Here is a 72,089-nt window from a genome sequence, read left to right as displayed (position 1 = left end):
CTCACCCAAAACAGGACTCATGCTTACCCGATGGGGGGCTCATGCTCACCCAAAGCAGGCATGAGCTCACCTGAAGCAGGGCACAAGCTCACGTGAAGCGTGGCTACAGCTCATAAAACGTGAGATCATGAACTGAACCAAAAGGCAGATGGATAACTGAAGGCAGATGCTTAACCAACTGAGCAAACCAGGCGCCCCTAACAATGTCTTTTCAACACCAACAGTGTTTAATTTTGCTGAAGTCTAATTTATCAATTTTTTTCTGAGTATTGTACTTTTGGTGTCATATCTTTAAAAAAAAAAAAAAACCTTTATCTAACCCAAGATTATGAAGATTTTCACCTGTGCTTCCCTTAAGAAATTTTACAGTTTTTGTTTTACAAATAGGTCTATACTCCATTTTGAGGGTTTTTTTTTTTCTTTTCTGTCCTTTCGTGTTGCCTAAATATCCAAGTTCCAGCACTGTTTGTTGTGAAGAAGAAAAAAATAAAACAAACGAAACTGTCTCTCATCCAGTGAATTGGCTTTTCAGCTTTGTAGAAAATCAGCTGTCTACCTATGTGTAGGCCTATTTTTGAGCTGTCTTTTGATACATTAGTCTATCTTTGTGCCAGTGCCATACTGTCTTGCTTATAGTAAATCTTAATACTGGGTGATGGCCATTCTCCAACTTGTCTTCCACTGCAAAGCTGTTTCGGCTACTCTAGGTCCTTTACGTTCCTTGTGAATTTAGAATAATTCTCGCTCTCTCTGTCTCTCTGTCTCTCTCTCTCTCTGCTAGGATTTTTATTGGGATTGCATTAAATCTATAGATTAGCTTAGGGAGAATTGACTTATTAGCACTATTGCATCTTCTGACCCATGAACATGACATATTTCTGCCTTTTTTCTTAGTTCTTCTTTAATTTCTGTTAATAATGTTTCGCAATTTCAGTGTATAATTCCTTCACATATTTTGTCAGATAATCTAAACAATTTCATGTTTTTTTCATCCCATTGTACACGTTTTACTTTGTTAGTTTAATGGTATGGTTTGTTGCAAATATACAGAAATGTATTTAATTTTTCATTATCTTATGCCCTGAAAGCTTGCTAAACTCCCTTTATTTTTTTCAATTCTCTGAGCTTCAGTTCCTCATCTATACATGGGACAAATACCCCTGACGACTTAGTTACTAAAAAATTTGCTGTAAAGCTAACCTGTTTCCAGTGCACTGCCAGTGGCATAATCCACTATTCAATGGGCAAACAGATTGGCTGGGATGATTGTTGCTTTTTTTGGTCATTTTATCTTTTTTTACATATTGCTGGATTCAATTTTCTAAAACTTTCATTTAGAATTTAAAAACTTTATATCAATACTCCTTCATCTTTCTTTGCTTTTTTTTCTTGCAGTGTGTTTGTCTGATTTTGTTATCAGGACAATGCTGGTCACAAAGAATGAGTTGGGCAATAATCTTTCAAATTTTTATGGAAAAGTTTGTGCAGAGTTAGCATTATTTTCCTCCTTAAATGTTTGGCAGAATTCACCAGTGAAGCTTTGTGGGCCTAGAGTTTTCTTTGTCAGAGGTTTTGAACTATAAATGCAATTTCTTGACATATAAAGGGCTCTTCAGCTTATTGATTTCTTCTTGAATGAGCTTTGGTAATTTATGTCTTTCAATGAATATGTCCATTGCATCTAAGTTATTGAATATATTGGCATAACGTTATTCACAATATTCCCTTACTATCCTTGTAATGTGTATAGAATCTATAGTGATGTCACCTCTTTCATTTCTGATACTTGGTAACTATGTCTTTACTCTTTTTCCCTATCAGTCTGGCTAGGAGTTTATCAATAGTGTTGATTTTCTCATGAATCGGATTTTGCTTCATTGATTTTCTGTACTGTTTTTCTGTTCTCTCTTTCATTGGTTCTCTCTCTGATCTTTAGTATTTTTTTCCCCAGGCTCACTTTGGATTTAATTTGTACTGCTTTTTTAGTTTCTAAACTTGGAAGCTAAAGTCACTAATTGGAGACCTTTCTTATTTCCAATACAGGCACTTAGTGCTAAAATTTTCTCCCTAAGAACTGCTTTAGCAGCATCCGGCAAATTCTGAAGAAGCTGTATCTCCATTTGCATTCCATTCAAACTACTTTTGATTTCCTCCTTTGATTTCTCCTTTGAGTTCTGGATTACTTAAAGGTATATTATGATTAGTTTTCGAATGTTTGGAAGATTTCCCAAATATCTTTCTGTTACTGATTTTACATTAAATTCCATTGTGGTCAGGTAACATGTTTATAGGATCTGGATCCTCTTAAATGTATTAAGACTTGCTTTATGGCCCAAATATGGACTATCTTGTTCATTATTCTGGCCCACTTGAAAAGTTGTTATTTGGTGACAGTTTGACTCTTTCAGGTCTTGCTTTTATGATTTATTACATAGTTTAGAGCAACGCTTAGTCTAGGGTTAATTATTCCCCATTACTGAGTAATTTAGTCAATGATCTGTTAATTATGACTTTTTCAGTTTGGCTGGTAGAAACAGACATTTTACCCTATGGGCATCAGACACTGTACCTTCTAATCCTTTCAGGTGATTCTTTTCCCCATGACCTTGATGATCAGTACTCTGACTTGAGGGAGTGTCCTCTGAAGAAGTCCAGCATTTTCTTACTGTGTAGTAGACTGCTGAGTCTCCTTGGATGCCCAGCTCTGTCTTCTCAATGTAAGGAGTCTGACAGGGTTCCCCCTCCCAGTGCAACAGCCTAGAAACTCTCAGGGCTATAGACTGGGTAGTCATAGGCAACACTTCATTTGTGTTCTGTCAGATTAAAGACTTCCAGGGCCTAATGCCCTGTGTCTTGAAAACCATTGTTTCATACATTTTATCTATTTTTGGGGTGTTGTTTCTGGTAGGATACTAAATCCAGTGTTTGCTACTCTAAAAGTGGCAACCTCCCCAATTAACATTTTAAAAAATTTAAAATTCACTCATCCCTTAAAAGAGTATTTATAATTTAGTATTATTTATTGTATGGACAACGATGGTGTGCTTTTAATTTTAAATAGAGAAAATCTAGTAAGAAGGTGTTACTATAAGCTTAAGGTATTGCAGTGTTAGAGAAAACAGTACACTGAGATAGAATCAGTACTAGATCTTACTATTAAGAAGTAATTCCTGAAGCATTTAACAACTTAAACCCAGTCCTGTTAGCCGACAAGGTCAGAGATAATCTTTAATCTGTCTCCTATACAATTCAAAAACATTACACTTCTGGGAAGATTGGGATTGGGAGAGAGGGGTAGAAAATGTTGGACATGGAACAAACACAATAGATAAAAGTATACAGAAGAAGGGAAGAAAAGGTGAGAAATGGGAAAATTGTCTAGAGAAGAAAATGGCAGTATACTCAGGATACACTATTTTACCTACTGCATTTGTGCATTATTAAAATTCATCTCCTTGCTGCTTTTGTCATAGTTACAGGTTGTCAAAACCAATGTTAGGACATCGGTGATAGTTGGAAGTTTGCAAATACCACCTTCCAGGACTGTCTAATCTCCCTGACATGTCCAACCCACACCTCATTACTGAACCTCTTCTTCTTCAGTACAATGTCAAGTCATGTGTTTGGTCACAGAGGAAAAATAAGATTTCTTCAAAAAAGAAGGATATATAAAGCGAAAAGAGGGTGTAATCGATTATGTAACTTTCCATACATTCATCCTATCCTCCTTGGTTATCCTGTATAAGTACAATACAATATTTGGCGAAATTCTCACCAACCTTGTTTCTTTTATATGATATATTCTTGGATTATCAAGATTTGACATATTTTTTAAAAGGTACATAAATGTTTGTACCTTTCCTGAAAAAAAAACATTGTTTAGGATACAATTCGTTACATTTTCCAATATCCCATCCATTTAGAAAAACAAAATTATCTTGGAATTTGGAAAAAGAAAAAGTCAATCTTTCTTACAAATGTAAACATTGCTTCTTCATTAAGTAATAAACGTAACCCGCCATGTTGAATGCTGTCCCTTTGTTGCTGGAAGCTCCGAACCAGTATAGTAGTTAATGGAGGAAAATGCATGGCATGCATGCCACCTCACCTGCTCCTCTTCCAGCCATCATTAATCAAGCATGACAGGCTTTCCCAGCTGAGCTCGCTTGGACTAAGAGTCTTTCTCAATATTATATCCTAGGTATCCACGACCAATGGAGCAGAATTTACCCATGATATGAAATGGCTTCAACCAGCCTAGACAATAATATACTCACTACCCCGCCTGCATATAATCTCTTATTTTTGTCGTATGTCTATTTGATAGATTTATTGACATATGTCTTTTATCATAACTATAATCAAATTATTTTCTGAAATTAAAGGAACTCATAGCTCTGGTGACTGCCAAAGATTTTGAGTACACTTGTGAATATACAAGAAGAGGTCCCTGAGGATAATTAGTACTTACACACACACACATACACACACACACACACACAAGTGGCAGCAAATACAAATAAAATGAGATTCACAAATTTTATACTTCTTTACACTAAAAATTACTAAAACAAGTTTGCATTTTATTTTTTAATAAAAGTTTACATTTTAAAAAGATATGTATCTGTAATTGCAATTGCGCGTTGGTTTTTCAGCAAACAGTGACTAAATCAAGTTTGCCAAGGCTGAGAGAGTCATGTTGATTTTCCCAATAAAGTTGATTGTTAAAACTATACGACCCAACTTAGGTCTACACAAATTGTGATCTGAGGACTGGTACCAGCTCACAGACTATTCTTCCCGGTCTACACCATATGAACATAATTAAAAGAATGTGCTTGGCAATTTTACATGATGGCCACATTTTTATTGCATTTTATAAAATTATCCATCTAGAATGTTTGAGAAAAGACAAAAAAATTTTCCTTTACCACAGAAAGTTTGAGAAATACTGACATTCTTTTTGATGTTCATAGCAAAATCGTAACAAAGGTCATATTTATAAACACATTTACGGAATCTCCTGACTTGGGGAAAACTATCAAACCTTTCTGTGCCTAAGATGTCTCATTTATAATACAGGAATCATGATAGCACCTATTTCATAGGATTATTATGGGGATAAGAAAAAATAATCCCTAAGGGGCAGAGCCTACTATTGGTCATCTGAACACATAGCCGGCAAAAAAATAAAAATAAAAATAATAATAACAATAATACACTTCCTTGCCATTTGCCATCAGTGCAGCTAGATGTGGCCAAGAAATAAGTACTCAACGGTGCTATATGAGCAAAGGTAGCAGGTGTAACTTCCAGGTTGGACCCCTACAAGAAAGAAAAGGATGACTGGGAAAAATGCACAGAGAGAATGAGATCTGTCGGAATGTGAGAAGGAGGCAAACATAGTAGGGAAAGAGAACAACATGAAGGAGCACAGAAGGAGCTGGGCCTCAAGAATTTTGTTGAGCAGAGAAGTTTTATCAGTTCAGGCTTTTAAGTTAAAGAATAATAAACTTTTAGCTTATCTACACTTCCATGATTATGACCCTTTGACACAGGTACAGCCAAATCAATAGCCCAATCAAGATTACATGCAAAGCACTTGGAATAGCACTTGGTATATGGTATACATGAATAATTGACAGCTGTTATTATTATTAATCTTTGACATTTTTAAAATGTCACTTTAGAAGCACTATCTATGATCATCTGCAAAATTGTTTTCTTTCCTTCAAATAACAACTGGTACAGTTCTGCCAGACCCTTGTTTGTTGATAATTTTAACAGTGATTCAAATAGTGCTCTAGCACTGCTTTGGTGGACTTTATGAAAGCGCATATTTTTTGAACAATTACTATTCTCATTTAGAAATGATGAAATAATTTGAATTTTACTGCTTAACACGACCACATATAACAACATGGGATATACTGCTCAGAAAAAAGTTGACAGAATGGGATGGGATGAGAACATACATCTGCAGGAAGGGATGTCTGAGAAGGGATATATTTGATAAGTGGTTGGTTCATTAATGGACGGTTCATAATATGACCCCTGTTCTTTTCCATTAACTAGTACAGTTCTTTAAAAAGAACATTCTTCTCATCAACTTTTTGTTTATCCAAAGGCATAGATGGCTTAAGAAGAACAGGACAAATTCTTCATTCTATTTTTCACTTGCCAGTTTTCAAAATTCTATTTAATGATCAGATATTCAAACAAGATGAAAGTACAGAGGCTTGTATCTTGGGCTTCTAACACCACCTAGAATCCTTGTAACATAGAACTTTTCATGACAAGATTTTCCTTCTATTCTGGTGGCAATTAAATGCCAGAGCACAAATGATTAATTCAAAACTGATAGTGACACATATCAACTTGAGCAGTTCCTTCTTGCCAGAGAGCTAAAGAAAAGAAAACAGACAGGCTCTCAGCTCAGATTTTTCTAAAAACATTCTCCCCCCACAGTGACTCCTTTGTTATCCCTAGGTCATTTTTCTCTAAAGAGAAAATGAAAGAGTCTAATCCACTCTTATAGTTCCTATGACATCTGCCTCCACAGTAGGAGTTCCTCTCCATGAGAAACTACCTCAGTCTATTTTCAAAATGCCTTTATGAAAGCTGGTATATGAGCTTGGTGGCAAAACTCAACAGTCATCATGCTCTTTTCAAAATATAAGGTAGATCGTGTCATTTCTCTGCTCCCATCTCTTCAGTAACTTCCCATCTCACTCAAAATGGGAGCTAAAATTCTTATAATGACCTACAACGTCTCCATAGCATACCCACCACCATCTCACTGGTCTTATACCCTTGTATCTACGCCTTATTCCCTTTGCTCTATATATACAATCTAGTGCTATTGCTGACATCAAACACACCCCTGCCTCTGAGTCTTGCATTGGCTGTTCCTTCTTTCCAGATTGCTCTCCCACAACATAGCCACATGGCTTGTTCTCTTACCTTCTTTGGGTATTTTTGGTTTTATTTATTTTTTTTTTTATCAAATTCCATCTTCTCAGTGATAACTTTTCTGATCACAATCATCAAAACTGCAAACTTGCACCGACTTCCACCCATCATCTTCCTATTCCTCTGGCCTATTTTATTTTCCTCCCTAACACTTACTACAAACTGACACTAAGATCTTGCCAATTTGTTGTTAATTATTGAAATAACAGTTTTATACAGCATTTCCCAAATAGAGATTTACTTCATCTTTCTCAGCACCGAAATTATGACAGAAAAACAAATGCAAAAATCCTCAAACAACAGGCAAAATCCTACCTAAATGAAGGATACTTTAGGAAGATTAATTATTGTTAAGAACAAATTAGAGCCACTCCTCATGTCTCTGACACTCCCACTTTTGGTAACCTTAAATATTCAAACAAGGTCCACAAAGAACTCCTCAGCTCTGAGCTTAGAGAAAACTGCTTACCAAGACACAGGCATTTTTCCCTTTAAGACAGTGTTCTTCGAAGTGATTTCTGTAGACTCTTGAGATATTTATAGATGATATCATAGAAAGTGTTCTGATGTCAAATACTAGTTTAAACAAGATTCTTTACTTTTGAACTTCTTGGAGTCTTTAGTACACATAGCAAGAGAGTATAAATTTGCCAAAGGAGGGACAAAGTAGGTAGCATTTCCCAAACTACTTTTGACCATAAACAGCACAACCATCACCACCATCATCACCCACCATTTTTTTTTCTAGAACATCCATGGCCAGATACACTTTGAGAAATCGGGGATCCTTACACCTGAGTCCATGGACTTAGAACTATGTATAAAAATCAAAAACTAATTTAGCAAAACTTAGGTTGGTTGTTTTTTTTTCTCCAGGAAACTATTGATCCTTCTTAGAATATAACGTGTATTTAGACACAGAGAGTAAGAAAAAAGGAAATACATATATAGAGAGAGAAATAGAATAGCAGATGACCATAAGACAAAATGGCCAGCAAAAAACATCAAAGTTTCATTATTTACTTTCTTTGAGGGACAAGGTAAGTCAAGAACACTTCAATGACCCCTTGAAACATCATGACATTAGGCTAAGCCCAAATTGTTTATAGCACAAATAAAGGTTGCATTATGTTCAGAATATGCCATGTAAAAAGATGTATTGTTTTCATATGGCTTGTATGACAAATGTGCTGCAACCTGGGGGCCTAAAACAACAGAAATTTATTCTCCTACAGTTCTGAAGGCTAGAAGTCCAAAATCAAGATATCAGCCAGGTTGGCTCCTTCTGGAAGCTCTACGGGAGAATCTACTCCATACCTCCAAACCTAGCTTCTAATAATGGCTCGCGATTCTTGGCATCCCTTGGCTTATAGATGCATCACTCCAATTTCTATCTCTGCTTTCACATGGTATCATTCCTTCTGTGTATCTGTGCCCAAATTTCCTTTTTCTATGACACCTGTTATAGTGGACCACCATAATCCAGTATGACCTCATCTGAACTTAATTATGTCTGCAAAGATCCTATGTCCGAATAAAGCCATAGTCACAGGTTCTGGGTAGACATGAATTTTGGAGAAACACTACATGTATCCCAGTACAGCAGGTAACATATATACGGCATGCATTTTAGAACTATTTCCACTGAAATGATTATGTTTTGCAAAGTAAAATATTTTTTGGTTGAAGAAGGAATGATTTAAAAGCAAGTAAATGCACTGGGGAAGCTTATTTTTAAGCATTTTAATAAAGGAAAAGCGTCCATAATAATGTGGAAAATTATCCATGAAATTGTTTTGAATGTTTCGATTCCCCATAAAAATATTCTCAAAGGAGACACATGTGTGATAGCAAACACTTAGCAAAGGAAGAATAAAAGAAAACCTAATCTTGAAAGTAAACATTGTTCTATCTCTATAGGTGCTCCTCTGGAAAAAAATTACATTTTATATTCTAGGCAATCTCAGAAATCTGGCACCTAAAGGCTCACCAACACAGAATGAAACAGAGTCTGATTTTCATCTCACTCAGAGTAACACAAAAAAACGAAAGTGGCATAACCTCTTCGCTTAGCTACCACTGATATTATATTCAGTAATTTTACTCTGGATGGTCACATATCTCTGCATTTTTTCCCCTTAAGCTACTATTAATTCTATTACTGAATGAAGGATAATAAGAAAAACAAATATAGGAAGACTGAAAAGCTTAGCTAACCCACACTCATCTGCTTAGCAAAGGAAAGAGTTGGTGCATTTAATGATACTGATTAGTCTGCTCTGAAGATCTTTTGGTTTCAATAAATTACCCCACCCACACCAAAAAGACCTCTTACTTCTCAGAAATCTATTTTAACAACCAAATAAAAACCACTGCGAGAGAAATAAATCAAAATGAAATATCTGCAATTTGTAATAAGAGAAAGATCACCATATGATGAGTCAGAGGTTTAATCTCATTTAAATTAAAGACTTTGACTTCTTATTAAGATGAAATTGTGAGTTCAAGTATAAATACTCATTCCCCATGTGTCAAGCCCATAGTAATGAGAGAAACACACACATTAGTATATTTATAATTTTATGCTCTATGATATACATAATATGTAAAACAACAAAACTGAACTCAAGAACAAGATAAACACCTTGGAACAGAAACACAAACAGTAACAGTAGCCTACTAGGTTCCTGGATAGATATAAGAAATTTCAAAGTGAGAAGAAGGAATAACAGGAGCCAAAAGTGTTCCATTGCTTCAGGGGACTGGAACTAGACTCAGGCTATAAAACCGGAGGCTGAGTTTAGCTTCCCTTACTTATGAAAGGAGCCTCAACAAAATGATGACCACTGCCCAGGTGAGACTCTATCAAGCTGCAGTCAAGGCAGTGAGTGGGAGCCAACACTCCTCACTCTGACCCTGGGTCCAGTCATTCTCTGATTCAGAAACAAGATATATAACACACCAATACCATTGCAGGGCTAGAAACCCAACATACCCTTATGGGGATTAACTCAACTACCAGAAATTATAATCATTTAAAAGTGAGAACAGATGGCTATGATGAATAAAGAATCATAAACGTTGTAAAAAGATAGTTACTAAAATGAATCAAAAAAGGCATGAATCCTGAGTTCAACACAGTTAAAGAAGTAATTATTCAGCTGAAATATTGTATTGGAGAAATAAATGAGTGAAAACTATAAAAGATAATTTTATGTGACATGCAGAATAGAGAGGCTCCCTATTCTATTCAAAATAACAAACATTTCAGTAACAAACATCTCCAAAATCTCTGTGGCTTAATAAAAATGTATTTTTTAATAAAAATGTATTTATCTTTATTCAGGGCCCTCTTCCATAATTGCTGAGGCAGAAGGAAAGAGAACCCAGAGAGTTGCACAAGAGCTTTTCCTTACCTCAGCTTGGAAACAAGACACATCACTTAGGCTTACATTTTATTGCTCATAATTAGTTACACAGTTCTGCTTAACTGCAAAGAGCAAAAAGATATAGTCATTCACATGCCCTGGACAGAGTAAATATTCATATATTGGGGCACGAGTGCTCACTTTGTGCTCCCATATTTCACAAGTAGGAGTTCCTGAAGTAGCATGTTGAGAGAATAATGAAAAAGCAATATTCAAAAGAAAATAATCATAATGATGCATGAGAAACTTTAAGAATTAAACAGAATGTATTCTCAGAAAGTGAAAACTGGGAGAAAACAAAATAAATTAAAAATAAATTCACATAGGGGTGCCTGGGTGGTGCAGTCGGTTAAGCCTCTGACTTTGGCTCAGGTCATGATCTCACAGTCCATGAGTTCAAGCCCCAGGTCAGGCTCTGTGCTGACAGTTCAGAGCCTTGAGCCTGCTTTGGATGCTGTGTCTCCCTCTCTGCTTCCCCTGCTCATACTCTCTCTCTCTCTCTTTCTCTCAAAAATAAATAAACATTAAAAAAATTTTTAATTAATTCACATATAAATCCATTCTAATGAAATTAGAACACATTAAAGATAAAGAAAATATTTTAAAAGCCTCCTAAGACAAAAGATAAATAATCTTTAGATAAATGACAATTAGACTGACAACATATATCTCAACGGCTATAATAGCAGCTAGAATCTGTCAAAATACTGACAGCAAGTAACTACCAATCTAAAATTACATATTCAGCTAAACTAGCCTTTAACAGTAAAAGTAAAATAGACTCTTCAGAAATGTAAAGGGTAGGAAAGTTTACCACCAATAGATACTTATTGCAAGAATTACTAAGGAACATATTTCAGGAAGAAGAAAGGCACAGAAAGAAGGAATAGAATATATAAAAGCATGACAAAAGTAATTATAAAAATATATTGGTAATTCTAATTAAACACTGAGTGCAAAAAAAATTGGAATGGTAAAAAAATATATAAATAGAACTAAAATTTCATACATTAGAAAGTAGGAAATGACAGTGGGGCTAGATAAGGGGACAGAGTTGCTTGTCTTGTTCTGGAGGAAAAATACTAAGTAAATTTAAATTTTGGTAGAAAATATATAAAGTTCAATATGTATATTGAAAAGGTTTTTACGTATTCATATTCTATTCCCCAAAATCTTATTTGTGAGTTTCTATAACAACACCAAAACAGAAACAGAAACAAAATGTGGTCACTGTAATAGTTCCCTTTCTGCTTAAGCAATATAATGTGTCTAAGGACTGGTTTGGCTAAATTAAAAAAGTATCCAGGCTATGTGCTTAAAAATAAAAAGTAAAGACTCTACTCTCTTTTTTTAAATTTTTTTAAATGCTTTTATTTATTTTTGAGACAGAGAGAGACAGAGCATGAGCAGGGGAGGGTCAGAGAGAGAGGGAGACACAGAATCTGAAACAGGCTCCAGGATCTGAGCTGTCAGCACAGAGCCCGACGTAGGGCTCGAACTCACGGACTGTGAGATCATGACCTGAGCCGAAGTCAGACGCTCAACCGACTGAGCCACCCAGGCAGCCCGAAGACTCTATTCTCAAAGACAGTATTTACAAAGTTAAAACCACAGAGTGATCCCCGGAGTAATGATAATAGTACATAGTGAGTTCAAAGGGAGGAGACATAGCATTCAGTCATGGGCATTGAGTAACATAGGTGGTGTCTGACAGAGACTGGAAGGGCAATGAAGATATATGGCAGGAGGTTGGGCCAGGAGAAAAGGAGTCACTTCAGAGGGAGTAAAGGCGCCAGTCAAGGCAATGGCATACAAGGATGAGGCTGGAGATGCCTCCGTGAGCACAGGCAGTTAGACAGTACATTGCCTATAGATACTCTGAAAACAGAAACTAGTAAGGTCAGGTTTTTATCACTACACATTTGCACATTAAAAACCATCAGTGACAAAATACACTGAAAAAACATTTTGTTGGTCAAATTTCTAAACAAGTACACAGTTACTGTTGAGTTTTAATAATACATGCAAGTTTCAGAGTCACATGCTTTTATTCTTTATCATTTCATAAATATTGGATTCCACATAGAATTTCAGAGAACTTAGAGCATTCAACCAAATTCCACTTACGCAACTAGTTCCTAATAGCTAAAGACTAAACTACACGCATTCAAGTATAACTTTATAATAGTTCAGAATCATCTGAGGCTCCTTCAGGTGCAATTCATGTTTCTAACATGTGCAATACTACGTTTCTATATTTAATCAGTATATTCAAAATAAGCAATAGCAGCACAGTCTTTGTAAAGAAGAAACAGAACTTGAGTTACTTTAATTCCGGCATTCTACGCAACCACATGGAATTTTTACTTGTGCTTAAAATTTAAAATTTAAACCAATGAAAGAGTATAAAGTTTAATATTTTCATTTGCTACATGTAAAATTTATTTCATTTGTGGACTGTATTAAAACTTAAAGTTAAATATATTCAAATTTAATTGTTTAGAGCTAAAGAGCAAATCAAGAAAGCAATTACTGATCTCTCAGGATTATTGCCCAAAATAATCCTGTTTTACAGAAGAGAGGGTATTAAAAGGAATACCAATCTGCACTGGGTGTTAACCTAAGACATGCCAGCCATGTAGTCAGGAAATCGTAGTGGTATGTAGTATAGCCAGTTATATTTACCTCAAATCTTTTCAAAGCCAAGGCTTTGTAATTCAAAATTCTATTTCATAATTTATGTATGTACACCAAAAAAAGCAAAATAAATAAAAGTGCCACACTTACTCTTTCTGTGATCTTAATAAATTGATAAAGAACCACACTTTCTCCAAACAGTGAGTAAACAGAGTTACAATGAAAATTCTTTAATGAGATCTCTCAGGATTGCTCTATAATGGTAATTAAATAGGAAGTTACATGAAGTCAGGAACACCTGGGCCTCACTGGGAAACCCTTGGAATGTTCTCCAATGGCCCCCTTCCTAGTTCCACTAACCTGTCCTTGTTCAAGCCCACATTGCACTATTGCAGTAACACACTACCTGTTCTCTTCTTTCATCATTTCACTGTCCTACGCATCCACGACACCCGTGTTCATTTCCTCCCTGGGGCCACACATAGTACTAGCGTAGGGGCAAGGGATAGGGGAAAAGGGATACAGAGGAGGTAGGCTATGACTTTGGGAGTGACAGGCATTAACTTGCCTACAAGTCAGAAGAGAAGCACTCCTTCCCACAACCTACGGAACCGGGACCTCATAATGTGATCACAAAAGAATTGTATATGCAGCCAAACTACACTGGCCCTGGGACCTATCCTCCACCCACAGTGGATAGTTGGCTACAGACCAAAAGAGCCATGCTTTCTCGTGCTTTCGGCTCCCATGGTTTATTCCAACCAGCAGTACCTGTCCTTTTACTTTCTTGTGCTTAAATCCTCAAGACCTAATTCACACATTTCCCAATTTATCTAGTCATAATGAACTGCCCCTCCTCCTTCATTCCCACAGTCTGTTGCTTACTAGCTAAATGTGTTTGTGCTAATTAGCCTCTCTGAGCCTCAGATATGTAATCTATAAAATTGACATAACAGTGATACCAATCTCACAGAATCAGCAGAGTGTAATGAGAGGCGACAGTGCTTTTAAAACTATACAACATTCACGTTCCACTTCTTCTGCCTCTCTGCCGGCACCTTGATCTTAGGCTTCCCAGGCTCCAGAACTGTTGGAAATGAATGTGTGCTGTTTAAGTCATCCAGTAAATGATATTTTTGTTTTAGCAGTCCAAAAGAATTAAGATATTCCCCTAATTGTCACTTGCGGGTAAGTTATTGCCTCTCTCCCCCATGGTCCTACCACCCCATATCCCTTTTTCCCTAGATCTTGCCCCTATGTGTGGCCCAGGGGAGGAAATAAGTTTTCCAATGAGAAATAAAATATGATTCTTTACACTTCTCAAAATCTAATCACCCGATATTGCCCTAATACATTAAAAACTATACTTAAATTCAAAGGTTTTATCTTAATATCTCTCACTTATTCTTTCAACCATAACCTTTAGAAGCACAAAGGGCAAAACTAGGAAGCAGCTTCATAAATTAATAAAAAATAAATATGAGACTGCCAGTGAAAAATGTTCCCACATCTACCTGTTTGACTTGTTTGTGAAATAGTACTTACTCTTTGGCTTTTCTGAACTTTAGGGTTAAACTAATATTGCTGCTTTGTATTTGATTTTGTCTGAGCTCTATAAATTTTGAGTACAGATTGAGAACAAAATGTTAGTAATAATAATCATTCATTATCATGGGAACAGAAAGTTAAATCCAGAAAGAAAACTGCCTGTCCCCAAAATGAAAATTCGGTCCAGATTCTGAAATTAACAACTTGTCTCAATGTGCAACTGGGATGGTAAGAGGAAGCGAGGGGAACGGTACAAGAGCTCCTCCTCCTTTGTAGTCAAACAGACAAGCATTCAAATTCATGCATGACCACCAACTTGCTATGTGACCTTGAGCAAGCTGCTTAATTTCTCCAAGTCCCAATTCCTCCTTAACAAACCAAAAAATTAGGATAATAAGAACCTCAAAACCTGATGTAATCATTAAATAAGTGTTGTAATTCTAACACTTACATCTGTGTCTAACACAGGAGATGTGCTCAATAAATGATTATTGTCAGCATTGATTGTAATTCTGAACAATGTTGAAAACCAATTCCTTGCTTCCTATAGCTTTATCGTTTTGTGATGTTTTTAAATAACCGTTATTTTACTTTGGAAGGTAATTCTCATTTTTTTTACATTTTTAATTGAAGAATAATATTTAAACAGGAAAGCACACAAAATAAATATCAATATACAGTTTCATAAATTATAGTTCATCATGTAACCATACCCAGATGAAGAAAGGAGAACATTATTGGCATCTCAGATGTTCCCGCTTTGCCTCACTTCCAGGTACTACTGCAAGGGTAACCATTACCCTAATTTTTTGGACCATATAATAGGTTTGCCCATATTTGAACGTTATATAAATGGAATCATAGTGTACCTCCTTTCTTGGGTATGGTTTTTATTCAACATTGTTTCTGAGATTCATCGATAATGTTGTGTGTAAACAGATATGTTTTAATGTGACATTTTTAATTATATACTCATAAAACGTAAGCATTTCAAACCACAGTTCTCTGGAAATATAGTGATAGCTCTACACTACTTACCCTCATCTACTTGGTTCATATACAACAAATACGGTCCAATCAAATGTTAGGTCCATACTAGCATTCTTTGGCTTTCACTTTAAATAATGTTGAAAAAAACCACTCCGTGGTACCATCTCTTGCTGATTCTAATATTCAGTACCATGTACACTGTGACCCATCTAAAAGATGGAAGCTCATAAAACAGGAGAACACCACAAGGAAATCCATATGAACAGTAATTACTATTCAAGTACATCCGAACTGTCACGAACAATAAGACCTTTGGGTTTCGTTCTGCCAGCCATATCAAGTACCTCCAATGTCACCAGTTCCAAATCTGACTCTGACATGGGACAGAGGAGACAGGTGACAGATGGGCAAAATTTAGCATGCAGCTTGGATGATCTTTGGGAGAGGAGTCTTGTTATCTCTAACTTGCTGCCAAGGCCTGCATGTTGCTTTATAACAGACACCACTGGGAAATTCTGTAGCCTCAGCCAAAAACACAGACTTGAAAGAACCAGATTTCCTCACTGTTGGTATTTGTTACACCTCACCTACACCAGACTCTGCTGCAATAATGAAATAGTCACCAGTGTTTATCTGAATATGCAAAAGCATTTTGACACACCAGAATTATTTTAAAACTTAGGACAGTGGCTTACTAGATTTACTAGGTAAATGGTAGAATTTACCATTTCTAAACCAATTATACAATCTACTGAGATATTTCAAATTCATTAGTCTTTGTGCCAAGTGTTGGTCCAAATATCTTATTAAAATCAGGCCTTAAGAACTATAAAGTATAGACAAAGTTGAATATCTAAAGCATGTTCTCTGTTATTTCTTTATCAGTGTATCTGCTGTCCATCATGGTAACCGTGCCCCTCCTTGCTTTTGCCAGTTGAGTGTCATCACTTGGCCCCTGTCACCCCAGGATCCAATTATTCCCATTACACAGGTTTTCCAATTGAGTGGCTGTGATAACCACTGTAAGGTCTGGCCGACGGAGGAGAGTGATTATGAAGCTCTTCAAGGATGCTGGAGAGTCCACTAAAAATTTATTTCCCACAGTAAGGGCAAATGAAAAATCACTGTAACATCTCCCTAAGCTTCTGGATCCCTCCTCTACATTAAACCAAGAGAGGTCAGGCATTTCCAATTCATTCACAGTGGGCCATCTTTTGGTTCAACCAGACAAACTGTAAGAGCCCCTTCTAACTCCCCAAGCTACAGCATTAAATGCAAAGCCTTTGCTTAGTGTGCCCATATCAATAAATTTGGCCTGATCCAATTTTTTGTTCCTTCCACCATTCTCCCACACTCTTCATATGTATTCCCACCTATGTTCCCTGGATTTCTGCTTGTAAAAATTAGAAAACTCTAATTTAGTGTAGTTCACCTTGCCATAGGTCATATTTTATACCTCATTTTTAAATGCCTTCTGGGACTTGAGTCTAGTTATAGGTGTAGAAGCAGAGAGGTAGGGGTGTGTCCTGAGGAGAATCAGCATTGTCTTTCATGGTGAGTGGTTCAGGGATGCAGTGCCTTGGGACAAGGCAGGGTTAATCCCTTCAATCAGGGGTGGTGAGATCTCTACCACTGCGAGTAGAGAAGCAGCTGTCACTGGGGGGTGAGAAGGCCACTTCTACTAAGAAAGAAGACTCATCAGAATTTAGGCACTCGATGTCCCCAGCTTAATCAGAGTCTTCCCGCACATCTTCATCCTAACTTACAGGGTCCCATTCTTTCCAATCAGTGTCTTCACATTAATAGTAGATACCCCTTGAGGCTGAGAGTTCAACTTGCATTATAATTCGGCCAACCACAGCCTGAGATTCTGAGTTTCAGCAATTTCAGCCCTGCAGCTAGCTACAAGAGATAAGGTTTTCCTTCAAGGCACACACAGAAGTTCTTAGGTCATTTATACAGCCGGTGCTTGAGCTGGGAATTTGAATCCCTGAGCTCATCCTTTTCTTTCACCACTTTGACCAGAGACATTAGGAGTAGCCAACCAATGTCATTATATTCCTTAGTCTTCCAAAAACATTCAAAACTATCATCTACGAAGTCATTTCACTCCTTGCTTCTTACAGGTGGTTGATTAGGAGCATCCAGTGCAGATAGTTTACATATCTGTATATACAGCTCACACCATGAACTATCCATTCTCTCTTTACTACTGGAAATAGAGTCATTCGTGCCTTTAATCAGATTAGAGAGCCAATTCCAGAAACAACAAAACCAATTCAGAAAACTCATTCTTAAAATTCTACTCCTCTAGAACAAGTCTTGGCACCTAAATCTATATTCATCAAGTTTGTCCAAAGAAACAGAACTACTAGAGCTACATACACTGACAGATAAGCTGATAGATGATAGATAGATAGATAGATAGATAGATAGATAGATAGATAGATAGATAGATCTTTTAAAAAGACTTATTATAGGAATTGGCTCATGTAATCATGGAGTCCCAGAAGTCCCACTATCTGCCTTCTGTAAATTGGTATAATTCAGTCCAAGTTCGAAGGCCAGAAAACCAGAGGAGCCAGTGGCGTAAGTTCCATTCTGAGTCCAAAGGCCCAGGAATGGGAATGAGGGGAACCAATGGTGTAAGCTCTGATCCGAGTCTGAAGGCCTAGTACCCAGGAGTATGTTCTCCAAAGTCAGGAGAAGATGGATGTCCCAGCTCAACAGAAAGAGCAAATTTATCCTTCTGGTTTGTTGTTGTTGTTGTTGCTGTTGTTGTTGTTTTCCCATTCAGGCCCTCTATGCATAGAATGATGTCCACATACACAGGTGAGGGATATCTCCTTTATTCAGTTTGCCATTTCAAACGCTAATCTCTTCAGAAACAATTTCAAGGACACACCTAGAGGTTATGTTTTACTACCAATTATCAGGGCAGCCATTAGCCAAAACTGACACATACAATTAGCCATCATGCTTAGTATCAACCGTGTCTCAACACCAATATTTTATGTATATTTTACTGCATGTCAGCCCAGCATTTTGTGAATATTTTATGAATAATGCATGCCAGTATTATATGAATAAGTCAGTATATGTCAAACCAGTATTTTATACATAGTTCACATTTCAGAGGACCCTTGAATTACCTCCACCATCCAGGTTCCCTCTGAATCCCTAGGACCAATTCACAGAGAATGAATCTTTGAAATGTCTCTAGAGCTTGCTGAAATCCTACCCCACACCCTAAAGGCAGTTCAAAAGGTCCCTGAAGTTAACTCAGAGTACAGTGGCAACCAGCCAGTGAAAGCTGTCGTGTGATGCTGGTAGCTCCCAGCATCCTCTGGAGATGGCTGGATTGACATGAATCCACTACCTGCTAGAATAATCTAATTATGCCTAAAGGTTTCCACTGAAAAGACTCTACTCCAGGTCCCTGTCACTTTCCCTGTGGGTGAAGTCAGCTATCCAGTGACTTTCAAATAATCTCTGCAGGTGGCTTTGTAACACATGAAGAAGTTCCTGAAATGTCAATCCTAAGGGACAAGCGTTCGTGCCACCGAAGCAATACATCATAACCTCTGCACTTCCTGGATTTTTCAGACAAAAGCCAAAAGCTATGAAGGCCACAATGAAATTATTTTTGCTACCCATGAGCTGATATTTCCAAAGAGAAATATATGTATGTTAAGAGAGTTAGGAGGATGAATTTGCACTATAGTAGCTCCTGCAAATCCTGTCCTATGAATAAAAAGCCTTCAGTTTCTAAAGCCTGAAAATCTGGTAACATTCAGAACATATGGATATTCATTTAAATAGGAAAAAAAAAAGTTAAAGTGTGACATTTCTTTTAACCCACAATTTTACAGCTGGAAGAAATCTTTTCTACTCTTAGATGGCATAATGTGAAAATCCACGCAACCAAGCTTAAGGACTGTAAATTCACTACTTTTCTTCTACTACCAAATTCCAAGATTTATTAAACATCTCCTCTCATAGTACTCTGCGCTTTATGAGCAAACCAGATTTGACCTTTAAAATGGTAGAAGCATCTGGATTATTTCAACTGATTTTCCTACTGGCAGTTTCTTTAGTTCCTTGTTATGTTTTTACTCTCTATCTAACCCCACACACAAAATATGGAGGTCAAAATCCTGAAGGATGTGCGCAGTTCTAATTTTTAATACTTTAAGATATGTTTAATTAAAAACACCTGGCCCTAAGTATTGGTACATCGCCATCCTAGATTTCAAAATGCTCCTTTATACCCAGCTGCTGAAGTGATTTCACTAGTCCTGATTTCAATTCATATTTCTCAATTTCTATCCCTCTCAAAAATGCTCTTTTTTACCCCTGCAGCTGTTCCAAGAGCATAACTCCATTTTGGCCCAAACTCAGATCATTAAGATCAAAGATATATAAAAGGAAGCATGACTTTTGCCCAATGTTATAACTCTTAATGATACACATTCGGGGTCTTTTATCTCAAACTCTCAAAGGGAATCTTCTTAATAGGATTCCATAATCGTAACAGATCCAGTGGAATGCAAAAGAGCCACAGAGTGCCGTTGGAAGGGCCAGTTCAGAGTCATATGGCCATTACTGACTTGGAAAAGATGGGATAACATTATAACGTTGAGAGAATAGCACTCCTCTGGAACAAACTTTCACTGGATACTAAAAATTGGTCTGTAATCCTAGGTCATCTTTTTTTCCCCACCCCACATTTCTGAAAATAAAATAGGAGAAGTAATGCTAACTACCTCACTTAGTACTTGAAATTCTTGCTATGAGTAAGCCAAAAATATGAATGTATCACATGTTTTATGAAGTCATCATAATGCAGCATGGCCGTGAATTTGTGTCATTGTAAGAAACAGAAGATTATAGAATTATGGAAAAATACCAACAAGTAGGCAAATCTGGATTCTGGTCCCAATTCAACTATACACTAATGTTGCCTTGAGTAAGACTTTTTCCCTAGTGTATAAAGGACAAATGATCTTGTGGAATCCTTTCCATTCATTCACCCAATTGATCACTTGTTCATCCATTCAGCAAACGTGTGGTAGAGCTGTTGTGTTCAGTATTGTGCTAAGCAATGAGGACACCAGATAGAAGATGGTTCTACTGTGCCACATTCCTCTGCCACCAAAGAACCTCAAAGTGCTACTCTTGACAACAGCATGACTCCAATGAACATAAAATACATTTATTTTTCCGTCATCACCAAGTTCACTAACTTTTCTTGTAAAATGAAGACAAACACATTTTATCTAACTCCAGAACATTTAGGGAGGGATGCTTTTCCGGATAAATAAATTACTTATATTTATACTGCCTGAATAACAATGAGTAATACTCACCTTAAGCTTATTATATTCTAAACACATCTGTTTAAGTGTCTTATATGCATTATCTCATTTAATCTTTATAACACTCTATAAAGTAAGTAGTATTTGTATCCCTATTTTAGGGATTGATTACTCCATGGAGATAAATTTAAGGAGATTTGGTAGCTTATCCAAATGGTAAATATTTGCACCTACGCCTGTCTGAGTCTGAAGTTTAGTTTCTTTAATTTGGATATAAAATTATTTGAAACTTCCTGCATTTCTCAGCAAAGCCTGCTTCAGTATTTGCACATATCTACATTAGTATTCAAAGCATAGATTTAGAAGGCATAGAATTGCAGAAATAGAAGAGATTTTAGAAACCATCCAGTCTGACCTATTCATTTACAGTTAAAATATAGGTCTTGAAATTAGGGGTAAAAATATATATTGAATGAAAAGCCAAAAGAAGTAAGGACAAAAGCTGAACAGGGAAAAGGAAGTGAGCAATCTTGAATTATTCATTTTTTGTATTTCTAGTACTTAATAAAGTCCTTGGCAACTAGGGAAAATTCAATATATGTTTGGTCAACTGGATTATATTACATGTTATAGATCTTTTAAACTAGAGCTTCCCAAAGGTCAAGAGAGATATGGGATACTTTCATTTGTTTAAGGCTTACAGTATATTAAAAATGAAGAAATGACAGAACTGTGATATATTTTGAATGTTCATTCCTGTTAGCTGATCTTTGTAGTTATCCTATAATTCCATTCACATATAAGGACTAAAGTATGGGTTTTAGCCAATGTGTGGCAATGAAATACTATAATGTCTCATGTAAGCCTTACAACAAGCTTATTGTCTTGGTATATCATTATTCCCCAATTACAGACAAAGAGTTTAGGCAACTCCCACCATATTCACACATTTGAAGGTTATGCAACATTTTATAGTCTATCCCCTTAGACTTTTAAAAGTCCAAAAGAGTGCTTATGCAAGGGTTTCTTTAACTAGCAAACACGAAAACACACTAATTGCAGAGACATTAAATCATTCAATTGTCACTATAATGAAATGTGAGGTAAAAGTTAGAACAAAATTTTTCTCCCCTGGAGACTTCTGGTTTCACGTATTCTAACACATATAGAGACATTGTAAGGATCATCCTTTTAAAATACACTTAATAGAAATGGTACTCAACTATGCGGATGCTTACAGATTCCTCATGTGTTGATTACCCAGATGCATGTTAGATTTTGCAGGAATTAGGTTTGATATTATCTCCTTATTATGCAAAACCATGGAAAACATTTAATTAAAACTTAATTAAAATCTCCATGATGCTTCAACCCCATGGAGTCCATTTTTCAACAGCAAGCAGCAAAGAAAGCCTTCAGGACAAACTGTTTTTTGAAACATGGTGTATAAGAACTCACTTTTCTCAGTACCTATCCCAGATCATGCATCTTCAGCCTAGAGAGTGATAGATTTATACTAAAACTGGTAAGCATCAATAACAAACAAATAAAGAGGTTTAGATCAGTGGCTGACATTTCATTTCTTCTAGAGTTTTTATACATAATTTCAAAATACATTAAAAATCATATGGTACTGTATCTGTCATATATTAGGCTCCTAATAAGTATTTATTTAATAAAATTGGTAAATATTAGATAGGTATCGATTAAAAACGTCTAAGACTCTGACACAATTTTATCCTCAACTATTTATGGCAAAATATGTGAACTATTGGTTGTCATCGAGACTGAATAATTTTGTGTATATAGAAATATTTTCTATAATAGGATATGCTATAGTAAGAACTGGTCTATATGGAGTACTCAAATGTGGTCCTATTCTCTAACTTATAAGGGGAAAGTCCATTATCCCCACATAGTTTTAACTTAAATTATAAAACAAGAAGTCACAACAAAAGCATTCTTACTCAGCAATAAAAAGAAATGAACTGCCAACATCATGCAACATACATGCAACGTCACAGGTGAACTTCAGAAAACATTTTGCTGAGGGAAAGAAGCCAGGAACGATAGAGGGCACGCTTTGCAATGCCATTTATAAGAAGTTCTGCAACAGCATAACTAAGCTATGGTGAAATATAGGAAGAGTGGTTGCCTGGGTTGAAGTAGGTGTTCAATTCAGGGAATGATGGGAAGGAACAGAAAAAATCCTATGGTAATGAAACTTTTCTATATTTTGATAGGAGTATGGGTTACACAGGTGTATGCAATTTTTAAAATTCATTGAACTGTATACTTATTATCTGTGCATTTTACTGTGCGCAGATTATAGTTCAGGTTTTAAGAAGCAAATAAGCATATGCACCAGCCATAATTGATCTTAAGGAGATTAGTACTCCAACTGTGATGTTGCTATAGCTCAGAGATTTTGGAACTCCTCTTTTGTAACTGCATTCAGAGGCTAAAAGACATTTTATATAGATATAGATATATAGATATAGAGATATAGATATAGATATAGATCTATATAGATCTATATAGATATAGATCTATATCTATATAGATCTATATCTATATCTCTATATCTATATATCTATATCTATATATATATATATATCAACAGCAGCAAATCTTCTGAGGGTGAAATTACCTTTCAGAAATATCCAGCATCATTAAGGGTCAAGTCTGTTTACTACAAGTGATTAAGCCAGAAAAGAACATTTTTGCTTCTCCTGCTGGAGTAGTAACTAATTTAACGAGCCTGATTTTTCTCACAACCTGGTTTTTCTCACACAAACACAAATGTAAACATAAACACTCACTCACAACCTACTGGTATAGTAGATTCAATGTAAACGTTCCAAAAGCTTTTTTGTTTAAGTGTGGAATCCCTGAAATGAGTGTCAAAGCCTCACTAATTCACTGCTTTAAAGGAAACATTTTTTATCACATGAGGAAGGGATGGTAGAGCAAAATTGCTCTAAGTTAATTATACCTATTTCGAAATAGGTATAATTTTGAAATATACCTATTTCTTTGAAAAAGAAATACTTCATATTTTTTCTTCATTATATAACGTCTGAAAGACACAGACATTCTCAGATTAAATTTTAATTTGCAATTATACTCAGTTTAAGCCCGACTAACAAGGAAGAGGTCTTCTCTATTAAATTTTATTTACCCTCTAATATGCATAACACAGTGATCACATTTGCTCCCCAATTATACCTCCCCCATAAGACTATAACAAGACAGAATAAATTTTTAATTCACCACATGAGATAGCAGTCTCTACTATCATGCCTCATTCTATTCCATTATTGGAATGAATAGCACAGATTCTCATAATACATAACACATGTTAAGACAATAAAAGAAGAAACTGACAGAATGACCATTGCACAGTCCTGGAAAAGGACTGGGTATTTACACTTAACCAAGTTATACAAATAGTAAATTCTTTGGCTAAGTAGATCTATGAAACTTGAAATTATTCTATTTTACGAGCAACTGTTTTGACAAAAAAAAAAAAAAAAAAAAAACCCAAATTGAAAAAGTTAGTTTTGTGGAATAAACAATGTAGTTGAAGTTCTAAGGTTTTATCAGGTGCATTAAAACCCACGACAGGGTTATAGTTTCTCCATCTTAAATATTAAGCCTTTGAACTAGATAACCTCCAAAGTTTCTGCCAATGCTGTCATAATATAATATTTTTCTATAAATCTATTTGATATAAGTGAGATAGTAACCAAAAATTGATTAAAGTTGCTTCAATTACTGTCATAAGTTCGTGACACACAATGTGACCAAATAAGTAAGTGAAATGTAGATGCATAATCTTTATTCCCCATTCACAAAAATCATAGTTTTGTGCATGGATAACTTAATAGAATGTATTGTGGGGTTTTCAAAAGAATTTAAGGATAATTCTTTTAAATGAAATATTATATCTGCTATTTAAGTTTTGTGTAGCATTTAATAATCATTAAATACACTATTAATAATTGTATTAGATGTTAGTCAACCATATTCCCTGCAACACTGGGCATTTCAGAGACCAGCAAAATGGTTTTTAAAAATCCTTGCCTAATCACATGAAAGTACTAAGTACTGATAGATCAGAATTCTGAATTGTTGCTCTGCTTCTGTCCAATCCTATTCCAATTCCATTTTCAAATAGAGTTCTACATTCCACACTATTCATCTTCCAGTGCCTACAGATTATCCTGTTTACAGTTCCAAAGAAAGCCATCTCAGAAAGATGAAAATTTATACTATTTTTAAAACCTTTCTGGGAGAGTCCACAAACTGCCTTAATAATTCATTCGACACTGTAACACTCTCATTGTCAGGAAATTATCTTTCATGTCAGACATAAATTATGTCACCCAACAGCCTCCTCTTGGTGGAGTTAAACAATCCCAGACTGTTTTTCTTGTGGGTCATCTTTTTTAATGCTTCCTGTATTAGCATCTTATTTTAATCTTTGTGACTTCGCATCAAGATTTTTAAGCCCCGCTTAAAACCACACTCCTTATTCTAATGGGTTTCTAGCCCAGACGTTGGTAAACTACAACCTACAGCCAAATTTTCCTTTTTTTTGTCAATAAAATTTTATTGTAACACAGCCATTATTTATGTATTAATACATTGTCAAAAGTGGCTTGTGTGCTTACAACACAGATTGCATGGCCTACAAAGCCAAAAATACTTACTCTGTGGCCCTTTACAGAAAAAGGGTCAATGAAGTCCTCTAAAATGCACAATTATTTCAGGTTTCATCTTGCTTGTGAGCAAACAGGGCCTGAGAAGTTTTATCATACCCTTTCCCATTTTTTTGGAACTCTCTCTTGCTCTGATTTGGGATCTATTAAGCCTGATGTAACATAACATCCTAAAATACTGATGGATAGCAAATACTTGAGAGTGTAATACGAGATGTGTGATACAAGTTGGCAATAATTTTCCAGCATCCACTGAGTACAGGTATCCTTCTCAGTAAAAAGTGTTAAACCTTCCTCCACAATCAGGGCACACATAGGAATACAGAGAGCTTCAGAATTCTCTCAATAAAGGCACAAAGAGGCATGCCTACCTGACATTGTGTCACCTCACTATCACCCATTCTCTTTCCCCAGCTAAAGAGTATATTGTGTGTATCCGAGGACGGGATATCAGATGGATTCGGGGGAAGGAAAACCATATAAGTGAGTGGAGCAGTCTGGTGTGAGACTATAGAGCATGGCAAAGACTGTGGAGAACCTGAGCGCATATGTCTGTACAAACACATTAGCACTGATCTGCTCCAAATGACTGCTGTGCTGTAATTTGGACCCAGGGAAGATAGGTTTGCAGATTTTTCAAGGTAAAATTCAAGTCAAGATTCAAATTTCTTAATACACTGTGAGGGTCATCACTCTAATGGCTAAAAAACCTTACCTGTGTTCACCTAGATTGCAAAAGTCTCTAAAACATACTTGTTGACTGAGATACACTTATTAGGGAAACTTGACCTTAATTAAAACTCTTATTTTAGAAAAGAAGAAACTGAAGCTTAGAAAGATTAAATTACTGACCTAAGATTGCACTGAGTATAGCTAGTCTAGGGCTATAAATCTACTTTCAATGTACCACTCCACAAATGCTTTCTTAATTTAGAGGGATTCAAAAGATGCACTAAGAATCTGATAAAAGCTACAGACTCCGTGAGAGAAAAATGTACATAAAATACAAACTCACAAAAAGTTGGCTTGCAATTTAAAGGATTTCATACAAAAAAAAAATAATAAAAAAAAGTGGGGGCACCTGGGTGTCTCAGTCGGTTAACTGTCTGACTTCGCCTCAGGTCATGATCTCATGGTTCATGGGTTCGAGCCCCACATCAGGTTCTGTGTTGACAGCTCAGAGCCTGGAGCCTGCTTCAGATTCTGTGTCTCCCCACCGGCCCCCGCTTCCCCTCTCCTGCTTGTGCTCTGTCTCTCTCTCTCAAAAACAAATAAACATTAAAAGAAATTTTTAAAAGATTTCATACACTCATGAAGCTTATCCTTGCATGTGCTCAGGGAGCCATGGACACCAGGTTTAATATTTTTTGAATCTTCCATATGAAGAATCCATAATCCTCCAATTATATCACATAAAAATAATCAAAAGTCTTTATAACATTCTAGATAGGTTTCGTTTACTATTTTATCTATTTATGTGGCCATCATGTCACCTCATTACAGAAAAGCAAATTTTTAAGATAAAACAAGTTCATAAATTCATAACAGTAGTTCTATAACATTCTTTGTTATGATTTAATATGACTAGAACTTTTACTCAAATAAATTATAGTCTCTTTTAGAAAAAGTCATCATTTGACTCCAACCATCCTAAAAGAAATGGGAAAAATCTCTCCTTTCTTAGACACACTGATTTGCATGTATTTTCAAAAGCATCTCACGAACCAGGACCCTCTGGGTGAAGTAAGCACCTCTCTATTCCTCTCAGAACACCTTACACACAGCCTTTATTGTCTTTCTTTGGGATCTAACTATCCTGTGAGTCTTCTAAAGATAGACAGTAACTTCTCAAGCACAACCTTGAGAAAATGATCAAAGTTAACAGTTCAAGAATGGAAACTGACCTCATGGGTCTCCTAAAATGATGCACTGAGAATACATCATTTTTGGTATTGTGTTGCCAAAAGCATAAAACCTAAATCCATTCATAAGGAAATCTATCGACCAAACTCAAAATGAGGGACATTCTGAAAAATATTCAAAAAATATCAATATCTTAAAGTACAAAAAAACTTTTTCAGGGCACCTGGGTGGCTCAGTCAAATCAGAAAGCTTCTGATTTCGGCTCAGATTATAACCTCACAGTTCATGCGTTCAGGCGCCACGAAGGGCTCTGTACTGACAGTTTGGAGCCTGGAGCCTGCTTTGGATTCTGTGTCTCCCACTCTCTCTCTACCCCTCTCCCCCTCTCAAAATATGAATAAAAATGTTAAAAATTTAAAATATATATATTTCTTTTGAGATTAACAAGGGAGTATACCATATGACAAAGACCAAATAGACATGACAGCACAATACAACACAGGATCTGAGTTTTATTTTTGTTGTAAAGGCCATTTGGACAATTGGTGAACTCTGAAATGAGGTCCTTAGTATTCTGTCTATGTTAACCTCCTGATTTTGATAATTATCCCATGGTTATATAAAATAATTTATTTGTTCTTTAAAAAAAAAGCACCAAAGTGTTTAGGGAACATCAGTCCTGTAACAGACTCTAAAAAACTAAGAATATTAAATAGATACATAAATACATATGTGTGTGTGTGTATGTGTGTATGTGTGTGTGTACATACATCTGCCTGTTTTAATCAATGGTTACCTTTGATCCCAACCTGATTTTTAGTAAGAAAAACATATAAAGACCTTTTTGGTGTATGCTGCCTCACTTTTGTTAGTAATTTGGGAGCAGAGCGCAAGTAAAAAGTAATGCAGTTCAAGTATAATTTGGAACAACAATTTTGGGTTTATGGTACTACAGATAAACCTGAGTTACTACAGATAGACAGTACATTTGGCCTTTATCAAACCTTCTTCCTTTTCCATCCAAACCCATAACTCCTCTTCCACAAGAAAAAAAAAATCTATATGCTATACGGACAGATATAGATATATGGATATTTTAAACCAATTTACAAAGAAAAGAACTCGTGCCCCTCACCATACTAGTCACTTGAAAAAAAGCAAAGCAACAAACAACAAAATGCCAAGAATAGCATATATCGGTCATTTTAATAGCATGCAACCTTCCCCCATTTCCTATGAACATTGTGGTCTCTCTTTTGGCCAAATTGTCCATTTGGTATAATCTAGGCAGTAGGGCCTACATTGTACTGTGGCCTCCTGCTAAGAATCAGAAGAGGACAGAGTTTTCCATTGCCCACTTCCTGATAGACTATCAGGTACTTGCTTCTGGCAGCTTGAATCATGAGAAAAGAAGAATTTCTGAAAGCCAAACTCCTTGTAGCATCAGTGGCCATTGACAAACCAGACTTCTGCTAGTGGCTATGGTTCCTGCTTCCCCTAGAGCTTCCTGGTTCCTGCAAACTTTCCCTCTGAGACTTTCTACCTCCCCATCAATAAGTGTGTCCCTCTCCTCTCCTACCAGTCAACCAGTGAAATCCTTTTAGGCTTAAAATACCCAACAAGTTTCTGTTGCTTGGAACCAAGAATCCTGACAAAAAAAAAAATTATTGGAATTCCTAAAATCTCAATTTAAAGTAAGTTACTGTTAGTTCTACTAATAGGGACCCAATAGGGGTCTGTTTACATGTGAGCAAATCTCTCTGGGGCACTTGCAAGTGTGGAGAGAAGATTGGCTTCACATTTGGGCATGGCCTCTCTGGCTATTTAGAGATAGGCTTCCATACAGATTAATTCCTATAAGAGGCAATTAAAGTTAAATTCTTTTGATGTGCTGGAAATTGAGATAAAGATGAAAAACTACCCAACTCTCACTACATTGGCTAAAACATTTTAATTGAACATGTGGCTGCTTCCAGAGACTGTCCACCTGGTAGAGTCTCTCTTTACCTGGAAAAGTGTGACTACTGTTGGCGACCCACATACAATCTCTAAAATACCACCCTCCAACACTTCTCGAAAAATAAAATTTCTTCCCCTAGGGGCTATTTTTCTGCCACTAAGAAAAGTCTTTGTTTTCACAAAGCAAGTGGATTTCATTTAGTCATTTCTTTTCTTTTCAAACGTAGAATGAAAAGTAATTGAAAATACTGTTAATTAAAAGTTATCATTTGCCCTTTAGCTGCAAATAATATCAAAGCACATTCAGTGATAATGAAGTACAGTAATAACCAGCCTGTTGTGATAGTAAAACAGGAACATCACATCAGTGGTACAAAATTCCTAAAACTGGATTAGGGTCCAAAGCCATTTATTTTACACCTGTCACATAAGCCCTTGTTCAAGCTCAGATGTGCAAATGTCGCTGTGTCTGCAACTTTGATCCAAATTTATTTAAGTTATAAGCCTTTCCAGGGTACTGTCTCATGATAATTATGTTGTAAGAAAAATCATTTTCTACACCCATCTGTACAATTTGAGAAGTTCACAATTTTTTGAAAGAATTTACACTGCAGTGATATTTTTTTCCCCAGAATACTAATCTGAGTAAGTCAACCCTGCGTAATCTTTTAATGGTTCACCACTGCCCACAGGATAAATGTGGGCACCCTGGTGGAAAACACAAGTCCCTTGCTAATATGCTTGCTGTAAACCTTCTAATGTTGTTCTTCTACCATTTCCTTTCTTATATTCCTTCACAAATCTTCACACACTGTTCTCTCACTTCTCAGTGTCTTTGCAAACTCTCTTCCTGCTCCTTGAATGCCTCTTGTTTCTCTTTATCTGCTCAAGGTCTGCTCATGAGTCAAGAACTAACTCTGTATCAAATGGGCCTGGGAGCACAGAGGAGAATCAAGTTAAACGATAAAAGTGAAAATCTACCCACAATCATCAGTAAATGAATGAGAATGAGTATTATTTAGTATATGCTATGTGCCAAGAGCTGTTCCAGGCTGGAAATATAATATTGAACAAAACCAACAAAAATCCCTGCCTTCATAAAGTTGGCATTCTAGTAAGCAATGACAGAAAATACAAAATAACTAAGTTGTACAGTCTGTTAGTCAGTGGTCAGAGCCAGAGAGGGAAAAAAAAGCATGGTCAGAAGGACAGAGAGTGTCAGAGAAACAGGTGTAATGTTAAAGATAGTGAAGACACTCTCATGGGAAGAAGACATTAGATGGGGAACCCATCAGGAACATATGTAGAAGAAGAACATCTAGAAGGTATCCAGGAGTGACAGAGGTGAAGCAAGAGCCACAGCAAACACCCAAGGCAGGAAAATATCCAGCGTATGTGAGGAGTAGCAATGAGGCCAGTGTGGTTGGAAAGCGGGGTGGGAAGAGAAGTCAGTGGAGATGAACTCAGACAGATGACGGGATGGCAGGAGCACATCTCATAGATTCTTCTATGCAGTAAGGGCTGTAGGCAGCCACTGCAGCATCTGATCAAAAGGGAAACACACTCTGACTCTGCTTTCACCAGGATTGCTCTGGCTACTTTGTAAGGAAAGATAAGAGAGCAAAGACAGAAGCAGGGAGCCAGTTAAGGAGGACACTACAATCATCAAAGCAAAAGATGATGGTAGTTTGGATGAGGGTAATAGCAGTGGAGGTGGTGAAAAGTGATAGGTTCTGGACATAATTTGAACATAGATTCAAAAAGATTTTTTGAAAGATTAGGCCTGGGATATAAAAGAGAGGGACAATCAAGGATGACATCCAGATGTTTGGCCTGAGCAACTGGAAGTTGTTACCATCAAGGAGAAAACGAAGCCCCTGGGGTAGTGATTTCAGAGGAAGATGAGGAACTTAGTTTGGACATGTCCAGTCCTCTTAAAAAAAAAAAAAAACACAGAAATAGGGGAAATGGCTATTGAAGACTACTTCAGTTTTAAAAATATTCCAGTCTAAGAAAATGCTAAACACCATGCATTCCCTCTCATCAAAGAGCTTATCACGTGCAAACTCTATCATGCCCACTCTATTAGGAGGAGGCAAACTTTATACAGTTAGAATGATTCGAGAATAAAATTAAGGACTAGTGCTAAATTTTAAAAAGCACTAAGTTGGATATCAAAACATGGCACAAACAAGTTCTAGAAATGTCTGGGAAGCAAAGACTATTATAAACCATTTTGGGGACTCCTGGGTGGCTCAGTCAGTTAAGTGTCTACCTTCAGCTCAGGTCATGATCTCACAGGTCATGGGTTCGAGCCTCATATCAGGTTCTGTGCTGACTGCTCAGAGCCTGGAGCTTACTTGGGATTCTGTGTCTCCGTCTCTCTCTGCTCCTCCCACACACACACTCTCCCCCTGCTCCCCGCCCCGCCTCTCATTCTGTCTCTCTCTCTCAAAAGTAAATAAACATTAAAAAATTAAACCATTTTGGTTAAATCTTCCATTTATACATGAAAAGTAGAGTTTGAAATTTTTATAAATCATTAAGATTCTAATAGAAAATAGGACCTCAATCTGCTCAGAAAAACCTTTATGCACAAATCAAACACAATATCATTGAGTAATATGACACCCATAGGGCAAAGAAGGGAGCCAGAGATCCTTCTCCAGATTACACAGAATATAATTATTAGATTTCAGATATAAATACCTGTACTACATATTTTATATGTGTTTTCCTCCCCACTAGATGATTTACATCTGGATTCAAAACGGACTCCTTGGACAACCTCAGTCTACTTGACCAACAAGCAACAAAGCTCTCCTCACCTAAAGAGTGAGACCTTACTTATTTGAAAAGCCCCCTGTCATTTCTCAAACTGGCAACTTATCATAAATATAATATTTTCTGCTTTTTTCATACATCTAAGTTTTTGGAGGTTTTTCAAGTCTCTAAGAATATTTCATGATTAGACATTTAAATGAAAAAATAGGTCCACATAAAAATTTTACAAAGCATAAATTGAAACCACATGCCAATGTAGGCACAGTACCCTACCTTTTAAATACTGTCAGTCCCAGTCCAATCATATAAAGGGTGGGAAATTGTGCACTGTATCAGTATCCACTGCTTTTTACTAAAATTTGACCTTCCAATGCTTTGAATTTCAATGGATTTTACCCTACAGATTAAATCATTGGTAAACTGACTTCTTCTTTATTATTTTCATCTTCCTAACCCATCTTACCATCAAATTTCAGAGTCTGAGACCAAGTGAGAATAAGAAAATGGCTAAGTGCATAGAAACATTCTATTTTGTGTCCACTTAAAATAGTGCTGCTTCAATTGAAATCAACTGTTGCCATTTCCTTCTCTCTCATCGACCAACACACTCAAACACACATACACATACACACACACACAAACACAAACGCAATCACACACGAAGCATATACGCTTCTCTGTATATGTGAGGGCTTCCTATAAATCTGCTGAAACTCTACCACAACCAATAAAAAATTAAAATATGTGTCCCCCAGGATTGAAAAGTAGAATTAAGACTGGGAACACATCATTATTAATGCAAGGAGTAACGCATAAAGCCAGGTATCAGGTGGGTTCTTTTTTAATATAAAGTGACATTTCCTATAACCTCTGGACCATGAGTCTACATGTCTGATATAGATAATTTCTTCGGAAATTGAAACCACCAAATTTGTGTGGGATAGCAGTAAATTGGGGTCGAAAATGAAGGTTCCTGTTTGTCTCTGAATCCGTTCTGCAATGTTCCGATTATATTTTCATGCATTGGCCCGTAGTTGGGTATTAATAAGATTTTTTGACAATTATGTGTAAAAGATGCAAAACCAGCACCCATCGTCTGACTGATGAATATTGTCTTTTCAAACTCTGTCAGCTTTCCTAAGCTTGGAAACAGCACAAGATTACTGTGAAGGAAAACAGATTCAGGTCAGCAACCCTGAATATAAAAGCTCCACTTGCAATATATTTGTAATAGTGAGAAAAGCAATTGCCCATGAATTCTTGGTGAACCAAAAGCAATTAGATTTATAAAAAAGGAAACTTAGAAATAAGTTTTCCATAAAGAGAAAAAAACAAAAACAACAAAACAAAACAAAATCAGCACAGACACCATTCCCATTACTGAAAGTACATCAGAGCTGATAGTGCTTGTATCAGAATATTCCAAACTTGTTAAAAATAAACGGCATCATTTTTATTCAAGGTGACTAAGAAATAAAGTTGGTGTTTTCAACTTTGTTGATACTGTGACTGGGGCCTGTAGGAATGCATTTAAGAGGTGAATTCAAAGTCTGTCAGACAAGGTAGGGTTTAAATCTCTCAACAGAATGAAATCTAATACTGTTCCTTTAATGCAAGCTGGGAAGGAGAGTGTGAGTAACAGTTTAATCAACCCCCAACAGCTAAATGGATAGATGAGAGTAGACAGGAGAAGCGGAGCTGCCTGGCATAGAGAAGAGCAGGAAGAAAAAACCTGAGTAATGTCTTATGGTACAGAGAGTGCTTTTCTTCTAGGCTTGCAAAACACTTGAAATGACTTCTCTAATTAATTCCTAGAAAATTTTAGGAAGAGTTGGCTGGGGCGAGAAGAGTTACCTCCTATTATATAGAAGAAAATAGGAAGTAAATCCCAGCCTGCTCAAGGTCATACAGGTGAGAAAGCCAAGAACAGAAGTCCAATTTCTGGGTTCTATTTCCCGCACCCAAACACCACCACGTCTGTGAGCTCCTATGTTCTTCTTTAGGTGGAGGCTTTGAGATAAGCAGAGATTAAAAATATAACAAAAAAAAGTGAAATCATCTAAGCCTAAGAGGGCTTTTTTTTTTTGAATCATACTTTTAACAACAGGCAAATCTTTTTATTTTAATTATTCTTTTGATTCATTGGTTAATACAATGCAGGGCAAACTACCTAACATTTGTGAACTTCAATCTGGTAACTCTAAGCTACATGCAAAGGGAGCTGTGACTCAGTCAGCTAATGTTATCACACTTTAAAAAAATGTATTTATTGAATCACACAAAGAAATTAAGAAAATGATTACCAATTATCTTGGCAAGGATTCCTTAATTAATTGCCAGCACTAATACCATGTTATCTTCTGCATATTAAAACAATGCGACTTCTATTAAAAACTATTCATTAAAGATTCATTCATTCTTTATTGCATCCTGCTGTTTCATATCTTATGTCGCTAAAGGGCTGCTTCCTAGAGTATGAGGTACTGCTGTGCAGGGAAGCAACAGCAACTACAGAATTTATGTTGAGACATTGCACTTCTGAATGTTCCACCTAGAGTATCATGAGGACGCTACTTATAAAAGTGAACACAACCAAGGTATAGCAGTCTAGTGTTTGTGTGTACGTGTGTTTGTCTGTGTCTGTGTGTATACACAAGCATTTAAACTCTAGAAGCTTTTTGATGAAAAACATGTTAAAAATTTTAAAAGTCTAAGATGTTAATATTTCCTACAAGTATTCCATTCTCTTGGGACTACTAAGCACAAGACCTGTCCTTATGGAAGAGTAGTAAGCTGACAACACCAAGGGCTTATTAGGAAGGAGAAATTTGTTAGACCTTCTAAAATTAACCTGCCTGTGTTCCTCTCATACACTTACAGCAGTAGTTCTCAAAGCGGGGCAATTTTGATTGCCAGGGCACTTTTGGCAAATATTTGGAGACACGGTAAGTCTTCACAACTGTGAGAGGGGGTTACTGGCATTCTGTGCCCAGAAGCCAGGCTATCTTACAATTCAGAGGACAGTCCCCCACAGCAAAGAATTATGTGGCCAAAGGATGTCAATTGTGCCACTGTTGAGAAACATTGATTTATAGAAAAAATATTGGATTTCTGCTACCAGTAGTCATTGTTGCTCTTAGCCAGCTCAGTCATAGCTGTGACAGAATTTAAGTTGATATTTAGGTAATGCTGCTAAGATAATTAGAAACCACAGATTCTTTTCTACATTCTCCCCATAAATGAACTGAAAAAGGAATGTAATAATTAGCTAACTAAGAATTTCTGTAATTGTCACTTAATGCCCCCCACCATCAACCTCTCTACCAACACACGCCTTAATGCTAAGAATGGCTAACGTTTTATTAAGTTAAAAAGAATAAGATCCTATGTCTCTGACATATTTGAATCGAAGCCAAGGAGACAAAACCAAACCTTAGTCTGCAACCTCCCTTGGGAAATCTTTGTTCATTTTAATACTTGTTCAGTCAGCTGTCTGCCTGAATGACAAGGTTTTTATCTCTAATGTGAGTGACTTTGAAGGCTACTCGCATTATCCATTCCTCAGCAATTGCTGCTGAAACCACAATGTTGCAAACTGATAATTAAATCCAGCTGCCTCTACTATGAATTCAATCATATCAACATTAGCAGCAATCTTAGTGGTTGTTGGTGGTTTCTTTTTCAATTTCTAGACAACATAATTAACTTCACTAGCCTTCTTACATTAAACAAAACTCAGAGCTAAAGAATACTATGAATTAAACCACTATAAATACTATTCATGCAAAGGAACACAGCTAGATCATCAGGATACTGAAATGGTGCCAATGCGTTGCTAATTTGTGTCTAGCCATTTGACCTAATACACATTAATACTATGTTTAACCTATAGGTGTAGTTTCAGATTTCAATTACAAAAGCTCATGTTAACTGACAATTTACTACTCATGAAATATTAACCCCAGCATTTGTAAACAAGACATAGATCACAATGCAAAAAACCCAACTTGTAAAACATTGAAATGCACCCACTAAAATAATATCAAAGTGCTTTCGTATTATTTGAACTAATAATGCAAAAGAAGTGTGTTTTAATTCACTTTAAAATAATCTGTCACAAAGAAGAGAATACTATGAAAAATTATATGCCAAGAAATTGGACAACCTGGAAAAAATGGACAAATTACTCGAAACATTAAATCTTCCAAATCTGAATCAGGAAGAAAAAGAAAATCTGAATAGGTCAATCACTTGTAACAAAACTGAATCAGTAATCCAAAAACTTCCAACAAACAAAAGTCCAGGACCAGGTGGAGTCACAGGTGAATTCTACTGAACATCTAAAGAAGAGAGAATACCTATTCTCCTCAAATTATTCCAGAAAATAGGAGAGGAGGAAAAGCTTCCAAATATATTCTATGAGGCCAAAATTATCCTAATACCAAAAACCAGACAAAGATGCCACACACACAAAAAAAGAAAATAAATGGCCAATATCCCTAATGAACAAAAATGCAAAAACCCTCAACAAAATATTAACAAACCACATTCAACAATACATTAAAAGGATCGTTCACCATGAGCAAGTGGGATTTACTGCAGGGATGCAAGAATGTTTCAGTATTTGCAAATCAGTCAACATGATACACCACATCAACAAAATGAAGGATAAAAAGCATATGATCATCTCAATAGATGCAGAAAAGACATCTGACAAAACTCAACATCTATTCATGATAAAAGCTCTCACTAAAGTGGGTTTAGAGAAAACCCACCTCATCATAATACAGACCATATACAAAAAACAACAAGTAACATCATACTCAATGATGAAATATTGAGACCTTTTCCTTTAAGATAAGGAACAAGACAAGGATGACCACTCGTCACTTTTATTCAACGTAGTACTAGAAGTACTTACCACAGCAATCAGACAAGAAAAAGAAAAAGTTATGCAAATTGGTAAAGTTAAACTGTCACTATTAGCACACATCATTATACTATACGTAGAAAACCATTAGGACTCCACCAAAAAAACTATTAGAAGTAATAAATGAATTCAGTAAAGTCGCAGGATATAAAATTAATAAACAGAAATCAGTTCTGTTTCTATACCCTAATAACAAAGTATCAGAAGGAATAATTAAGAAAACAATCCCATTTATAACTACATCAAGAAGAATTAAAATACCTAGAAAGAAACTTAACCAAGGAGGTGAAATACCTATACTCTGAAAACTATAAAACACTGACGAAAAAATTGAAGATGACACAAATAAAGATATTCCTTGCTCATGGACTGAAAGAATTAATATTGTTAAAGTGTCCATACTACCCAAAGCAACCTAAAGATTCAATGCAATCCCTATTAAAATAGTTATAGCATTTTTCATAGAACTAGAATAAATAATGCTAAAATCTGTATGGAACCACAGAAGACCCCAATCTGACAAAGCAAGGTTGAGAAAGAAGAATAAAGCTGGAGGTAACACAATCCCAGATTTCAAAACACACTGCAAAGCTTTGGTATTCCAAACAGTCTGGTGCTCTCACAAAAAAAAAAAAAAAAAAAAAAAACAAAAAAAAAAAAAAACAGACATATAGATCTTTTCTAGATATAGTTCTTCAAGCAAAGGAAACAAAAGCAAGATTAAACTATTGAAACTACATCAAAATAAAAAGCTTTTGCCCAGCAAAGGAAATCATCAACAAAAAAAAAGGCAACCTACTGAATGGTAGAAGATATCCACAAATAATGTATCTAATAAGGGGTTAATATATCCAAAATATAGAAAGAATTTAAATAATTCGGTGCCAAAAAAACAAACAATCCAATTAAAAAATGGGCAGAGGATCTGAATAGACATTTTTCCAAAGAAGACATACAGATGGCCAACAGGCACATAAGAAGGTGCTCAACATCACTAATCATCAAGGAAATGCAAATCAAAACCACAATGAGATATCACATTATACCTGCCAGAATGACTCAAATCAAAAAAGACAAGAAATAACAAGTATTGGTGAGGATGTGGAGAAAAAGGAACTCTTGTTTCACACTTGGTGGGAATGTAAATTGGTATAGCCACTATGGGAAACAGTATGAAGTTTCCTCAAAAAATTAAAAATAAAAATACCATATGATCCAGTAATTCCAGTACAGGGTATGTACTTAAAGAAAAAAAAAACACAATTCAAAAAGATATATACACCTATATGTTTATTGCAGCATAGCCATGTTATGGAAGCAACACAAGTGTCCATTGATAGATTAACGAATAAAGAAGATGTGATACACACACACACACACACACACACACACACACACACACACACCAGAATATTACTCAGCCACAAAAAAGGGTGAGACCTTGCCATTTGTGACAGCATGAATGGACCGAGAGGGCATTATGCTATGTGAAATAAGTCAGAGAAAGAGAGGCAAATACTATACGATTTCATTTACATGTGGAATCTTAAAAAACAAAACAAAGGAATAAACAAAAAGCAGAAACAAATTCATAAATACAGAGAACAAACCAAAGGTTGCCAGAGGGGAAAGGGGTGGAAGGATGGGCAAGATGGGTGGAGGGAAGTGGGCAATAAAGACTTCCAGTTATGGAATGAATAAGCCTTGGGAATAAAATCACAGCACAGAGAATACAGGCAACAGTATTGTAATAGTGTTCTGTGGTGACAGATGGTAGCTATACTTGTGAGCACAGCATAATGTAAAGACTTGTTGAAACACTATGTCATAACCTGAAATTAATGTAACACTGTGTGTCAACTATACTTCAACTAAAATATATATATATATATATATATATATATATATATATATATATACACACACACATATATATACATATAGCAGTTAATTATAGGGGACAAATCAGATATTTATCACCCTGTTGGCACTAAACTGTCTCTTAATTTATATTAATACAAGCTATGAGAAAAGAATACAGAACAAAATTAATATAAAATCTGTCACAGTTTAAATAGTTCAAAACCATCAATTTCTAAATTATGATGGCATCCGATGAGTACTTAGCCCAAAATGCACTTTAATGTAAGTCATTTAATTAGTATTTGACATTATTAGCAAGAAAGAAAATTTTTCTGTACTAAGTAACATGTTTATTTGCACAAGTGCAACAACAATTTTTATGTTTATAGACTAAAAGTTTTAAAAATAAATGAAAAGAAATAAAAATTGCTACAACCTCATTAGTACGGTTCACTCAACAATCAGTAAACGCATTAATTTGCTATTGCTATTATAACAATATCACAATATTATAACAATAGCACAACAAACTTTGTGGCTTGAAAAAACAGATTTCCTGTCTTCTAATTCTGTAGGTAAAAAATGCCGTACAGTCTCAATGGGCTAAACTCAAGTTGTCAGCAGGGCAGAGTTCCTTCTGGAGATTCTAGAGGAGAATGTTTTCACTTGCTTTTTCCAGCTTCTAGAGGCTGCCTGCATTCCTTGGCCAGTAGCCCTCTTCCCCCACCTTCAAAGACAGCAGCATAAACTCTTCATATTGTTCTCCCTGACCACAGCTGAGAGAAGCTCTCTACTTTTAAAGATTGCTGTGATTAGATCACACCTACCTTGATAATCCAAGATTATCTCCCCATCTCAAAGTCTTTATCATCACAGCCACATAGTCCCTTCTGCCATGTAAGGTAACATATCTACAGGTCTTGGGGACTAGGACGTATACATTTCTCTGGAGCCATTATCTTGTCTACCACAGTGACTGTTTACTGAATTTTCACATCAAACAAATTATCAAAATCAAAGATACATGACCCAGGATATAAGAATATTTACTTTTAGGGCTGCCTCGGTGGCTCAATTGGTTAAGTGTCAAACTTGATTTTGGCTCAGGTCATGATGTCACAGTTCATGAGTTCAAGCCCCACCTTGGGCTCTTCGCTGACAGCTTGGAGCCTGCTTGGGATTCTCACTCTCCCTCTCTCTGCCCCTCTACCACTCACATGCATACACACACTCTCTCTCTCTCTCAAAATAAATAAAAAACATGTTAAAAATCTTTTTAAAAAGAATATTTACTTTTAATAATTAAATATCCTTTTTCCTTTATTAGGAAAGAAAGAAAAAAGTATCTTTCTTTGGAAACACTGACAATGATATGTAAGGTACTAACAACATAACTGAAGGTAATTTAATGTCATAGAAGAAAATCTCAGAAACTGCAATAGACCTCAGTTTGATCTGGAGTCTCACAGGACTGTCTGCATCACATTCTTCTGCCATCATAGGTGCCGTGAGTGGCATGCACAGGGGCTTGAGTGGCTTGAGTGCATGAACAAAATATCGCCAAATTCAGAATGCTTGATGATGAACTTTACATCCAACAAACATTCTCTTATCTACTTGAGAGTACCCTATGAGTTTATAAGCTAATTTTCATACTTCTTTGTCCCATGAAATGTATATAGTTTGTTACTATGTATACATCATCAAGGTCAACTGGAATGATGATTTCTTTAGACACCATTCGGTGGGAGGGGCCTTCGTCTGGTCTGCCTACTCTGAACACAGAACCCTTAACCACAAGTATCAGGTTTCAATCCACCAGTTAATATATTTCTTTTTAGCAATTCCCAAGAGCTCTATAAAGTCAAGAGCAGACTAACTGAAAATGGCAAAATCAGCACTAGGCAATGGATATCAGCAGTTTACTTAAACAGACTATACACCTGCAGTAATTAAGAATTATGCAAATATAAACTGTGATGGGACTCACCCATTCAACTAATGCTCACTGAGTGCTTCCTACATGAGAAGTACTGTTCTAGGCACTAAGGTATCAGCCTAGATGCTCCAGCAAACAAAAGAGGCAAAAATTCTATCCTTAAAGAAGTTTCCATTCTGCTAAGATAAACAGTCAATAAACGAGATATACAGTAGACAGTGTTAAATGTTAAGAAGAAAAATGAGGTTGAGTGGAGGCAGGAAATGTGAGCAGTGGCAGGAGTGAGAGGTGACGTTTTAGATAGGAAGGCCAGGGCAAGCCTCACAGAGGAAGTAACAATGTTCAGTATGGACTGACAACCTTCCCTCACTAAGCAGGACTAGCCCATTGGGGGAAATGCTTTTGCCTGAGATCTGCTCTGATTCCTATTCCTCTATTGACATTTTAATCAGATGTCACCTGCTGGTGGTCTTCTGAATCCTGTATTGGAACAAGTCCCGTATTCATCTTGGCTCATTTATGTCAGGGTGATTTGTATCATCAATTCCTGAGACTTCTCCCTCCATACTACCAGTACTAATAGCTTCTCAAAGCTTAGGCTTTAAAGTCCACTGTGTCTCCATAACCTTGGCTATTTCTATATCTATTTACCAGAACATCATACATACATACATACATACAAGTGAAGGCATTTTAAAGAGGCACACTCTCCTCCATTGCATACACTTCAAAATACCTAGACTCTTAAATGCCTCTTTTTGGCAATATGGGAGAATTGTGTTTTAAAAGTATGGTGCACGGCACGTTCACTCTAAATCACAAGAACAGCCACCATTTCTGAATGGCAACACATGATATATAGGTGGTGTTCTATAAATATCTATGTAACTTCTCCTGTATCATAGAGCATACAGTGTAATCATTTCAACCATTCGAGGTGAGACTTACGGTCCTTAGTTTATATGCAATAAAACAGGCTGAGAAAGGTTAAATCATCTTCCTAAGTTTACACAGCTAATAGCATAAAGTCAGGAGCTCTGCCGAACTCTGGTTCCCTCTCCCCAATAAGGTGTATCTGGGGCTGGTGGCTTCATCTACGCCCCCTCCCCCCAGCAAAGGATTATCACAGTACTCCTCCTAATTCCGTCACACGGTAGCTGTGGGACATATCATTCCTTCTTGCCTTCCTGGGTATTTTTTGGTAATCTGATAATCTACACCACATTTGGATGTTAAAATGGCACTACATTAAGATTAAAAGTAAAGTGCCTGTTATTCAGAATCCTTTGAGGATGAAGCAATCTAAGTTAAAAAAAAAAAAAAAAGATTTTTAAATAGCTAAGCTCTAAACTTTCATACCCTAAATATAATGGTTTAATAAAAACACTTCTAAAATATACCATGAATCTGATCTCTTATATTTAGGACACTGAGTGAACCCTGGGCAATATCTTTGCGACTCAGGACCATCATTGGGTCGTTAATTACTCATTGTGTCCAATATGTGCTTGTACATACAGATTCACATATCGTCTGTCCTATGAAGATAACCGGGCCTAACAAAGTCCACTCAATCAGGAGACTCTATGATTGACTTGTCCCTTTCACATAATGGCAAATGAAATGTACCTGGCTGCCAGACATTCATTGTAGCACTGCTGCCTTTCTTCAAGTCAGTGGTGATGGCAATGAAGATGGTGATGATGACAATAACGATGATGGTAGCATTTACTGGGTGCTTGATACACGTCGAAAAGAGTATCAAGTAGGGGCGCCTGGGTGGCGCAGTCGGTTAAGCGTCCGACTTCAGCCAGGTCACGATCTCGCGGTCCGTGAGTTCGAGCCCCGCGTCAGGCTCTGGGCTGATGGCTCAGAGCCTGGAGCCTGTTTCCAATTCTGTGTCTCCCTCTCTCTCTGCCCCTCCCCCGTTCATGCTCTGTCTCTCTCTGTCCCAAAAATAAATAAAAAACGTTGAAAAAAAAAAAATTTAAAAAAAAAATAAAAAAAATAAAAAAAATAAAAAAGAAAAGAGTATCAAGTAATTTATATAAATTTTCTCATTTAATCACTTAATAATTTTATCAGATAAGAATTGTTTCTCTTTTTCCATTTTACAGGTGAAGAAACTAAGACACAGAGAGAGTAAATAACTCTTCTCAAGTCACCAACTGAAAATCTGCAGAACTAAAAACTCATACAGGGTGCCTGGGTGGCTCAGTTGGTTGAGCGACTTCAGCTCAGGTCATGATCTCACGGTTAGTGAGTTCGAGTCCCACGTCAGGCTCTGTGTTGACAGCTCAGAGCCTAGAGCCTGCTTCAGATTCTGTGTCTCCTTCTCTCTCTGTTCCTCCCCTCACTCTCTCTCTCTCTCTCTCAAACATAAATTAAAACATTTAAAAAACCTCATACAGCCTAATTTCAGGATACTGTTTTAACCACTACACTCTAGTGCCTCAAATTAAAGAATAAAGCAGTCTTTATATGGGGATGCTCACCTCCAAGAAAGTAATTATCTTATTCACAGTTGCCTTCTGTTTACCATCATTCAGACCAGCAAAGGACATTAGCTAATGTTGATTAGCTAATGAACCCAATCAAAGAAAAGCCCTCTGGGGCTTGTACTCACCTGGAGAGACCTACAGTGTAGTGGTGAAAAGTTTGGACTCTGGAGCCAGGCTGCCTTTGAATCCAGGCCTTTCTACCTACTAGCTATGTGACCTTGGGCAAGTTACATAACTACTCTGTGCTTTAGTTTTAAGAAGTGATACTGGGTATTTACTTCATAGAGACATTGCAAGGATTAAATAGGTTGTTTATATGCAAAGTGCTTTAAAATAGTGTGTGGCGAATATTAAGAGCTCAAGAAACAAGTTATTAGTTTCTTATCTACACTAATGGTGGGGAAAAAAGTCCACACAATACTACTGTGGGGATAGTTTCTCCATCAAATTCAGCAATTGGAAAATCCATCACAATAGAAGAAAATCAGAGCACGTCATTACAAGGATTCAAGGAAGATTACACTTGGAGTTAAGCAACCTGAGATCAAATCTCAGTTCTGTCACTAACCAGAATCAAAGCTATCACTCAGATGTGCCAGAAGATGCTGAGATCTTCTGTGAGTTTGTCCTGCCATCTTGGGGCACATGTGCCTTTGTAGAAACTAGTAAATGACTTACAGTGTTCAGCAAATTAGCATGTGCCTCTGCTCATTAGTCCATTCTCAGCATTTTGTATTAACATGCCCATTGTTCACAATAGTTAATGAAATACATATTTTAGATCATTTTATTTTGGTGCTAAAACTTGTACTTCAACTATTTAAAAAACTTTACCAAAATTTCTTACATAATTGTTGAGATGTTATACAAAATACAGGAAGTATAGTCACAAATTAACCATGAAATGTTCAGTATCAGGTGAATACTGTGAGGAAAGCAGAGACATGCAAGACATATCAGGCTTAAAGAGTTTGTTTTCAGTTGAAAAGACAAGACTCAGACCACAAATAGACTACTGACCACAGAAGGCGAAAGGGCCAAACAACTGACAGACATTCAAATGCTGTAGGACTGGAGAGGAAAGAGAAGTAAAAGTGAGCTGGTGAAATCAAAGTGGATTTTATAGAAAAATTGGACCAAGGCCTGAAAAGCTCACAACCTGTAAACGTGGATGCATTCTCTAATCCTAAAATAAAATTTCCTTTCAACGTGGGGGCGCCTGGGTGGCTCAGTCAGTTAAGCATCCGACTTTGGCTCGGGTCACGATCTCACAGTTTGTGGGTTCGGGCCCCGCGTCGGGCTCTGTGCTGACAGCTTGGAGCCTGGAGCCTGCTTCGGAGTCTGTGTCTCCTTCTCTCTCTGCCCCTCCCCAACTTGTGCTCTGTCTCTCTCTGTCTCTCAAAAAATAAATAAATGTAAAAAAATTGATAAAAACAATTTCCTTTCAATGCGATGACTCCTGTTGATAGTGACTTTGAGGAATTCTGTGTTCTGAAGGATTCTGAAGCCAAACGTGGACTCAAGGGGAAAGAATTCTATAATCGATATTAACATCTGCCATAGGGAGAGAAAGCAGGGAGAGAGGAGCATGTACCTCTACCCTTTTTGACCAACTCTGTTTGCTTCCCACACTGCTCCCTGCTCCTGTTGTTCTTTTGGAGTCACTATCTACAGACCTATCTCCCCCTTCTCTTCCCCTTTTCTCGGCTTCTCTCATTCTTTTCATTTTCTCCAGAAAATAAACAGTTATTTTTTTTTGTTTACTGAAACAATTAAATACCATGTCCCATTCAATCTTGAGACTTCAGATACTCTCAATATCTTTAGCAACCCATCCCTCGCCCCTGGTTTTGCAATTTGAGAACCCAAACATTTATCATTGTGATCACCAGCACATCAACTACTTAGGTGTACTTAGGATGGGTTTTCAACATGATGAGAAGAGCATGAATGTTGCAGATTCTGATACAGAGAACCACCTGTGCTAATGTCTGTTTCCCCCAGATCCACAGAATCCATAGAATGTGAGAGCAGGAAGAGATCTTAGAATTCATGCTTAATTTCTTCCTTGTATGAAGGAGGATGATGATACCCAGGAAATCAAGTCACTGTCCCAAGGAAAACAGAAAAGTTTTGTAATGGAAACAGCTAAAACTGAGAACATCTAAACCCATAACCTTTTGAATGTATTGCTTTAATCCACCTGTTGATTCCATACCCCCCCCCCAAAAAAAACTATCTACAAGATATGCCACTTTGCTGGTCTATTGAGTCTGTATTTCTTTTTCCTGCTCTTTCACTCACTCTGCTCAACAGCTTCTAGAAGGTTCTTGAAATGTATTTGTATATTTACCAGAGTACCTCTCTGAATGAGTCTTAAATCCCTAACACAGTTTTATCCAAGCATCATACATTATATGTGTCTACTTCTTGGCTCCTCAACACCTGGTATGAAGCAGATTATACTAATGACCAAAAGATTCTTTACTAAAGCTCATACTATCTGCTACAGTGCACTAGGGCATGCCGAATTTCTGAGGTCCATAAAACTGAGGTATCGGTGTTCTGTATATAAATGATGGGTAGTGTTTTCATGAATTCATATAAGTGCTTCAAAGTAGCATTTGTTGCATCTAGATAATGCCAGGATTTGTTGGAGATTCCTAAAAATAAAAGTAACAGGCACCATTTATTAGGTACGTACCACCTGCCCGATGCTAAAGTGGGTACTCCCCATCCATTTTCTTATTTAATCATCTCAACAACCCTGAAACTACACAGTACTGCCTCCATTTTACAGACGGGAACAAGGTAGAAGCAATTCAAGAAGTGCGAAATCCCTTGGAGTGCTTTTGTGAGTAAGTCACAGATTTCTTAGACTCATTCAAATGAAATTGCATTATCAATATGGCCTGCATTGTTTATTTCGTACACATTCTACCATGTTCAGATTCACAGATTAAAACATAGCAGTTCTCTCCCTTCCAAAATATAAATTTTATTCAGGGCTACCTGTGGAGATAGAAAGGATGCAACTGCCATGCATTTCAGGTAGATTTTCCAGAAAAGGGGTTTGATTTTCATGTCCTCAGTCTTTTTGTGACCACAGAAGCCCTACAAATTGCAGGGCAGTCTCAGAGATGCTTCCAGGCCATGCTAAAGGCTTTTCTTTAGCTGAAAAATGCACTGACCCAGACCATGGTTGAACCTGTGACCCATCGTTTCATTAGTACTGGTTTCTAACTGCTCTAACTGTCCCAGACAAATTTACATAATTACATGGTTGCAGAATACATACTTGAAAAGCCTTCAAAGAAAACAGTTTACTTTCTGTAAACATCAGTTTTCACACCTCAAAACCGTTTCCTAGACCCTTTATTCCAAATAGAAATTGCTTGAAAAATGTATACAGGACATTTAAGTGGTTCTTGTTGAGGCTTGCAAAGGGATGTTTATGCCTATTTATAAACTTATGCCATCAGAAATCTTGGTGCCACTATGGTATCTCACTCAGTCTGTCTCTTCCATTTTGATGAGGAGAAAAATGCAAACTACTCTCTTCTCTGCTCCCCTTTCACAAGGTTAGCTAGCACTTTGAGCCAGTAGCAATTGAAAGCTAGTAGCTAGAAAGTAATTTACTTCTTTGAGTCTCACTCTTCAGAGCCAGTACAATCTGAGCACATTTTTGCACCAAAGACATTAAGGGAGAATTCCTTTTCAAGTGGTTATTCTTGAATTCATTTACTTTTGACACACACAATGAAATCCCAATTCTCCTGCAGGCTGCAGTGCCTTTGTTTGCTGTTTTGTGCAGTCTATCTCCCTGCATCTTTGAATGAACAGCTGCCGAATTTCAGAAACTTGTGAGTGCTTCCTCAAGATGGACTATTACCACTAGAACTTGGCCAGCTAATGATTTTTCAATCACCATTTTGCTGTTTCCTTTTTAGAAAGACTGAAAAGTGACAGAAGATTCTCAATTTTGAACAGACTTCATGAGCATTTGAATCCATGGCAAGTACACTTTCAAGTAATAAAACTATTTCTGATAAATGGCACTAACAATGTTTGTAATGTGATAAAAACCTGAAACAGCTCTTCAGATATGTAGAAGATATTCCTGTTGGCTAGGGGCCATTTTAAAAGCCAGGGGCAAGAGAAAAGGTGAATTTGCATTGCCCAGTGAGACTGGGATCTCTAACAAGATGGGTGACAAGTTTTCTGTGGGATGAAAAACGCAATGTCAACCACAAACACGAATTCACAGAAGCACCACAGCTAAGCAACCTAAGAATGTTAGGATGAGATCGGGGGCTCTCTGTTTGAGTCCCGTCACCTACGTGTACGCTGATTTTGAACAATTTCTTGAACTGCTCCTTGCCTCCATCTTCTCATCTCTAAAATAGGGATGATAATAAAATGCTTCTTTCATAGAACCGCTTGAGGAGTAAATGTGCTAATATCTTATTCGGTCTCTTCCATTTTGATTAGGAGAAAAATGCAATCTACTATATTCTCTTCTAAAATACTTACACTATTATATGGCAAATAGTAAATGCCAAACACATTTTAATTCCTATATATGAAATTGGAGGTCACCTAGAGGTTTAACCTAAGGTGCACTATAGCAGTGGACTGGTTCTATTATATCCGATCTTGTGCTTATGCCCAGTACCTGTCCATTTCAATACAGAAAATAAAAAGCCACTCAGCATGATTAATCAATCCTCTTGCAACTGCGACCAGCCTGGAGAAATACTTTTGAAGAACTACAAAAAACTGGCAGACTTTTTCCCCCTCTTATCTTTGACTTTTTCAAATAAATCTCTTTCAGTGCATCCTTTTCAAATGTTTTACCTTCAAAATATATCTGTTTCCTTCTTGTTCTCAAATAGAAAACATATTTGCAGTACTGGATCAGTCATGTTTGATGATAAAGTATATACATAAAGCCAGAAGATTTCTGCCATTTAAACTGGTATCTTAGTACTTTAGAGAATCTGAATAATTATAATCTCAGTCTTCAACATTCACATCTTCACCTGAAAAATGTCAGCAAATACAATAATAATGTCATTATGCCATAGGAATTGAAAAAAAAAATACTCTCCAGAAATTTGGTATGAATTTAAATTGCTGGAGGTACGAGCAAGTGTTTTCTCCTTATACTTCTTTGAGGAAAAGCCTCCCAAATGGGCAGAACTGAAGACAAAAGGTGCCACTAGGGCAGGCCGGGAAGAGACGCTTTCCAAAAGCTTATGCCCACAGATATGGACATGCACATTCAATACATACAGGCATTCATGAGCAACTATCAAGCAGGGGCATCTGGTAGATCAATCCCCCCCAACCCCCAGTGAAGCTAGCACAGGAAATGAAAATGCCTCCCCAAATACCAGTGTGCCAGAAGACATAATGAGAAAGAGGCAGATCTAGCCTATGAAACCACAACATCAAAGGCAAATTTATACTAAGAAGATTAGATAGGCAGATTTGCATCCAACTAGTTTCAGTCTGAAATAAGCCAACGTGGAAAAAGATTTCATTTTCAAATGTCCATTACAATCTCAGCTAAGTACCAAGATCACCTCTAGAGAAATACAAAGAAGCATAAGCCATAAAGGCACATTTTTCTCTTTTAACCCAACAGTTTCACTCTGAAATCAGTGAAGAAAAATAAGGCAAGCATCCAAGATTCTCACTCTCATATAGTCACTAAATAAATATACATTCAGTTCCTACAGTGGGAAAGGAATCATCCAGAATTATCGTTTCATAATCCACTAGATCTACATTGAAAAACTTAGTTACGCTCTGCTTAAATGTTTACAGGCAAAAGGAAGATCGGATTTTTTTTTTTTTTAAGATTCTGACTTGAAACTGTCCACTACAACTGCTGTAAACCTGCAAGAGTCATGAAAATTGAATCTTAATTCAGTGCATAGTAACTTTACAACTGTTGGGTGTTAGGAATTAAGCAAGAGAAACAGGTCAAGGGGAGTAAGACTGCTAACTCAGGGGAGTCGGCGAGTCGTACTAGAGAGAGCCACAGGAATACTTCTGCAATCCTCCAAATTACTGAAGCCAAGCGCATCGTGTCAAACAAGGCTGTCTCTCCCTGAGAAACAAAAAAAAAGAAAAAAAAAACAAAAGAAAAGAAAAAAAGTTGCAGAGTAGACAAAGACACAAGAGAATGAAATTGGAAGTCTTCCGATGGCAAATTATTAATACCTTCTCTTTGAGAAATTGCAAGCAGGCAGAAAAAGGTCTAACCTGAAGAGAAGGATCAAAGACGGAAATAAAAGCTTTGATGCCCAAGTTGCTCTGTAGCCCCCACAGGACTGTGAAGCCCGGGAGTGCAGCCAGGAAGATTGTTAACTCCAAAAAAAAAAAAAAAAAAAAAAAAGTGCGGGATGAATTGGTACTTAATCCCTGCGAGAATACAGGAGTGGTATTAGGTAGTGATTAGCTGCTTCTGAAATTTAGTGAGGCCATTTAATTTGAAGCTAGGTATTTATATTTCTTTAGATTTTGCTCTAGAGTTTTTACATCTTTAAAAACATATGCTAGGGGGCGCCTGGGTGGCTCAGTCGGTTAAGCGTCCGACTTCAGCTCAGGTCACGATCTCGCGGTCCGTGAGTTCGAGCCCCGCGTCGGCTCTGGGCTGATGGCTCAGAGCCTGGAGCCTGCTTCCGATTCTGTGTCTCCTTCTCTCTCTGCCCCTCCCCTGTTCATGCTCTGTCTCTCTCTCTGTCTCAAAAATAAATAAACGTTAAAAAAAAATTTTTTTAAAGACATATGCTAATGGTGGTGATTAGTCGATATGAATGTTTCATTTGAATAAAAAGTGTATTTCTCGGGGCGCCTGGGTGGCGCAGTCGGTTAAGCGTCCGACTTCAGCCAGGTCACGATCTCGCGGTCCGTGAGTTCGAGCCCCGCGTCAGGCTCTGGGCTGATGGCTCGGAGCCTGGAGCCTGTTTCCCATTCTGTGTCTCCCTCTCTCTCTGCCCCTCCCCCGTTCATGCTCTGTCTCTCTCTGTCCCTAAAATAAAAAACGTTGAAAAAAAAATTTAAAAAAAAAATGTATTTCTCAAAAGAGAACATTATCGATTGGGTCATGTGAATCAAGTGGAACGAAGCTACCCATCCCAGGAAAAGCTCAGCTGAGGCTGCTGAGACAGCCACAGCCTTGCTGTGCTGTTCAGCCTGGGACAAGGACCCAAACTGCTGATGTAATGGCTCAAAGAAAAAGAAACCGCCTTTTAAGCCTAATTTTGCAGACTCACACTTAAAGCTACACAGCAAGGTAAATAAATTTCTGATCACTCCATTAATTCACTCATTCAACACACACATTTAAAGCTCAGTTTGTTTCAGGCCCCTTGGTGGGAGCCAGATTCAAAGATGCTAAGGTTGGACCTGGCCTCAGAACTGCCATCTATTGATCACAGAACCTCAGACTTTGAAGTGATCATAAAGGTTGTTTTCTTCCCCTACTAGTCAGTGTTAACTTGGCAAGCCCCTTTATGCCAATCCTACCATGTGCTCAATCATAATCTAGTTCTGTATCTTCAGCAAGAGGAAACTTGATACCTCCCTATTTAGACAGTTATTCCTTTTTTTGTTTAAGAAAAAAAAAAACCATTTTAAAAAAAAAGTTAGAGTTGGGCTCAATGTCATGTTCCTAAATAAACAAACAACAGAAGAAATAATCATCTTAATAAAGCCTCTGGATTCGATTTCATGCATTTTCTTTTTGCTTAGCAAAACTGTGTGACTTGGCAAATGGCACACATACATTCTCTTTGTTAATGATCAGATATCAAAAGACTGTCTTTATGTGAAGGCCTGTTTAGAATCACAATATTAAGTCTCACCTACTGATTCCCAGATGGTTCCCACAGGTAACATTTTATAACAGAGATAAGTTGAAGCCAGAAGGAGCCTGATGTACTTTAAAGCCACAAAGAAATCTCTTGAAAGTCTGCTTTCTGTCTGACCTTACTTCTTCCAGGACTCAACAGGGCCAGGATAGTATATACTGTACTCTATACAACAGGGTAAGGAAGTCAGAAAATACCATTTTGAACAAAGAAGGAATGTTTTGATATAGTGGACCTTCAGGTAGGATCAGGACCACTTTTCCTGATTTTTGAAATGCTGTATGCTTGCTGCTATTGCCACTATTTTTCTTGAATGTAATCTTTACTATTCCATTATAAAAAAATACAATTGATCCAGAATGGTCAAAGACAGTCTCATTCTCCGAACCAATTTAATTACCTTAAGGTCACATACATTTTAGAAGGATTTCAAAATATTTAAAAAGGCAATAAAACATTTATTACTAGCTCATGCCAAACAACATATTGTTTAAAGCTTCAGAAGGCACTTAACCATTTCTCTTCACCACCAAGAAAATTTACTATTTGGAGCATTTCACTTTTCTGGCCAAAAGATCTGCTGTCCAAATGCCTGGTACAATGACTTGTTGAGTTAATGAATCAATGAATGCATGCATGTATCAATGAGTGAATGAATGAATATGTAATATCTCCAACTTTAAGTATCATCATGTCAGTGACTTCATTAAACTTCATTTTTTTTCAGTTCATGCAAAATCTCACCTTTCATTTCCTACTTATTAAACTATTAGATGTGTTCAGCTTTAATTTCTTTGTTACCTAGCTTTTCTTATTTGTTAGCTGACTATGAAGGAGACTTCTTCACCGTAAAGTATAATATTTGCCCTAATGCATTTATAAAATTTTAATCCTGCTTGTAATAAACATTTTTTTCAAGTGACACTTGTAAATACCATGTTTCCTTCTTTAATTGTGCCATAGTCATAAAGTGGGACTATCTAAATAAGAAAAACACTTGATAAAGGAAAAAAGACTTTGAATTGCATTTTTCAAGACACAGTCAATATATTAACTTCTATGTTTCTTACAATAGCACATTAGTCTTAATTTCCATTTCCTCCAGTAGAAGTATAATTTGCTTCCTTTCAATTTTAATATCCATTATGCTCTCTCCTTTTCTTGTATCCTTTTGCATTATGGCTTCCTCTACAGGTGCCATCAGCATTTATACATAATTCTCTAAGTTAGCAATGAACTTACCGTTAAGATTATCCAATATTTAGACCTTCTCTACCCCACTGCTAACCATACATTTTTTATTAATTTTTTTAATGTTTATATTTATTTTTGAGACAGAGAGAGACAGAGCATGAGTGGGGAGGGGCAGAGAGGGAGACACAGAATCCGAAGCAGGCTCCAGGCTCTGAGCTGTCAGCACAGAGCCCGACGTGGGGCTCAAACTCACGGACTGCGAGATCATGCCTGAGCTGAAGTCGGACGCCCAACCGACTGAGCCACCCAGGTGCCCCTCTGCTAACCATACATTTATATAGTCAAGGCATTTGAGCCTTTCATTGAGCCTTTCATTTCATTTGAGCCTTTCACTGAGCCTTTCATTGTACTTTTTTTGTTTCTAGGTAAGTGGAGATTATCACAGTTGATGTGTTATTTCGGTATTTCCTTCTTTGTATATGAGAGCATCCCAACGCCAGCAACCACATGCTTTCTCTATTCTATAAGGGAGTCTTGGTCCACAGTGGACATTTACTCACATTAGGACTAAAATGAGAACAATATTTCTCTAAGAAACTCCAAGTGAATGGCAAAGAAGCCACAACAACCATATATGTAGACTGTAGGGGGAAAACAGTTTTAGTTTTCTCTTCAGGTATTCCTGACACGTTCTTCAGCCAGCTGTAATATATTCTTGCTTAATTCACAGATTTATTTTGACCCCTTTCCAAGGTTAGAAGTAATATAAGCATCTCAACATTGCCAGCAATTGTAGTATCCTGGAGAAGATTATTTGCGATAAATGAAAGCTAAGCAGGGGTCACTAGAACTCACAACAGAACAAAACATATCATCTCTTCTGTCAAAATGGAAAAAAAAAATAGCCTTTACTTGAGTTACACAACTAAACCTCCAGTTGTTAAATATTCTTTAGCATGTAGCCTTTAAAACCATTACAATGACTTCAACTAATATCCATTCAAAATGCAGGCAGTCTCTTAAATCTTCAGGTCTCTTGCACTTTAGTCTCCTACTTCCCACATCCCCCAGTCTCCAGCATTGTTTAGAACTAACAGATTATAAAAATGTTATTTTTGCACTTGCCTTCTGTGGTTTGCCATCTGATTCAATAAATGGGTGAGTTAAGCCATTACTTTCAACCCACTTAGGCAATCCAGACACTATTGTTTTTCAGCAATGATGAGGAAAGCCCTCATCCAGTACCATCCTGCACAACTGAACAGCCACAGAATGCTACTTAATTCTCCACGTGCCCCACACTCACTAGGAAGCAGAACAAAGACTCAAAGCACTTTATTTTTGAAGGAGAAAAAAAGTGAGAAGAGACTTTTCCTCTGACAGAGTTTAGCCAGCTGAGAAGTTAGAGGGAACAGTCCCAAGAGATTATCTTCACTTCTGACCCCAACTGCAAGTTCAGGGGGTTCCCAAAACCACCCTTATGTGCAATGACTTGTTAGAAGGACTCACAATAATCACTCAAAGCTATTATATTAAAATTGGCCAGGGGTATCTGAGTGGCTCAGTCAGTTGAGCATCTGATTCTTAATTTCGGCTCAGGTCATGAACTCACGGTTCATGAGATTGAGCCCAGTGTCAGGCCCTGCACTGACAGTGTAGAGCCTGTTTGGGATTCTCTGTCTGTCTGTCTGTCTGTCTCTCTCTCTCTCTTTGGCTCCCTGCTCTATCTCTCAAAAATAAATGAATTAATGAATGAATTAATAAATGAATGAATGAATGAATAAATAAATAAATAAATAAATAAATAAATAAATAAATAAATAAAATTGGCCAAGGAAAGAAGCGAATAGGGCAGAGTTGGGAAGTACCACAGTGGAGCTTCCAATGTCCTCTGTAAAATCAGAGCATGTGACTTCTCTGGCATCGGCATGTGACAACATGTACGGACTACTGGACTGCTGCCAGTCAGGGAAGCTCAGCTGAGTCCCATGTAAAGAGTTCTTATTGAGACTTCATTACATAGACATGATTGATTCACTGATTGCTCACTTAGTTGATCTCAAGTTCCAGTTTCCAGCCCCTTTGGGAGCAACCTAAAACCCCTACCGATGTTGTTGGTCTTTCTGGTGTGGCAAGAACCTCAAACTAAGACTAGCCAAATGTGTCCAGCCCTCACCCTAAGTCATTTGTTAGACTATCCAATGACCCAAAGCCCCTGTCAGATATGACATTACAAGGGCTGAGAGATTACTTCCTAGAAACTGAGGTCAAAGTGCAGAACTCTTTTTGCCTAATGTTAAATTCTTTCCTGCAGATCTTCACCTTTTCATTAGCCTTTGATTTGGGGCATTTATCTCAATGGTAAACATACTCATTATGGTTGTAACTATGCCCTTAGGCATTCCGAAGGCCAGGGGAGATTTATTTAATAAACTAGAGATTAAGAAAGCTAATTTATGCTTGATGCCTGGAGGTGAGAGAAGGGAGGGTGGGGGGGGGGGCATAAAATGCAGTATGAAGCCCAGTTGGAAACACAGACTTTGGCATTATGAGCTTGAACAAACATAGCAGGAGTTCTTTCCCTCATTGGCAATAATGAAGGAGTGAACTGTCACCAACTACTACCACTTGCCTGGCAGGTGCCAGACACAGCTGGTTCTGCACCTCTGAGTGGAAAGAGCATGAACAGTAAGTAGTCTACACAGAACATTTGGAGGGATTCCTCAAAACTCCCCCTACAAGATCGCCGCATCTGCTGACTGCCAGCTCTATGTCACCATTTAGGTGAAGCACTGTGTTTTCACTGTTAAAATACAAATATGTTAAACCAGAAGTCTCCATGAATACTTTAGTTTGAGGCTGTTTACTGGGGAAAGTAATGGAACTAAATTCTGATGGATGAAAGGGAGAAAAGAGAAAATTTTGAATTATGAAAACTGCATGGAGGCCTAAATGGAAAAAGATGAGAAAGAATTAAAAAGGGGCCCTACGGGCCTGTGGCAAGCCCTGCTGACTCCCCAGGAAGCTGGGCGACAATAGCATAAAACACTAGAGTAACGATCTGGGTTGAAATCTTGGCTCAGCTACCAACAAACTGTGATTTGGACACATCAATTAAGCTTCCTGAGTCTCTGTCACCTCGATTCTAATTTGAGAATAATATGAACTCCCTCACAGAGTGGGTGTGAGGCTTAAATGAGATAACATATGGGAAAAGCACCTTGTTAAATGTGTTTTTTTTAAACTACTATATAAGTATGTTATTATTAGTTGAGCAGATTGGAAAAATAGCTTTAGCTTTTTGATATCTAATTTTGAGATATATATATATATATATATATATATATATTCCCCAGAGCAATTGAGTGCTACAAAATAATAATGCTTCAAGCATATTAATAAAAAAAATAAAAATACTTCAAGATAGTTCCATAAAAAGGTCTATATAGTCACATGGCTCCAGAATACACTGGCATCTAGACAGTCTTTTGAGAGAATCACAATATACATTACCACATTGAAGGTTCTGGACGCCCCTACAAGAATGAACCCAATATTAGGCTGTTTGACATAGAATTTCCCAAACTGTTCCAAAGACAGAAACGACCTTTCCTCTAACACTTCTTAAAATTCAACTTGGGCGGGGGGGGGGGGGGGAGGGGGGGCAGTGCCTGTGTGGCTCAGTTGGTTAAGCATCCGACACTTGATTTTGGCTCAGGCCATGACCTCAAAGTTCATGGGATCAAGCCCTGAGTCAGGCTCTGTGCTGACAAGCATGGAGCCTGCTTGGGATTCTTTCTCTCCCTCTCTCTCTGCCCTGCCTCTGCTCATGCACTCTCTCTCTCTCAAAATAAATAAATAAACTTTCAAAAATCCAATCAAAACAGTGATCCAGAGAATAAATTTTGAGAAATACAGCTCTTTTTTATGGTACCTCGGAGGCAACAGTCTGCTTTTAAGATGAAGCTGAACATCTTTCCCAGCTACTGGCTGCCAGAAACTCATTGAAGTGCATGGTGAATGCAAACTTGATACCTTTTATGAGAAGCCTATGGCCACAGAAGTTGCTGCTGATGTTCTGGATGCAGAATGGAAGGGTTACATGGTCTGAATCAGTGGTAGTGACGACAAACAAGGCTTCCCCACGAATCAGGGTGTCCACCTGCTGCCAAGTAAGGGGCATTCCTGCTACAGACCAACGAGCACCGAAGGAAGACAGTGCGAATCTGTTTGGGGTTGCATTATGGATGCCAATCTCAGTGTTCCCATTTCTGCACTCACTGGTACCACTGTGCCTCACATCTCCTGGGGCCCAAAAGAGCTGGCAGAATCCGCAAACTTTTCAATCTCTCCACAGAACATGACATCTGCCAGTATGTTGTGAGAAAGCCCTTAAACAAAGAAGGTAAGAAATCTAGAACCAAAGTACCCAAGATTCAGTATCTTGCTACTCCATGCGTCCTTCAACACACACATCAGTGTATTGCTCTGAAGAAACAACATACTAAGAAACATAAGGAAGAGGCTGCAGAATATGCTAAACTTTTAGCCAAGAGAATGAAGGAAGCCAAAGAAACACCAGCAACAGATTGCCAAGAGATGGATGCTGTCTTCTGAAAGCTTCTACCTCTAAGTCCAAGTCCAGTCAAAAATGAGATTTTCCAAGAGTAACAGATAAACAAGATCAGACAGCAAATACCGAAGCAACATTTGTTTGAGACACACAGTAAAGCAGACTATTCATGTTTAAAAAATATAATATTAAGCCATCATGTTCTATACATCCAACTTTTCACTATGCTTGACCAGTAAGGAAGAGGATGCCTTGCACAGATGCTCCTGTTGAGAACAAGGTCCAAATCTGTGTAGCTAAATCTCTACCTTCAATATCATGCACTCTCAATTCTCTTGACGATCAATACTCTTCTCCATTTGTGTAACCTAGAATTTGATTTTTATTTTGCATTGTCTTTCTCTTGTCTTCTATTTTGCCTCTTTCAGGAAATGTACCCTTAAATCACTGTCAAAGAAGCCTGTGATCATTTTACTGAGTACCCAGGACTGTTTTGTCTGGAGAACAGCACTGAGGTAGCAGGCCCTCCACATGCTTCCTCCTGTCTCCTATCCCCACTGGCCAAATCCAGACTCACTCAACCGACCTGAGAGCAAGAATCTTGGAGAGAAGCCTCATTTTTCTTTACAACATAAGACACCCTAATCACTTAAAGGAATTTTAATAATTGATTATCATACAAGTAGTTTCTAACATTGACCAAGCTAAACTCTAGCAGAAAAGAGTGAAATGCTCCATTCCACCTATAGCCGTTACTAATAGACTTCTATTATAGATTAAATAATTTATGGTTTCAAAAAGAACTAAGAGTGGGGTGCCTGGTGGCTCGGTCAGTTAAGCGTCCAACTCTTGATCTCAGCTCAGATCTCAGCCTCAGAGTTGTGAGTTCAAGCCCCATGCTGGGCTCCACATTGGGCATGGAGCGAAAGAAAGAAAGAAAGAAAGAAAGAAAGAAAGAAAGAAAGAAAGAAAGAAAGAAAGAAAGAAAGAAAGGAAGGAAGGAAGGAAGGAAGGAAGGAAGGAAGGAAGGAAGGAAGAAAGAGAAAGAAAGAAAGAAAGAAAGAAAGAAAGAAAGAAAGAAAGAAAGGAAGGAAGGAAGGAAGGAAGGAAGGAAGGAAGGAAGGAAGGAAGGAGGAAGGAAGGAAGGAAGGAAGGAAGGAAGGAAGGAGAAAAAAAGGATAAACAAAACAAAAACTAAGAACTTAAGTTGCACTACCCAAACCAAGTGATACATTCCCTAAGGTCTACCATATCTTCAAATTCAAATGTCAAGCAAAAACTCATCTACACTATTCTTTAAAAAAAAGTGAACCATATTCTGCAGTAGAGCATGTTAACTTTTTCTTATCCAGGATTTCTTTTTTCAAACTATGTTCATCAAGTTCCTTAAGAGAAAATAGGACTTAAACTTGTAGTCAAAAAAAACAAAAAGAGGCAGTTTTTTTTTTTTTTTGAGAGAGAGAGAGATAGAGACAGAGAAAGAGAGAGACAGAGAGGAATACAATGAGCAGGGGAGGGGCAGAGAGAGGAGGAGAGAGAATCCTAAGCAGGCTCCGCACCATCAGCGCAGAGCCTGATATGGGCTTGAACTCACAAACTGTGAGATCATGACTTAAGCCAAAACCAAGAGTCAGACATTCAGCCGACTGAGCCACCCAGGTGCCCCTCTTGGTTTGTTGTTGTTGTTTATTTGTTTTCATAATAGCCATTCTGACTAGTGTGAGGTGGTTATCTCATTATGGTTTTGATTCACATTTCCCTGATAATGGGTGATGTTGAGCACCTTTTCATGTGTCTGTTGGTCATTTGTATGTCTTCTTTGAAAAAGTGTCTTTTCAGGTCCTCTGACCATTTTTAATCAGATTGTTTGGCTTGGTGCTGAGTTGTGTAAGTTCTTTATATATTTTGGATATTAACCCTTTCTTGGATATATGATTTGCAAATATATTTTCCCATTCAGTAGGTTGTCTTTAGTTTTGTTGATTGTTTCCTTTACTATACAAAAGCTTTTCATTTTGAGGTAGTCACAGTAGTCTACTTTTGCTTTTTTTTTTTCCCCTTGCCTCAGGAGACATATCCATAAGTATGTTGCTAAAGGTGCTACCCAAGAGATTACTCTTAGGACTTTTAAGGTTTCAGGTCTCAGATTTAGATCTTTAATCCATTTTATTTTTGTGTGTGGTATAAGAAAGTGGTCCAGTTTCATTCTTCTGCACGTAATGTCCAGTGTTCCCATTTCTTTTCCCCCATTGTATATTCTTGTCTCCTTTGTCAAAGATTAACTAACCATATGGGTTTATCTCTGGGCTCTCTATCCTGTTCCATTAATCCATGTGTCTATTTTTGTGCCAGTCTCAGACCGTTTTTATTACTATGGATCTGCAGTATATCTTGAAATCTGGATTGAGATGCTTCCATGTAGCTGTATCTTTAAAACACACTTTACATATAAAATGCCCATCTTAAAATCTTCAGTGGCATTACACATCTGAGGAGCTGCAGTCCAAACTATTTAGCTTGGCAATAATGAGTAGCATGGCATTAATCTACAGTCTTATTTGCCACAACTTTCCAAGTCTAACTCTCTACCATGACTCATTCCTGTGCCCCTTTTAAGGTATTTCTGACAAAACATTCAACATCATTCATTATAATGATTTGTTTTCCTGTCTCCATAACCGGAATACAGACTTTGCGATAGTACAGCCATATATTTCTTACACAGGTCACAGTCATTCAATACATATGTGTACAATGAACAAAATTTTAAATGAAAAGAATCATTAAGTTCATACTTTTTGTAGGAAGGCTTTTTTCTCAGCATACTGATCAGGTCTAAACACTAAAAAGTATAAATCCCTTTTAGAAATGTGGTATCAACTACCTTTTTCATAAACAAGAAAGTGTTATACACTTTAAAGAAACAGCATCACACCGTGGTTGAAAGGACAAAATGGAGAGCTGGACCGCCTGAGTCCACACCCTGGCACCATCATTTGCTACTTGTATGATCCCAGCTAAGCTCCCTACCCTCTCTTTACTGCAGGTGCGCCATCTGTAATAGGGGGCTATTAACGGCACTTACCTTATAGGACTATTGTATTAAATGAGGCAACATGCATGAAGCATTTAGGACAACATCTAGTATGTAGAAAGCATGATTTATGAGTTAGCTATTACAATCATTATTACCTACCTACAATATTTTCTAGTACATCATTAATTACACCCTATAGAATCATATAAGCCTCAGTTGCGCTAGGTCATTCTCCTGTAAGGTCGTCATATTCACAACATCAGGAAATTCTCAGACAGTCTTTTTTAAATTGCATCTTATGTTTACTAACACTAGCCATGCAAAGCATACCTGCAAGGGTGTATTAGTAAAAGCACTTTCAATTTTTTTAAGTTTTTTAATTTATTTTGATAGAGACAGAGACAGTGGGGGGGGGAGCAGAAAGAGAGGGAGAGAGGGGGAGAGAGAGAGAGACAGAGAGAGAGAGAGACAGAGAGAGAGAGAATCCCAAGCATGCTCTATGCTGACAGCACAGAGCCCAATACGGGGTTCAATCTCACAAACCATGAGATCATGACCTGAGCCGAAACCGAGAGTCAGACACCTAACCAACTGAGCCATCCAGGCGCCCCAGTAAAAGTACTTTTAAAGCTGCTGTGTTGAAACAGTGTCAGAGTAGTAAATTTTCTGCATGGATTCCAAAGAATAGAATGCCTCATTAGTGGGCTCACAAGAAGATGTCAGATAGTTATTGCTTTACTTCCCTCATAAATGGTCTACCCGTCCCTTCACTGCACTTGTCCCAACCCCTATCAATACTGCCATATCTTTCTGTCAAGTTATGTGAAGCAGAATGCAGTCACCTTAATACAGACTTGCTACAACCCTGTTGAGGGCTTAAGGCTCTCATGCAATGCATCTTTGTGGGGAAAACAAAATAATACTGAGTTTTACACTGCCAGCTCATGCTAAGGACACATATCAATATATCTCCATAATATAACCTGTTCTGTTTCATACGGTTGCCTAACAATGCTCATTTAGGACTGCAGATTAGTAAGTGTGTTCAATTAATGATTTTGCATTTTTTCCAAATTAAATCTCCTTCCCACACTAATTTTATAATTCAATTAAAAATAAGTCATCAAATTTCTTAGCATGATTTGCTCTTTATAAACCCCCTGCCATTTTTTCTCCATTTTCATTGTTTCAGTAGGCCTACTGCTGACACGAGGCTGTGGATTAAAAAAAAATGTTTCCTAAACCTCCTATATTAGTTTGCCAGGGCTGCTGTATCAAAGTACCACAAACAGGGAGGCTTAAGCCTCCGAGTGTTATTATCTCACAGTTCTGGAAGCTAGAAGTCTGAGATCAAGTTGTCTGCAGGGTTGCTTCCTTTTGAGGGCTGTGAGGAAAACTCTTTACCATGCCCTTCCTCTAGTAGCTTGCTAGCAGTCCTCGGCTTTCCTTCACTTATAGGTGTATCACTGCGATCATCTCCCCATGATATTCTCCCTATGTACATGCCTCTGCCCAAATTTCCCCTTTTTATTAGGACACCAGTCATATTGGATTAGGGGACTGCCCTGCTCCAGTATCATCGCGCCTTAACTAATTACATCTGCAACATCCATATTTCCAAATAAAGTCACATTCTGAACTACCAGGGATTAGGATTTCGATATAGAATTCCCAGGCAGGGAGGGGGGACACAATTTAACCTAAGCCACTTCCCAAAGTCAAAATGCTCTTGTAGACAAGTCATTGCGAAAATCCTTTGGTCCAACTTCCTATCCACCAAGAACAGATACATCATGCAGAGAGCTCACTGGACTCCTTGAGGAACCTACTGGTTGATTCCAAACCACACCTGTGACCCAACACCTAAGGTTTGCTCAGACTTCCCACAGGATAGGAAGCAAAGCAACAACAGCAGCCTTTTCCTCTTCACACTGTGCACTTCCTCTAAAGATTCTCAGAGAATTTATAGTCAACCAATGGAAGTAATGCTTGGACAATGTTTTCCAAAGTACAGATCACATGCATTATCACATAGACTCTCACAAATAACAACCTAGCAGACAGGCAATTATGTTGAATATTTTTATAAAGGGACCATGACTTGAAGGTTAAGCTTGTAGGCTCTGAAGCTAGAACACATGGATATGTATCTCATATCTCCTGTTACCTGGTTGTTTGACCTTGGACAAGTTTGTATCCCTCCGTCAGGTACAACAATGTGGTAAATAAGAGTGTTTACTTCAAAGACTTGTTTAAGGATTGATAATTTAATCCATGTAAATCGTTAAGAATAGTGTCTGGGACCTGAAAGGTGTTCAGAAAAATGTGAGCTATTATTATTTTACAAATGATGACACTGAGGCTCGGGGATATAAGATGACTTCTTCAGGATAAGAAGTCAGTGATGAGACAACCTCAGTGCCAGAACTTCCAAGGGCTTTCCATGTTATGAGACAGCACTCCAGCAACACTTCATCTTGAAAATGAAACAGACATCAAACTTTGAAGTAATGGAGATACCAGGGACTCTGACACAGGAGTGGAGAAACACCCACTACTGTTGTATGTTCAAGAAATCCCAAATGTTGGACTGGCTGCTCAGATGCTAAATTTAGGGAAGACAAAGTCCCTGCAGAACCCCATCCGTTAAGCCATTTGTGTAGACAGTTCTGAAATAGCTGGTTTGGCTGGACCAAGAAAAGCTGAGGGACTGCTGCCCTGAACCTAAACAAAGTCACGTTTTTTGCCACATCCCAGACACATCTCTTATTGCAGCCAGGAGAATTACTTTTATTATTGTTATTGTTATTGTTATTATTATTATTATTATTATTATTTATTCAGTTTGCTGTGTTTTTCATGTCTCTGAGAAATATTCTATTTCCTATGCTGAATCTCATATTACTGTTCTGTTTATCTCTAAGAATGAGTTGTATTTTGTATTTTCAACTCTTCTAAGAAACCTTCTGACATCACCTGGCATGTCATAGATGGACCCTCTTCTGGTTTCTTTTAGGACAGAATCATAGTCCATCATAGCACTTGAGAGCTGCTATATAATCCTTGGTTTCTTGGTTTCTAGTCCCCACCACACTAAAGACACCAAATTTGTTTTGGTATCTCAGTATCTTGCACAAGGATAGTGTATAAATATTTACTGACCAACTGAAAGACTGACTAGAAGAATTAATTCATTAATTAATATTTGAATAAAAGAGACAAGAAGACCTCAGTCTTAGCATCCAACCATTAGGTACATTATAATTTAACTGACCTCTGACCAGAGAAAGGGAAGATGGATTAAGTGATGAGGAGAAAAAGTGTGACTTTGTGTGTGATATTAATCAGTTAATGAAGTTCCAAGTGGTTCTGCCTGGATCCACAGAATTAAAAAAGAAAGAAAATTCTACCACCATCTATCTAGTCTGATTTGCATGTGTTCAAATCTTCAAAGTATTCCCTTTGATTCCTTTAATCAATAGCTATTTTAGAAAGCTCTTCATTACTTCCTAATTGTCCAAATTCATTTTCTTCATTTTTCCTTATTAGAGGAAGATTTTTCAAATGAGTTAAGTAGATACACAATTTTAGAATCATTATTAACTTCAAGCATTTCTCTCAGTTATTAGCATGTCCCTTCTCTCTCCAGGACTAGATCATTTTCTCCATTTTTAATAGGCCATCTGGTTCATTTTCTAGACTTTCTTTTTCCCCATACTTCTCTAATAAAGTCAATATTACCCTATACTAAGACCAATCCATGCTTACAATAACCTCAATCCTAGAATTTTAATTTATGAGATCTCTAGTTGTGAATGAAGATGCACGTGATTCCCTATTTTGTCAACATGTCAACAAATAAATAATTAGCATTTATCTAGATTTTTAATCCATACCAACCAAATAAGTTGGTAAAGACATTACCATGGCCCACAAAATATTTTACAAATAATTTAAAAGAATGTTTTAATCCTTAAATATATTAAAATTTAAAATACACATAACAAACTTCTGGGAATCTGTTTCACAGAAATAAAAGCACCATATCCTTGTGCCAAAAAATTGGCATGAAAAATTATGCAGCTGTTTGCTGCATACATGAGTGAGGACATGAGCACAGAGAAAGATAGAAAAAAGGATTCAGCAAGTTGTTACTGGGGAGGAGAGAAGAAGTTGGAAGGGAAGAGGGAAAAGAAAGGAGAAGGTAAACACACACACACACACACACACACACAAAGAAAAGAGGGGAATTCATGGCAAAACAGTATATAGGACATAATCTTATTTATATAAAATTGCATATGTGTGTATAAATATGAATAAATAAACAAAAGGATGACCTATCTGAGGGCAATAGACTGCACTTTCACTTTCTTTTATTATATATGGCAATGTTTTATAATTTGATATTTTTCAAAATTTGAATTTTTTATCATTTGAATTCTTGCTTATATATATAATTTGAAAACAACATGAAGTTATTTTCATTGTGATACATTGTGATATATATACTATAGGGAGAGAGAAAGGCTAGTGTCAATCTGACCAAGGATTATGTACTCAACCATAAGAACTCAAACCCAGCTAGGTTATAAGCAGTACCACCAGACAATAATCAACCTATTTGATAGGATATATGTCCTATCAATTATATTCTTTTCAAAAACATTCTTTGGTGATTTTCATCTTTAAACCACTTCAAGACTCAGCAAATGTCATTCTTCTTAATTGTTTCTCCATTTGTTTCCCCAAATACTTGATTTCCTAGGAAGTTTTCAAAATCCCTCCATGAAACCCTCTTAAATTTACATACTTTGTGATATCTCATTTTGCTAGATACATGTGATACCATGTAGGAGATGTCTGAACTCCTACTTCAGATTGTACACCCCTCAGAATTCATGGTTTTTCTTTTTAAATTGAACACAGCAGTTCTACAGTGAAAGAAAATATGTGTCAAGATCTAAAGATAAACACAATTGGACAATAACACCACAAAGGAAATGCAGACTTCACAGAAGTATTTTGTATGATTGGTCTTCTCTCATGACTTCTGGAATTTTTTTAGTGTACAAACAAACTTGTGGAAAAGATACACTGATTCTGCCTACATTTAAAATAGCCCAGTATTCTCACCAACGCAAAATTGAAAAATAGGAAGTCTAACTTGAATTTCAAAAAGCATTTAAATTACTTTGGTATATAAAACTTAAGAGATTAAAATAATCAAAATATCCAAGTATTGATGTAGAAAACAAAGAATAAATTAACCCAGGTGTAATTTCTAGGTCATTATCATTACCATATGTCTCTTTAATTACCTTTTCCCTCAGGGACTTGATGTTTTATAAGACTTGTTCTGCCCAAACAGATGAATTAATAAAGTAATAATGAATTATTTTTTTTAATTCTTAATGAATCAATGACATGTGTAATTGCCCATCACAGCTATTGATCAAGATGAGGAAATCAGTGTTATACATGTACTTGAAACAATTTAAACAACGTGTTATCATGGATCAACATATAATTTCTGCTAGCTTCTTGAAAATGATGAAAACAGTTGAAGATATATATGCTAGAGCTCTAGGAGTACACTAAACCTTATTTCAGAATCAGTGTTCCACAGTGAAAGAATAAATTGGGGTTGAAAATCGGTTTCATGTTAATTCACACATTTGTTTAAAAAAAAAAAAAAAGCAAACAACCCAGAAAAGAATATCAGGATTAATTTGCAAGAAGAGCTTTGAGGTGACCCATGAAAAACGTGAGCCTTAATCTTATGCCAAGAGCAGGGGAGATAAATGGGCACCCTTTGGCGCTCTGAGTCACCTTACAATTTCATTTACAAAAAGATTCAAGTAACAGAGAAGACAAACACACCAGCAAAAAATAAGGATTACAATATTTTTGTTAGTTTTTTTATAACTACTTTTTTAACTTCTACAAGATAGGTTTTTAATTTTGTTGTTTGTTTTTTTTTTTTTTTTTTTCCTACCCTGAAAAGATAAAAACAGATGCATTCACATCCTCTGGAGACTCAAAACAGATGATCAAGTCAAAAACAAATCCTTTTGAAAGCACCCGATCTCATGGCAGATGCAGTAAAAGATAGATCACTGACCGTTTTAAAAAACTTTCTATCACTGACCATTTTAAAAACTTCCTATAGGAGAACTATTCAAAAGACACATGTCCAAAATTGACAAGCGATAGAGCTCCAACCTTGAAAATTAGGTTACCAAGTGTTGATACTTTGAGAATCGAGCAAATGTTGGGTTTTTTGCTTTATTTTGTTTTTAATAAAGGGCATAAAAATAGCAAATATCGTATCACATTGCATTTGTGTTAATCCCCACTTTGTTCATCCACAAACCACAGATACCTCACAGAAAAACACTGTACCAGCACTTTCAAACCATGAATCTGTTAAAGATTTAGCATCTGAGGTCAGAATGAGGTTTTCTTATTAAGCTGCCATTTCCTTTACAAGAGAGGCTATTTTGTACTGACTGCTACTCTTTGAACTCTTATAGTGAATAATTAAAAGTAAACTGCAAAGCATATTTTGTGATGCTGAGTACACTGTAGGTTGTAGGTTTTTGCTTAGTGGCTCATTTTAAATGTTCACCAGTCCCCAGAGGGATAACCCTGTCATTAGTCTGAATCGACAGCATTGGCTGGCCCCTAAAAGCAAAGCAGACAGGTCCAAATCATAAGAAAAAAGTCTTTTTGGTGACTCACCATATCGGTGGCCTTGAAAACCCACTGAACACTTTGCACCGCTGGGCCTGACCGTCTGAGCAACTCCTTCCATTGAAACATGTTCCCACTGCAGGGACAGCTAAAAGGAGTGTGGACAAGGAGGGTGAGGGAATGAATGAATGGAGTTGAGGGAAAAAACAAAGTCCTCAATGAAAGTACACGGCTAATATAAATACAATCTAGAAATCCCCACCAGCCTCTCCAAGGTGAGATCGCACAATGTTTTCATTGTAAGATAAGGCCTTGCTGTTTAAAGCCAGGTAGAGCTCTGTTTGTAATCACATCCACATCACTAGAAGTCTGTAGAAATACAGAATCTTAGACCCTACCTCAAATCTACTGAATCAGAATCCATATCTTAACAGGACACCAGGTGATTTGTATTCACTTTCAAGTTTGAGTAGCACCAGTCTAAAGAAATGCCACGGAGAAGATGATCATGTGGTCAAAACAATCAAAAAATCAAGTGAGAAATACTAATACTTACCAGAGGCAAAGGTCTATGACAGGTGTCATCTTACAGTTGTTAATTTCCAGGAGTTTATAGCATAGTTGAGATGACACAGTGGCCAGGTGTTTTCACCGAGCTTAACCAGCCAGCTGCAGTGGCCTCGCACGGCATGCAAATACACCTGACCCTTGGTGCACACTCAACACTAAGCCTGCTTAACATGGGAAGTCTGCGGCAACTTCACTAAGATATTTCAAGAGCAGAAAGCACAGTGGGGAAGGAAGCAGGATGCCTACAAACTCCCTAGGGTACGGATAGCAGAAGAGATGAATGGTCATGCCAAGATGCTGCATTGATTGCAACACACTGAAGCATTTTAAGTGACTTTGCAATAACCATAAACACATAGGGAAAGGAGCAGCTAAAAGGAGCCATTTCTTCCGGCATGAATGAACTATATAATGCCACTAGTGCGGCTACTTGAGTGCTGTCAAACATACTCCAAAGGTTCTGGAATACCCTCACCAGAGGTTTGTAAAAGGACCACATACCTCATCTTAAGAAGTAAGCTGCCTCCAGAGTCCTGCAATTAATCATGACAAGCACAAGTTGAGAAATCCCATTTAGATTTAGTACAGTGATTTCCCTCCAGACTTTTGAATCAACTGTGGATTACAAATTTGATGATATGGGAAAGGGGCAAACAGAAAAGGGAGATAAAAACCAAGGTGTAACCTGTCTGGCTTTAAATAAACTTTTAAATAAAGAGATAGAATATAAAGCAAACAGTTCTATGCATTCTGAGTCCTGACCTATCATTAAAAATGCGTAACAGAAAAGCTTTTTGTACATTTCTGCACATGTCAAGTGTGAATTTTCAGTCCAAAGAGTTGCTCTGAAGCTACGGTGATTCTAAAGATGCCTGAAACTTGACAGGCATGATATGACTGAAGCCCAAAACAGGGAAACCATTACTTCTAGGGACACAGAGTTAAACAGGAAGAATTATAACTTACAGTGTAGGCATCCAGGTTCATTGTCCTGTGGGCTCCAACCAGGCCAGCACTTGTAGATGGCCTGTTGCTGCATGCTGTATGCTTGTCTGTAGCTGGTGTAGTACCGGGTCCTATGAAACACAAGAAACTAGGCCGGTAATCCTTCCTTGTAAGGCAAAGCTGTTATCTTAAAATCATCAAAAAATGATCCCCTCCAGTTCAAATCCTGCCATTCACACACACACACACACACACACACACACACACACACATATAATTTGTTTATATTATACATGTCCGCACACCCACACATCACTACACACCCAACCAAGATTACACAACCAAAAATCAAAATAGGTAAAGGTTAATGAAAATTAAGAAGGACCCCCATGTCCTATGGTATAAACTATCTGAAGGGTCACTCAAGCTATCAAGAATGAAATACAAAATTATGCAGACTAATAAAATCCTGATGCATAATAAAGTCCATACTTTTCAACTAAACGTTGAAGGCCCCTCATATGTGGCTCCTACTATAACGTGCTTTCTTAGCAGTGGTGACATCACCCACAAGACAGTGACCATTGGTTCTTGGGTGGGAGGGGTGAAAAAAACATACATAATGCAATGGTTGTTGGTCCTATAAAGGAGCACAGTACACAAACAGATAAGGTATATCTGTAGTATTAAAACTTCATGGGGGAAAGGGACAATCACTAAAAAAAAAAAAAATGCCTCCTTAAGGCAATAATGAACACAAGTTGAAAACACTACACTATTCACACTGACCTCTCAAATAGACTAAAATACCAAATATCTCTAAACAAGCTAATTTTCTTTCCATCAAATCCAAGTCATATATATTCTTTATGTCCAAAGTATTAACATATTTTCTTCCCTTCACATACCCCTCCTCATATCCCAGCCCAAATGATAAATTATTCAGGGTCAAGTCCAAGTTCCACTCTCTCCAACCGACCTCTCCAACCCCACCATATGCCAATGTCCTTATCCTCTCTCAAAAACGGATCTTACTGGACATACTATTTTTTATGACACGACTATTCAGGATCTTGAAGTGTAGCCTCATGTTTTGTATGTGTATGTTTGCAATAGGGTCAAAAGTACAGGACTGCACGCTTATACACAAACAAAAGGGATATTAGTTTGGGAAAGACACCAAACCTCTCTGAACACCTCCCAAAACCAGTGTCGTAAGTATCTGCCAAACAAATTTTAAAAAAAGATAAAACTAGGGGCGCCTGGGTGGCGCAGTCGGTTAAGCGTCCGACTTCAGCCAGGTCACGATCTCGCGGTCCGTGAGTTCGAGCCCCGCGTCGGGCTCTGGGCTGACGGCTCGGAGCCTGGAGCCTGTTTCCGAGTCTGTGTCTCCCTCTCTCTCTGCCCCTCCCCTGTTCATGCTCTGTCTCTCTCTGTCCCAAAAATAAATAAATAAATTTAAAAAAAAAAAAAAAAAAAAAAAAAAAGATAAAACTACTACACTTTGACAATAAAAATATACAACATATTTTACTTATTCATGTTTGTTTTCCCAAGTCTGAAAGTCTATATGGTAGTGAACTTTCTTTGGTTCAATATAATATTAACAATGATTAAACCCTGTGGGGGAGAACAGAAAATCTAAATGAAAAGCCATTTTCAAAAACAAGTACTCTAAAGAACAAACATACTGAGTACCTACTGTGGAGCCACATATATTAAATATGTTTTCAGTTAATCTTCATAGTTCTATGCAGGGTTTTATTTTTCTTTTTTTTTTTTCAACGTTTTTTATTTATTTTTGGGACAGAGAGAGACAGAGCATGAACGGGGGAGGGGCAGAGAGAGAGGGAGACACAGAATCGGAAACAGGCTCCAGGCTCCGAGCCATCGGCCCAGAGCCTGACGCGGGGCTCGAACTCACGGACCGCGAGATCGTGACCTGGCTGAAGTCGGACGCTTAACCGACTGCGCCACCCAGGCGCCCCAGGGTTTTATTTTTCTAATTTTATAGGCTAAGACACAGAAATGTAAGAACTTTGCCTGGGGCCAAACAGCTAGTAAGAACCAGGGGAAGTTTTCTGACTTACACTTAAAGTTCCTGCGGCATCTGGGTGGTTCCGTCAGTTAAGCATCAGACTTTTGATCAGCTCAGGTCATGATTTCTCAGTGTATGGGCTAGAGTCCCATATGGGACTTCACACTGACTGGGATTTTCTCTCGCTCTCTCTTCCCCTTTCCTGCTTTCTCTCTCTCTCTCTCTGTCTCTCTCTCTCTCTCTCTCTCTCTATCAAAATAAATAAACTTTAAAATCTCTAATCTCTCTAGTGGATTTTTAAAAAATAAAAAATAAATTTAATTTAAAGTTCCTGAGTATGACTAAAAAAAAGACTACCTATCTGAAGCTTAAACACACACACACAACACACACACACACACACACACACACACACACACCCAGTGTATATATATGTACATATTCACAATTATAAATGATTTAGTCTTACAATGTTTTATTTAGTCCTGTATTAGCAGCATTCTGCTATTTCTATACAATGACAAATCCAGTTATTTATAAATGTCCCCAACTTTCCTTGACAATAGTAATAATGACAGTGATGGTGATAAATTCATTAACCTAAAATCATACTTTTTTTTTTAACTTTATCCTGCATTCAGACCCAGTTGATTCATTTACGTAAAACTTAACCCATTAACAACTATTTGCATGAAGAGGTACTTAGAGGTTTTGTAAAACTAGTATAACACTTTGATTTAAAAAGTCCATAATAAAAAGCTTGACTCAGAAAGCTCTGTACATGCTTTTATTCTCTTCTTCCAGCCTGCCCAGTTAATCCTAATTCAAAGGCCGTAATAAAGTCACAGAAGCTCTAGGTTTCAAAGTGTTACAAGAGAACCAAGGGCAGGTCAGAGAGTGGTTCACAACCTGGGGGGCCCTGGATCCAAGTCCTGCTAAATTTAGCAAACCGACACAATATTCCTTGTTTCTCAGTCTTCTGATGTTCAGCTTTCAACAGTTGATCATGCCAGGAGATAAAATTAGTGGCATCTAACCCAAAATAACTCACACATAAATGAGGGCTAAACTAAAGCAATGACATATCTTGCCTCTGACGGAAAATATATAATAAATCTGAAAGTTCCTGGTGGGTCTATCCTATGCTCATTTACTTAGTTATACCATCATTTTCCAAAACTTACTGGATGAAATCTTTAGATGCAGGTGAGCCTTTTGGTTTTGATTTTTAGTGATCAAAAGGAAATAGCGGAAGCACCCTTACCTTCTTTCACAAGCCACACACCATCCGAGGCCGGCACAGCCCCGTCTCCAGAGCCAGCGTGTGTGAGCAGCTGCACACACAGTTGTGGGACTTCACAAACATTTGGCCTTGGGGGAAAAAAAGAGTAGTAATGTGATAAAAGTCGATTGTTTCTTTATGTTTTATACATGAATCATTTATTTCTTCATGTTCCACAAAAGCTGGTGGTGCCTTACATAAACACATAAAGTAAGAGAGAAAAACACAGCCAATATAAAAAAAATTCAGGCCCAGGAAAAAGAATAATCAGAATAAATTTTAAAAACAAGAAGACATTTAGAAGGTAAATATAAAAATCAGAAGCTACCTTGTGCTTAGAAAAATTGGGCTGGGAGTTAAGTTCTAAGCTCTTGGTAGCTAAAATTATACAAAAGAAACAAGTGCATGATTCTTA

Source organism: Neofelis nebulosa, chromosome 5 (assembly GCF_028018385.1).
Source record: "Neofelis nebulosa isolate mNeoNeb1 chromosome 5, mNeoNeb1.pri, whole genome shotgun sequence".
In the NCBI taxonomy this organism is placed as follows: domain Eukaryota; kingdom Metazoa; phylum Chordata; class Mammalia; order Carnivora; family Felidae; genus Neofelis; species Neofelis nebulosa.
The sequence above is the reverse complement of the archived record's forward strand: the minus strand, read 5'-3'. Positions refer to the sequence as shown.